Genomic DNA, 68922 nt, shown 5'->3' on the forward strand with positions numbered 1-68922 from the left:
GCCGTTAAATAAGGCTGATCTGAGAGCAGAGAGCACCAGAACCCGGACCGGGCCACAGTGGAGAGGACATGAAGCTGCAGAGACGCAACATCAACATGCTGCTGGTGAGAGTCTGATCTATTAACTGTAATTCTGGGTTTCATTTTCACACCATCTGAAAACAGGAAACTTTCCATTTTTCTAATGATTTGAAAGCTTCTGTTCCCTCAGCGTGTTTGATGTAGAGTCAGACTGAGGTTGGGTTCTGATGTTCGGTTCTGCTGAGCCGCTGGGGTTTATTACGGTTCTGTTGGATCTGATTTTATCTCCATTCCCTTCTAATGAAACACGGTTCATGTTTTGCCCCATTTGTCCAAAAGCTGTTCTCTGATTCTTTTTGGGGGGGTTTGGTTCTGACATAGAAGAACTGTTCAATTCGTAACCAGATCTGATTCTTAAACTCCAGCATCACTTTATCTGTTTAATAAAACCAAAGTCTTGATTTTCTTTTCTGTGTTTTTTATTGTGTTCTTATCTGTATAAGCATCTTTATGTTCCTCTCAATATGAAGACATCTCTATGAATGTGTACTAATTATCATCTGTTTATTTAAAGGCTTATTTAACCAGCTGGTTTAGAAACCTTTAGTTTCTGTATTATGAGTCTCGTCTGGGTTTAATTGATCTTGATTCTTTTATCCTCCAACAAAGGGGGGGGGGGGCTTGCTTTTGACCATGGGTGTCCTTTCATTTCATCTTGAGGAATTGTTTCAAATGAAATCTTAAATGTTCATAAAGGTGTAAAATCTCATCATTTATTGCATTATAGTTTATCTAAAGATATCAGCCATGGATCTGATCTCAGTCTGGCTGGATCCTTTTCAATCGGAGTTAAATGGATGTTGTCACACTGAATTAATCTCTGTGGGACTGGTTTGGACTCAGTTAGACTGGGTCAGACTCAGTTGGACTGGTTTGTACTCAGTTGGACTGGTTTGTACTCAGTTGGACTGGGTCAGACTCAGTTGGACTGGGTCAGACTAAGTTGGACTGGGTCAGACTCAGTTGGACTGGGTCAGACTCAGTTGGACTGGTTTGTACTCAGTTGGACTGGTTCAGACTCAGTTGGACTGGGTCAAACCAAGTTGGACTGGGTCAGACTCAGTTTGACTGGGTCAGACTAAGTTGGACTGGGTCAGACTCAGTTGGACTGGGTCAGACTAAGTTGGACTGGTTTGTACTCAGTTGGACTGGTTCAGACTCAGTTGGACTGGGTCAGACTCAGTTGGACTGGGTCAGACCAAGTTGGACTGGGTCAGACTCAGTTGGACTGGGTCAGACCAAGTTGGACTGGGTCAGACCAAGTTGGACTGGGTCAGACTCAGTTGGACTGGGTCAGACTAAGTTGGACTGGGTCAGACTCAGTTGGACTGGGTCAGACTAAGTTGGACTGGGTCAGAATCAGTTGGACTGGGTCAGACTCAGTTGGACTGGGTCAGACCAAGTTGGACTGGGTCAGACTAGGTTGGACTGGGTCAGACCAAGTTGGACTGGGTCAGACTAGGTTGGACTGGGTCAGACTAAGTTGGGCTGGGTCGGACTCAGTTGGACTGGGTCACACTCAGTTAGACTGGGTCAGACTAAGTTGGACTGGGTCAGACTCAGTTGGACTGGGTCAGACTAAGTTGGACTGGGTCAAACCAAGTTGGACTGGGTCAGACTCAGTTGGACTGGGTCAGACTAGGTTGGACTGGGTCAGACTCAGTTGGACTGGGTCAGACTCAGTTGGACTGGGTCAGACTAGGTTGGACTGGGTCACACTCAGTTAGACTGGGTCAGACTAAGTTGGACTGGGTCAGACTCAGTTGGACTGGGTCAAACCAAGTTGGACTGGGTCAGACTCAGTTGGACTGGGTCAGACCAAGTTGGACTGGGTCAGACTAGGTTGGACTGGGTCAGACCAAGTTGGACTGGGTCAGACTAAGTTGGGCTGGGTCAGACTCAGTTGGACTGGGTCAGACTAGGTTGGACTGGGTCAGACTAGGTTGGACTGGGTCAGACCAAGTTGGACTGGGTCAGACTAGGTTGGACTGGGTCAGACCAAGTTGGACTGGGTCAGACTAAGTTGGGCTGGGTCAGACTCAGTTGGACTGGGTCAGACCAAGTTGGACTGGGTCAGACTAGGTTGGACTGGGTCAGACCAAGTTGGACTGGGTCAGACTAGGTTGGACTGGGTCAGACCAAGTTGGACTGGGTCAGACTAGGTTGGACTGGGTCAGACTAGGTTGGACTGGGTCAGACCAAGTTGGACTGGGTCAGACTAGGTTGGACTGGGTCAGACTCAGTTAGACTGGGTCAGACCAGGTTGGACTGGGTCAGACCAAGTTGGACTGGGTCAGACTAGGTTGGACTGGGTCAGACTCAGTTAGACTGGGTCAGACTAGGTTGGACTGGGTCAGACCAAGTTGGACTGGGTCAGACTAGGTTGGACTGGGTCAGACTCAGTTAGACTGGGTCACACTAGGTTGGACTGGGTCAGACCAAGTTGGACTGGGTCAGACTAAGTTGGGCTGGGTCAGACTCAGTTGGACTGGGTCAGACCAAGTTGGACTGGGTCAGACTAGGTTGGACTGGGTCAGACCAAGTTGGACTGGGTCAGACTAAGTTGGACTGGGTCAGACCAGGTTGGACTGGGTCAGACCAAGTTGGACTGGGTCAGACTAGGTTGGACTGGGTCAGACTCAGTTAGACTGGGTCAGACTAGGTTGGACTGGGTCAGACCAAGTTGGACTGGGTCAGACTAGGTTGGACTGGGTCAGACTCAGTTAGACTGGGTCAGACTAGGTTGGACTGGGTCAGACCAAGTTGGACTGGGTCAGAATAAGTTGGGCTGGGTCAGACTCAGTTGGACTGGGTCAGACTCAGTTGGACTGGGTCAGACCAAGTTGGACTGGGTCAGACTAGGTTGGACTGGGTCAGACCAAGTTGGACTGGGTCAGACTAAGTTGGGCTGGGTCAGACTCAGTTGGACTGGGTCAGACTCAGTTGGACTGGGTCAGACTAGGTTGGACTGGGTCAGACTAGGTTGGACTGGGTCAGACCAAGTTGGACTGGGTCAGACTAGGTTGGACTGGGTCAGACCAAGTTTGACTGGGTCAGACTAAGTTGGACTGGGTCAGACCAGGTTGGACTGGGTCAGACCAAGTTGGACTGGGTCAGACTAGGTTGGACTGGGTCAGACTCAGTTAGACTGGGTCAGACTAGGTTGGACTGGGTCAGACCAAGTTGGACTGGGTCAGACTAGGTTGGACTGGGTCAGACTCAGTTAGACTGGGTCACACTAGGTTGGACTGGGTCAGACCAAGTTGGACTGGGTCAGACTAAGTTGGGCTGGGTCAGACTCAGTTGGACTGGGTCAGACTCAGTTGGACTGGGTCAGACTCAGTTAGACTGGGTCAGACTCAGTTGGACTGGGTCAGACTCAGTTGGACTGGGTCAAACCAAGTTGGACTGGGTCAGACTCAGTTGGACTGGGTCAGACTAGGTTGGACTGGGTCAGACTAGGTTGGACTGGGTCAGACCAAGTTGGACTGGGTCAGACTAGGTTGGACTGGGTCAGACTCAGTTGGACTGGGTCAGACCAAGTTGGACTGGGTCAGACTAAGTTGGACTGGGTCAGACTAGGTTGGACTGGGTCAGACCAAGTTGGACTGGGTCAGACTAGGTTGGACTGGGTCAGACCAAGTTGGACTGGGTCAGACTAGGTTGGACTGGGTCAGACCAAGTTGGACTGGGTCAGACTAAGTTGGACTGGGTCAGACCAGGTTGGACTGGGTCAGACCAAGTTGGACTGGGTCAGACTAAGTTGGACTGGGTCAGACTAGGTTGGACTGGGTCAGACCAAGTTGGACTGGGTCAGACTAGGTTGGACTGGGTCAGACCAAGTTGGACTGGGTCAGACTAGGTTGGACTGGGTCAGACCAAGTTGGACTGGGTCAGACTAAGTTGGACTGGGTCAGACCAGGTTGGACTGGGTCAGACCAAGTTGGACTGGGTCAGACTAGGTTGGACTGGGTCAGACTCAGTTAGACTGGGTCAGACTAGGTTGGACTGGGTCAGACCAAGTTGGACTGGGTCAGACTAGGTTGGACTGGGTCAGACTCAGTTGGACTGGGTCAGACTAGGTTGGACTGGGTCAGACTAGGTTGGACTGGGTCAGACCAAGTTGGACTGGGTCAGACTAGGTTGGACTGGGTCAGACCCAGTTGGACTGGGTCAGACTAAGTTGGGCTGGGTCAGACTCAGTTGGACTGGGTCAGACCAAGTTGGACTGGGTCAGACTAGGTTGGACTGGGTCAGACCAAGTTGGACTGGGTCAGACTAGGTTGGACTGGGTCAGACCAAGTTGGACTGGGTCAGACTAGGTTGGACTGGGTCAGACCAAGTTGACCTGGGTCAGACTAAGTTGGACTGGGTCAGACCAGGTTGGACTGGGTCAGACCAAGTTGGACTGGGTCAGACTAGGTTGGACTGGGTCAGACTCAGTTAGACTGGGTCAGACTAGGTTGGACTGGGTTAGACCAAGTTGGACTGGGTCAGACTAGGTTGGACTGGGTCAGACCAAGTTGGACTGGGTCAGACTAGGTTGGACTGGGTCAGACTCAGTTAGACTGGGTCAGACTAGGTTGGACTGGGTCAGACTAGGTTGGACTGGGTCAGACCAAGTTGGACTGGGTCAGACTAGGTTGGACTGGGTCAGACCCAGTTGGACTGGGTCAGACTAAGTTGGGCTGGGTCAGACTCAGTTGGACTGGGTCAGACCAAGTTGGACTGGGTCAGACTAGGTTGGACTGGGTCAGACCAAGTTGGACTGGGTCAGACTAGGTTGGACTGAGTCAGACCAAGTTGGACTGGGTCAGACTAAGTTGGGCTGGGTCAGACTAGGTTGGACTGGGTCAGACTCAGTTGGACTGGGTCAGACTAGGTTGGACTGGGTCAGACTAGGTTGGACTGGGTCAGACCAAGTTGGACTGGGTCAGACTAGGTTGGACTGGGTCAGACCCAGTTGGACTGGGTCAGACTAAGTTGGGCTGGGTCAGACTCAGTTGGACTGGGTCAGACCAAGTTGGACTGGGTCAGACTAGGTTGGACTGGGTCAGACCAAGTTGGACTGGGTCAGACTAGGTTGGACTGGGTCAGACCAAGTTGGACTGGGTCAGACTAGGTTGGACTGGGTCAGACCAAGTTGACCTGGGTCAGACTAAGTTGGACTGGGTCAGACCAGGTTGGACTGGGTCAGACCAAGTTGGACTGGGTCAGACTAGGTTGGACTGGGTCAGACTCAGTTAGACTGGGTCAGACTAGGTTGGACTGGGTCAGACCAAGTTGGACTGGGTCAGACTAAGTTGTGCTGGGTCAGACTCAGTTGGACTGGGTCAGACTCAGTTGGACTGGGTCAGACTCAGTTGGACTGGGTCAGACCAAGTTGGACTGGGTCAGACCAAGTTGGACTGGGTCAGACCAAGTTGGACTGGGTCAGACTAGGTTGGACTGGGTCAGACTCAGTTAGACTGGGTCAGACTAGGTTGGACTGGGTCAGACCAAGTTGGACTGGGTCAGACTAAGTTGTGCTGGGTCAGACTCAGTTGGACTGGGTCAGACTCAGTTGGACTGGGTCAGACTCAGTTGGACTGGGTCAGACTAGGTTGGACTGGGTCAGACCAAGTTGGGCTGGGTCAGACTCAGTTGGACTGGGTCAGACTCAGTTAGACTGGGTCAGACTAAGTTGGACTGGGCTGGGCTTGATGTGACCCAGTGGCTCCACCCACTAAGACTGGGCTGAGCTCGGTCGTTCTGATCAGACCCAGCTAATCTGATGAAAGCTGTAGTTTGAGCAATAAGGTAAAGATGATTTGGAAGATAAATGTTGATAAAAAATGAATTAAAAACTGTGATTGCTGCCAACATTCACAGGTGCTGCCTTATTCTTGTGTTCCTCAGGTATTGTGCATTGCATTGTGGGTCGCCTCCTCAGGAGAACCAGCTCCTCCTCCTCTCTGTAACTCCACCCTGGTGTTCTCCTCTGTGATCTCCTCCCCATCAGCAGGAAGCGGAAACATCCACCTTCGGTCTCTGTCGCCGTGGACCTGGAGGTCAGCCTTGTAGAACTTTCTCCTTCTGTAGTTTGCGGCTGTAATCTTGTTCCTAATTCTGACATCCGTTCTTGCAGAACCACGACAGTAAAGAACCGGATCCCTGAAACCATCTGGGAGGCCGAATGCAGCAGCGAGTTCTGTGTCTCTCCCAAACCAGGACAGGCAGGGAGTCACAATCTGAACTCGGTCCCCGTCTACCAGAGCGTACTGGTCCTGACTCGGATGAAGGGGAGTCGCTGCTACGCCGCCTCATATAAGTCTGTGGCAGTTGGCTGCACCTGTGTCCGAGCCTCTGTTGACACGAACTGATTCAATTCAGCAAACAGAACCACTGAATTTTGCCCAAAACGATTTTGATACTATATTTAACCATAAAGTTCAATCTGAGGACATGCAGCTGAGAAACCAAATTACTGCCAAGAACCTTGAAAACATCCAAATTAAAGTTTAGTTTTGATCCAGTTTCCTGTTGTCATATTGCCTGTATAAAAAGCTCCTCAGAGGTTCTTTGGGTTCTTCTGAGTTTCCTACAAACATGTGTCTCTGAAGCTGGACTCCAATCAGATGGTTTTGCTCAACATCGGGTTCTGAACAGTTTCATTAGTAGTTTGGGTTACAGGAAGTCCGTTCTAGAAGATGCTAACCAGGCTTTGGATCCATTTGCTGTAAAGCTTTCAGTCTAAACCACATGATGTTTACATCCTGAAACAAACAGGATCTTTATCATTTCCACTTGAAATAAAGAAGCTCAGCTGATCTGGGCTGAAGTTTGGTTTACGATCTGCTTTATTTTCTCTCTATTTAATTATATAATCATTTATTTAAATGTATACGGTTTGAAATTATTTACAACATGATTTGTCTCACTTTTAATAAAACTGTTTCATAAAACCAAAGCAGCAGGTGTGTTTATTGAGCAGATCAACGTCTGCTGGAATGAACTATGGTTGGAATCACCTTTTATTAAAACTCTCTCAGCATCCTATCAGATTTATCTATTTATCTATTTATTTGTTTGTTAAAAATAAAACCGAGGCAAAGAAATGTTAATAAATTCTGTCTAATTCTTGTTTGTTGATGTTGTAATTATTCTCTTCCAATTTCTGTCAATTTCTTTTTCCTTGGTTTTAATAAACCAAGGAAAACAGACTGGTGATTGATGGAAATTACCCAAAATAAGAGTAAACGCTGAAACGCTGTGAATTTGTTTGCCCAAACATTTAAATTTAAGGCTTAAAATAATTTAAGCAGGCAGACAGATATGTGCAAACACTGGTTTTTAAAAGGTAAAATAAAACCAAAATGTGAATAGAATTTAAAATCCTCCTTCTCACATATAAAGCCTTAAATGGCCAAGCTCCATCTGATATCAGAGATCTGATTGTTCCTTATGTTCCTAACAGAGCACTTCGCTCTCAATCTGCAGGTTTCATTGCTTTCATGTTTTTACATCATCTCAGGTCGCTTTATAGATCCAGATCAACCAGATCATCCAGTCAGATTGATTCAAAGTTTTCTATCTAAGGAAAACCAGCTGATTGCATCGACTCATTGACTCTTCAGCAATCCCTCACACTAAGCATGCTTGTAGCGACAGTGGAGAGGAAAGACTCCCTTTGAACAGCAAGAAACCTCCAGCAGAACCAGGCTCAGTGTGAGCGGCCATCTGCTGAGGCCCACTGGGGTTCAAGGAGACAGAAGCAGACATAGAAAAAGAAGCATAGATACAAAAGGCAACTGTCAACCAGCTCCACAGGCGGCCCCGTCCAGGAAACACACAGCCAGGCAGACGAGCTCCGAGCCAGCTCCCATGTCAGAGGGACTGGTTTCAGGGGTCTTCCTCCTTTCCTGTCTTTCAAAACCAGAATGTTGGGTTAACATTAAATACCATTAGTTGTGTTTTTCCCATGTCTCTCCATACAAATCTATAGACGGACTTGTTCTTGGTTGACCTGTAACCGTCGAGTCCCCTTGGTTTCCATCAATCTTACTTTAGAACCATCCTGGTCTTCCTCAGGTATTGACTGATGGACGTCACCCTGATAAATGTTGCAGTACTTTGGTGCAACAAAGTTTTTTTCATTTCTCTATAATCCTCAGAACAACAACCTGGATCATTGAAAAAAAATGGTGGTTACGGTTGTGTGTTCTCCACCCCTTAGAAGATCAAGCCAACCCCGTTTAACTTCTACTAATAAATCAGTAGTTGGTAGAGCAATAAAGCTATAAAGCTATCAATCCTATATGGATCCACTAGGCTGGACTGCAGCTTTAATCTATAAATAAAGTCACTTTAAATCAAAATCACTATAAATATGATTTTGAACATTTTGAACTGAAAAAGCTTCCTGGATGGGAAGCGAAACATCTTCAAACTTGGAAACAAAGTCCAGTGGATGTTTTTCTTTCTTTTTTTAATAACTATGACCTGGATGACTGAGAATCCTTAAAGCATATAAATATGGATCCTAAAGAACATCAGACTGTTCTGCTTCATGTTTTTCAGGGTTTAGCTCAGTTTTGGTTTGTCCTCTTCCTTAGTTTATGATATTTAAAGGAGCTGCATGAAGCTCAGGGACTTTTGCATGTTCAGTTCAGACTAGCTCTCTGTGAGTCCAGCCCATTTTTTCTCCTCTGTCTTTTCACGTCCAAAACATTCTGCAGAGATTCTCATTTAAGCGTAATTCAGCCTAAATTCCAGTGGAAACAAGGACACAGTGTGGATCCAGTCATGTGAGAGGCAGAGTGGGACAGCAGGAGGAACTGCTCACAGCAGAACCAGCTCAGGTAGGACTGTTTCAGCAGGTCGCTGAATGAATGAGGACTTAGGCGGGTCTGATCTGCGTCAGACTTCCTGAGGTGAGTTCAGCTGGAGTTTAACTGTAGATTAATCTCAGGAGATTTCTTTGCCCTGATGAGGTTTTGGACCTCAGCATGTGTTTAAGCAGGACAGGACGGATCCGTCCTCTGGGACATTCTGGATCTCTTAAATAAACAACCAGTAAATCAGCCTGAATAGTTTATAAAAAGGTGCCTTATGATGAGCTGATTAAATCTGGACCTTTTTATGATCAATAATTAAATCTAAATGATCAATTCTCCATCAGGATGAAGCGTTGGTTCATCCAGCAGAGGGCGCTGCTGGAATATTTTTAATAGTGGAGAAATTTACTTGTTTCATGGCTGAAAACTTCATCTTTGGATGTTTTCTGACGGAAAGGTTCAGGTTCCTGAGTAGAATCTCTGTAAAGCTGATAGGAACATTAAATAAAACTTTTATTTATGAAGCAAACATTAAACTAAATGAACTTCACTGCAGATGAGCCACAGGTATGTTTTCTGACCTCTCTGACCTCTCTGACCTCTTCCATACCTGTGGACCCCTCAGCACACCTCTGGACCAGTTTCCATCATGACGCGTTTGTCCTTCGCCACCCCGTCCGTCTGCTCTTCACTCCTCCCCTCCCTCCCCCCCACCGTCAGGGACCTGGATGTCCCGCCTCTGTTCCGGAGACGCTTCGTCCTTGGGGGGTACCGTCCGGTGGGCCAGCCATGGCGGCTTTACCTTCAGAGCTTATTCCAGATGCACAACGACGCCTTGACTGTGTGGAGCCCCCTGTTGGCCGCTGTGGTGATAGCACTGAGGTTCATGATGTTCACCGTGCTGCGAGGAGGGGTACGGCACTGATGGGCCCCATGATGTCCTCACCTTCGTCCATCCTCACCTCTGATTTCTGTGCCTCTATAGGGGGTCTTGGGTTTCCGCCTGCAAGGTCCTGAAGGTCAGGGTCTTTCAGTAGATGTGTCTTCATTACCTCTGGTCTTCTACATGTTCTTCACCCTCACATACCTGAGCTGCAGGTGAGTTTTATTTATTTATTTTAAAAAAAAAGTTTGTGATTACAGCCACAGACAGGGAACTTCTTTAACCAACCAAAACAATCTGGAGCTGAGAAGACGAAGGAAAAGGACTTTTAATTTCAACCATCTGAAAAGTGTGGATTGTCTTTATATTCACCTTCCTGAGTCAGTCTAGCTGCACGAATTTTTGGGGTTTGTCTCCACCCGCTTTGCAAATCTGCAGACTGAATCTCTTGTCAGTTCTAATTGAAAACTTTGGTTCTATAAGGTTTTAAGGACCTTTTGTCGACACCTTTAACACAAAAGCAGCAAAAAGTACATAAAACAAATGGTTGACCACATTTCTGTTTGACCTTTGAATTTTCATAAATTACTTGAAATGCAACAACAGGCTTGATTTGAGAAACAGTCTGGGAGCGGCCATCTTTGCCCAAATCTAGTAGCCCCTCCCTCCTGCCATCTTCCAGCAGTGACGTCACGGTGCGGTAAGCCTAGCGCCATTCTCCCCGCTTTCCAAGCTAAATCAATGGGAACTACTAGACACATCTGCAATCAACAACAATTATTGAAGATTTCCAGAGGACTTCACCATTGAAATTCACCAGAGCTATAGTGAAACTGACAATGCCCACGTGCATGGCAGCTGGATGCTGGAATACATCGGGTAAAAGTGGAAAAAAGAGTTATTCCACCTTTCTGATTCCTGATCCTCCACGGACGGGTTGGTCGTTGGATCGCCAACTTGAAGAGGGAGGATTTGCCATCGAACTTCTGGCCAGAGAAAAAACCCGTAATATGTAGCCAACATTTGGAAGAAGAATGTTTTCAAGATGACTTGGATAATAGCGCGTTGTGACAAACACCAGATACAGCACTGGGACTTGATCAACAGCCGATACCGCACCGTGACAATGTCACTAACCAGTAGGTGGCAGTAGTGTTCTTTGACAAACATGGATGCCTCCAGTAAAGCACATTCACATGAAAATGACTCTGAATTAAAAACACTGATCATTTATTGAACAGGATGGAATCATTTCAGATTTAAAGAACTTTCAGAAGTTTGAATTCTGAATATGAGCGACTTTTCCTTTAAATAAATTATTGTTACAGAGATGCCTCCATATTATTTACTCTGCAATGCATTGAGGTGTTTAACATGGAGTCTAGGTCCTGTAGCGAGTATTGAGGCTCTGCTGGGAACGTCTGACTGAGCCCTTGAGGCAGCAAGCAGGTATCATGATGCTAACTGATGCTAAGTTGTTCGGGTGAATGCAGAGGTAACAACTTGGACAGTTCAGACCAGTTGGCCTTAAAGCAACTAGCAAACCACCCAGAACCTCAAGAGGGGGAAGCAGTGCTTTGCTAAGACTGTTTATAGTGAGAGCTGCTGACCTGATATGATCAGATGGAAGGAATACTGTGATCAAAGAAGAGATTCGGTGCTTGGACCTGGATTGATTGATTGATTACCACGACTGAAATCACAGAGGTGGTCAAAAAAGTCCAGGGGGGTGAAGAGATCCACCCAGAGCACCTTAGATGTTATTGGGCTGTCATGGCTGACACTCCTCTGTAAGAGGAACATAAAGAGTGTTGTAGAATCTAACCCAAAATATGATTAACACTTAGAGTTGCCAACAATAATCCTTTAAATCAGGAGTCTTCAAGGTTTTCCAGGCCAAGGACCCCACACTGATGGTGAGATGGAGCGGAGACCCTCTGATTATATATATTGTGTTCTATCAAACTGGTCCTATAGTCACTCTATTACAGATGGAGTAATGTAACTAAAGTAATCCCTCCCTGGGATTATTAAAGTATTTCTGCTTCCTGGTTGATGGGACAGGGGTTGTGAATGAAACGGTGTCCAGCTTGAAAGAGCTCCTGTGTGTCTCTGAATGTGAGCATTGATGACTGAAAGACATCTTCTGTCTCCATTTATCTGTTTACTGCAGTCTGTTGGATTCATGTTCATGTGGATTTAAAGACATTTCAATTAGTGGAAAAAACTGCAGGAGGGAATAAAAAAACCAAAACTTTGGTGACCCCCATGCAGTACCTCTGTGGACCCCCTAAAGGTTGTGGACCCCCTGTTGAAGACCTCCACTTTAGACCAACCACTGAAAGAGCTAGGCAGAGCACAAAAAAAAAAGTATTATATATATTACTAATATTACGTAGCAAATACTACCTAATATTAGCAATATGTAAACTACTGAGATTTAACACATATAGAAAAAAGTTCTTTAAATGCTGAAAATCACCTCAAAATGCATGAAGTACAGATTAAAACATGTTTCATCACATAAACACCAACCTTGTGCCACTTCAGAGGCTGCAAATCCTTCAAATTAAGCTTATTATTTTTTACTATCTTTCGTCTTTTACTACGTTTAATTCTCAGCCTCTTCTTCTCTGTTTCTTACCAACTAAAACCCGATCACGTAGTTTCAAAGTAAAGTCCCTTAAAACAAGGTAAAATGTAAAGCATTATAAATTCACAAAAATAATGGAGGCAAAAATAATATTTTATAGTAAATTTAAACTGTAATATTTCCTGCAGCAAAAGTAGAAAATGGTTCACTTTCAAGCAGAACGTCAGAGACTGAACTAACAAATACTGCAGAATGGGAGAATAGAGATGATGGACGGGTCCCTTTGTCCTCCGTCTGATGACTGACGGTCGATGTGACGCAATGAGCTGCTGTCTGCCTGACCTTTGACCTCCTCTGTGTTGCAGTGCAGCTGCTCACCTTTTGAAGCTCCACTCTGAGCGAGCTCACTACCTGCTCTTCCTCCTCAACAATGTGGGCGGGGCCATGTACCTGTACTGCTGCGCCTCTGCACTTTACCTCTACAGCACCGACTACACCTGGACACAAAGCATGCTGGGAAAGGTTGGGCTGTTTGGTTACCCTGGGTAAACAGTGGATAAATGCTGGACAGCGTTATCTGAATCCTGCTGATTAGAAGATAGATGCTGATTAGATGTAGAATCAGTTGCTGGGAAATGTGCGTTCCTGGTTTTTCCAGACGGTGTTTCTGGTTTCAGATCTTCCTCCCGGCTGCAGCGTTTCTCTGCTGGACCTCCTGCTGCGTCTCCTGTCATGTTGAGGTCCGTTCCTGCTGGACGAGCAGATTCCACAGGAGGCTCTACAGCCTGACCATGATCACTGCTACCGGCCCCGTCGCTCACCGCCTCACCAGCAACAGCTGGGCAGGCAGCCCCGCAGCTTCACTGCATCTCCTCCAGGTGGCGCTCACCATGAAGGCTCTCATCTAATTGCTGCTTAATTAAGAATAATAACAGTCTAAATTCTGATTAGGATTAGATAAGATCAGGTTAGACTTTATTGATCTCATGACGGAGAAATTCTGTTGTGACATCGGCTCTAAAAACAACAGAAAGTGCAAAAGAAGGCAAAGGTGCATCAAAGAAGTAAATTTACAGATCTATATTGAGTTTGATGATATTTTATTCTATCCACCAGATGGTGCTGTCCCTGTTTGCAGCCTTCTTCTTCTCCTGCTCCTCACCTGAGTGTTTCTCCCCGGGCAGCTTTGATCTCCTCGGTCACAGCCAACAGCTCTTTCATGTCCTGCTGTCACTCTGCGTCATGGTCCAGCAGGAGGCGCTGTTCTGCGACTTCCTGTGGAGACGCCCTGCACTGTCCCGGCTCTTTGGGGAGGAGCACCTCCTGCTGGTCTGCAACTCCTTCTGCTGGTTGACCTTCTGCTGCGGCGTAACGGCGCTCGTCCTGAGCAGCAGAGTTTGGACTCGGCTCACCACAGAAGAAGAAGGGTGACGTCGTATTTTAGGTAGTCTCCCAATAATCATACTTCCACCCTTACATGTAAGGGTTTGGTTCTAACTGAACTGTACGTAGGATTAAAAAACTGTTGCTTGTTACAGTTTTAAAGTATTTTTTGCAGTAAGATCACAGTGACGGCTCCCGCCATTTTGGATGTCCCAGACGCCATGATGTAACCTTCACTCTCCCAACTCTGGACTCTGTCCTTTAACGAGGACATTCACTTCATTAAGGGACAGAGTGTGTAGTGCGGGCACTGGGACAAGTCACTGCTTTCCCATCACAGATCAATAAACCAGTGAGATGTAACTGGTTCTGATGCTTTAACTGCATACTTTCCCACAGTCCACACATGTCGGCCATCTTGGATTCTGCTGTTGTGGTTGAAGGGACCAACAGGAATAAATAAATAATAAATAATAATAAATACACCTGAACTAAATTGAATGTTTTAACCATTTCATTGTTTCTAAGCGTGATTTTTCTTTAAACAACGAAATTAATAATTAAAGTGACCAATATTACATGAATAAAATATATTTAAATTCCACACCTTTGTTTAGACTTATTATATTTTAACCAGTATTGTTGTTTTAGGTGGAAATTGACCCATTTGGTCTGATTTTAGATCTATCTGTCCGGGTTAAGTCAGGACTTGTTGCTTTAAGGTCTCACGAACTGTACATGAGTGAAGTGTTCCCGCCTTTAACTCCTGCTGATCTTTGAGGGGCATACAGGAATTATAAACGGTGATTAAAAAACAACAACACAGCAATAACTCGGCTGCAGAGGAAAATCAGCAGCTGGCCGCTCTCATATTTCCTTGGGTAGGGAGAGCCAGACCTTGAGAGAAACCTGGAAGACCTGGAGGAGGTTATTTTGGAGAAAGCAAAGGGACCTTCTCAGCACTGGGCTGTTCCACACAAGCTAAGCTGCTAAAGAGAGTTATTTATTAGCATGCCTTCTAAAAATGTAGGTCTAAGATATAAGACTTATATCTAAGATAAAAGATATATATTCAGATTTATGTTATAAGATATGAATATACAGATATAAGAAAAACATTTAGATTTAAGATACATACTTAGCTTTATATGTAAAACTGTAAGTGGTGTCAGGTGCAAACGTTCAACCAGCTACGTTTTGGTTGAGGGTTTTAACCCCAGGATAACTCTGTCATTGTGTCACTGAGCCAGGCATTTCTCCACCATGTCATGATCTGGCCTGTTTGCTCTCCCTTAATTAGTCATTCCTCTCACCTGTCGTTTTCCCTCCCTGCCTCAATTATAATTTATTCCTCTCACCTGTTTCCTCTGGTTTATATTCAGTTCAGCCTGTTTTTCTGTCAGTCTGTCTGTTCAGTTTATTTCTTGGTTCCTGTCCTGGATCCTAGCTGCCAGTGGAAAGAAGTTTTAGTGTTTGTCTCGTCTCCTGATCGTCCACTGTTCCTCCCCCGCGGAGTCCTCTGGATTTTTGGCTCAATATGTGGGGAGGTTCAGTTTTTATCCAGTAAGCCTGGCTCCAGGGAGGAGACCAGTTTAAAGTCCTGCTTCAAGTTCTGGTTCCACGTCCTGTCTCGGCTACCCTCTTCCACTGAGCCTGCTCATCTGCACCTGATCCTGTCTGCTCCTGTGCGTGACCACCTGGTCATGCTTCTGGTCCCAGTCAGACTCTGAACCCTCCTGGGAGCCTGTGCATGTCTGGAAGTCTGGATCCTGCCGCCTGTTTCTGCTCCTGCCTGATCTGGATCCTGTTCCTGTCTGTTCTGGATCCCTGACCAGGATCGGCTTCCAGCATGTCCTCTGGGACTGCAGCACTTGGGGACATTCTTGGACTGGACTGTTAAACCAGGTAAGTGGCCAACTCAGATAATCATCTTCTGTCAGATGATCGTGGTCACTTACCTGTGTTTCTCCTGCAGAGTGTCTGTGATTGGGCGGTGCCCCGCCCCCCGCATGCAGTGTCCGTGAGCCTCAGCTCCACTTTAGTTTTCTTTATTTAACAAACGTTTTGAACTTTCCGACTGACTGTCTCTCCGTGAATACTGGGTCCATCTGTCCTCGGTTCATGACACACTCTTGCTAACTGATGGTGGTCAGAGGGCCCGGCGTACGGAGGCATCGCTCCGGTCAGTGAGCTACAGGGAAGCTGTGGCTCTAACGTATCCTGCCACCATGCATGACTGACCGTAGTGTAGAGCGACTGGAAGACCTTTGACCTTCCAAAGATCCTATTAGAACCCACCCTTTGAGATTTACGTACGAGTACAGGATTTAAGTAAAGTTTTAAAAGTTATATTTAGCGTTTTCCCTTTAAATGTTAGAAAAAAAGCACTAAATGGAAAGAAAGTAAAAGAAATGTTACTACATATTTTATCAAATCTTCATATTCAGAGCTCCATAAAATACAAATTTTTAATTTATTCACATTTATTGCCTTACAACAAAAAATGAACACCCAGGCCTGCATTTTATTGGTAGTTATTGTGTTTTTCTGGCAGGTGCACAGATGTTCAGACAGAGAGCTTTTCACTCTTCATGTCCTGTTCCTCTGATCCAGCCCAGGCTCTACCTACATCAGACTAGCTTCTTCTCCAGGGTTGGATGTGTCGCTTCTAGAGATCTTATAGCTTCAGACTGAAGTTAACATTTGTGTGATAATCTAAAACATAGAAAAGCAAAAACAGTAGGAAGCTGAGAGCAGCTAAATGCTTATTCAGCACCGTGTTACCGCAGTGCGTTTAGTTTTTCAGCAGCCCTTTGAAGACTGGAGGTCATTTAGCTCTGTGGATAATATTCAGTGTTTCTCTAAGTTTCTACACTGAACATTCTTCCATCCTTTGTAAATATTGTCCTTTTTTCATGAAGACAGGGAGGGACCAGCTTTTATTCTCTCTAGCCTCTGGTTGTTTTGCCCTTCATGTGAGGATCTTATCTTTCAGCTTCATCGCTCCAGCAGTCGAGCAGAAAGTGTCGGTTAGACAGTTTGGGTGGAGCTGCTGATAAAGCTACAGTTTCAGGTTGATTTAGTCTTCAACAAGCTTATCAGCTGCAGCGGGTGGTGGGTATAAAAAACTACAAACACTCCTGCCTCTGCTGTGTTTCCTGGACGGGGCCGCCTGTGGAGCTGGTTGACAGTTGCCTTTTGTATCTATGCTTCTTTTTCTATGTCTGCTTCTGTCTCCTTGAACCCCAGTGGGCCTCAGCAGATGGCCGCTCACACTGAGCCTGGTTCTGCTGGAGGTTTCTTCCTGTTCAAAGGGAGTTTTTCCTCTCCACTGTCGCTACAAGCATGCTTAGTGTGAGGGATTGCTGAAGAGTCAATGAGTCGATGCAATCAGCTGGTTTTCCTTAGATAGAAAACTTTGAATCAATCTGACTGGATGATCTGGTTGATCTGGATCTATAAAGTGACCTGAGATGACATGATGTGAATTGGAGCTATAGAAATAAATTGAATTGTGGTCAAAATTACTACAGTTTTAGGTTCTGAACTGATCCAGAATGATCCAGAACCTGAAGATGGGGATGAAAAGCATGTTTCCACCTGCAGGGAGTCTGATCGCGAACACACAGCTGCAGTTACCTGAATGCAAGTCCCACCAGACGATGGACCAGATGATGAGAAAACGGTTTCAGGAGCCTCTGATTGGCTGTGCAGTGAGGAAGAGGAGGAGGAAGAGCCTCTCTTGCTGCTGCCTGTGTGTGCTTTGCTGTGTGTGCTTTGGTGTGATCAGCTCATATTTGTTCACCCAGTCGATCCGTTAATGTGGAGCAGGAACTCCAGTAGAACCAGAACTCCCAGCTCACAGGTTCGTTTGCACTTTTACTCCTTAATTAACAGGTTTAATCAACTTAACCAACGATATAATCAGTTCAGCATCTTCTTATGCAGACTCGTGTTTTAATGCTGTTTTTATTGAATGACAGGAGCAAAGTTTGCTGTGATCAGATGTTTTAATGAAGGATGATGTATTTCTGGGACCTCATGACCTTTACATGCTGTCATGATATTAAGAAACAATAAACAAATTAAAAACCTGTTTATTTTTTTTTCCAAAGTAAATTAAATGAGCCTGAGGTTCTTGGTTCTGAGGTTCTGGTCCAAAAAAAACACTGCAAAAGCTGCTGAGCCTATAAAGTTAATCATTCTTAGAAAAACTCTGATTGTTATGATTATCTAGGTTAAAGATTTTTTCTAAACTGTTGTTTTCTTTCATGTTTTTATCACTAACTGTTTACACCCTTGTTGGGTTTTCAGGTTTAGTTGCTTTAGTCTTCAGTTCTGTCACTGGGCTGTTTGCTTTATCATTATAACAATAATTTATTAACTTTTTTTTAATGCATTTTGCATTTTTAATGTCAAAGTCTTAAAACTGAGTCCTAAAATGTTTTTGAGGCGGTAGAAGGAGGTTTTGCAGAAGTGGGTCAAAATGCTGCACCTGTGTTTGTAACTGAAGAAGAAGGGCAACGTTTCTGCCCAGAGAATCAAAGGTATAGATTCTGTTTTTATACGTTTAAATTAAGATTAAGAAATTTAAGTTTATTCAAGCTTCATTTTCCGTGCATGGAGATGGATTGTGTTAAAGTTAAAGAGTCAGTTTTAATGTAAAGGAACGTGTCGTCTGCACAGCAGTGAAATGAAATCATGTGGTGAGTGATAAAGCTATGATTGGGAGGCAGTAATGAAAGGGTGGGCCAAGGACGGAGCCCTGAGGGACCCCACGGTTGACTGGATGAGTCCATAACACTGGCATCTAATCACTGGCATGGTTGACATTATTTTTGGTAAATTTTTCTATTCTTGTCTCAGCAGATACGTTCTTGTTGGGTACATTTCTACAGTTTTCCTCCCTTCCTTCCTCTATCAGTCCTTTTGTTTGCTTTTTAGGAGGGTTATTATTTTTGTTGTTTGTTTTTTAGTGTTTTGTGGGTCTTATGTTTCAAGTTCAGGTATTTATCATTTGATAAATGGCCAATTAGTTGTTCTGTCTGTTTTCAATTCTATTCAGTTTATTTCTATAGCTCCAATTCCCATCATGTCATCTCAGGTCACTTTCCAGTTCACCAGATCATCCAGTCAGATTGATTCAAAGGTTTCTATCTAAGGAAAACCAGCTGATTGCATCGACTCATTGACTCTTCAGCAATCCCTCACACTAAGCATGCTTGTAGCGACAGTGGAGAAGAAAAACTCCCTTTGAACAGGAAGAAACCTCCAGCAGAACCAGGCTCAGTGTGAGCGGCCATCTGCTGAGGCCCACTGGGGTTCAAGGAGACAGAAGCAGACATAGAAAAAGAAGCATAGATACAAAAGGCAACCAGCTCCACAGGCGGCCCCGTCCAGGAAACACACAGCCAGGCAGACGAGCTCCGAGCCAGCTCCCATGTCAGAGGATGAAGAGGTTTTCAGTTGAAAATCTCTGACCTTCTGTTTTGCTCTTTGCAGAATCTTTTGTTGTAATTTTCTGGGGTATTTAGTTGCTTCTGCTGGAGGGACTATTTTTCTCTGCTGGTCTGGGAGCGCCTTGGGATTTCCCCAGAGGAGCTGGATTAAAGTGGCTGTGGAGAAGGACGTCTGGGCCCCCTTACTGAAGCTGCTACCCCCGCTACCCGACCCCGGATAAGAGAAGGAAGATGGATGGATGAACGGACTGATGGGGGTTTTCTCTTATTGAGTAATTTCTTGTATTTCTTAGAGATTTTACTTTAAAATCTGCAGGAAAACTCCAGCAAACTCAGGCCAGTAAAGTTCCTGTAGTTTGCTTTCATATTGAAGGATGGTTTGGTGACAGAATTCCTTGGAGTAGATCAAGGACGTTGCGTTCCTGGTAGGGATAGAAACCTTCTAAATGTCCAGAGACTCTGCTGTTCTGGTTCATTGACTGACTGGTGTTGGTCTCTCAGCTGATCCGACATGTTGAACAGTCATAAAGTCAGAAACACCCAGAAACTCAAACATAGAGCTGAGCCTGAACACACCTGGTACCTGCTTTAATGTAAACATGATTTCAGCGGGTTCCTTTATGCGAGTCAAACGGAAACAATCCGCTGAGCTCCCAGTGATCGGAGGTTGAAATTAAATTTTCCGACCCACAGAGCCTCTTTGTTCGTTCTGCTGAAGCTCAGCTGAAAAACGTCTGGCGTGTTCAACCGGACCTCACGCTAAATTTGCATGTTGATGGAAACAGAAAGCAAACAAGCTGCAGCTCATTTTCATTCACGGCTGGTGGGGGGGGGGCGGGCTGCAGACCTTTAGCTCGTCTCTCATATGCCTCCATTAGAGAGTCGTCTGGTGCAGAAAACCCAATCCTAGATGCCTCAGAACCTGCATCTGGTTGCTCCACCATCACCTATCTGTTTGGTGTAGATCTATATGAAACCATCAGAACATAAACTGGTGAGTGACTTCTAACCATGAATGTATTATCCACCCTACAACTGTGAGGCGGTCATGTGATCCAGAACGGGTCTAGAACCAGATCTGAGTTTAAACCTGATGGGCGTTAACCCTTTATCTGCTGGCCGGTTTACTCTCCTCCTTTCTGGTCTTCAGGATCTTCTCTGGACTGTTTGGTGAGTCTCAGTGTTGGTGTCATTTCAGGGTCGGGTCGGATCCGTCGCTGTTTCAGAATTCTCCATGGCTGCATTGGGAGCAGAGGTGACCGGGTCCTGGTTCCTGTCTCCAGGGCTCTTCGGTCTCTTGGTTTTTCTCCTCCTCCTCTCCATCTTCCTCACCGCTCTCTGCAGCGACTGTAACAGGTCAGTTTAGGTTCTGCAGCAGCGTTTGTTCTTCAAACATCCAGCAGGGAGGAAGTAGTTTAATCTCCAGATATTCAGCCCATCCTATGAACCAGCTGAGAGTTATGCAGCAAGGTTCTGAGTGGGAACCTTATGGTGCCGAGCACTTCTTCTTTAATCCTGCAGAAATATTCAGATGATTCAACAGACCCAAGGTTTTCATGCTTACAGTAAGGTCAGAACCACTGACCCATGAAGATTCCTGGAGGCGAGGAGGTCAGAGCTGATAAACCAGCAGCTGGAGGAGACGAAGACTCATGAGAAACCATCAACGTCTCCATGTTGAAGAAAAGCTCTGAATGATGATTAGAAAAGGAACCAGATGGAAACCAAACAGCTTCATCAACAATGTCGTCTCTGTTTCAGACACTCGTTTGAGCTTCAGGACCCCAAGACAGAAAAAAACCCTTCAACTCTCATCAGAGTGGTAAGAACAGCAGAACCTCCCATCAGAACCAGAACAGAACCTCCCATCAGAACCAGAAGATGGGCCTGAACAAATGAACTGATCTGTAATCCGATTGGCAGGTGAGGCTGGAGGAGGTGAGGGAGAACCCGATGATGGGAGAGATCCAGAAGGATGAGGGAGGTGAGTCGGTTTCCTCCAGAGGTCTGACTGTGGTTCTGCTAAAAGTTCTGCAGAACCCGTTCAATCTGTGTTCATTTTCTGTTTCAGAGTTTCATCATGAAGGAGATCCGGCCGAAGCCTCAGACAGCCAGCAGGGGGCGCCGCAGACCCTGCCAGGTCAGACACAGGAATAAAACCAGAACTGAGGAGTAATAATAGATTTATTCAAATATCTGAAGCATCAGAATGAAACCAGCAGGGACCTTCAGCAGGAAGCAGGTCGGTTTCCTGCTGGGTCAGGTCCGGACTTGGTGCTGAAGTTCCTCCAGATCTCCTGGATGTGACATTATCTGGAAACACTCTGATGTCTGTCAGGAACCTGCAGGCATCCAGAACCCGACCCGCCTCTCCAGCAGACCGGCCTGATTTTAGGCCCGACTCCGATCCTTAACCTCCGGATAGATTAACTCATTTTCATTCATGGACTGAGGGAAAGTTTAGGGGTGTTTGCACGTCAAATGATCCCTTCTTCCAGGGAACGGATGCAGGACAAAGAATCAGTTCTTAAAAGATATTTACATTAGTTACTTTAGTTACTTTAGTAACTTTGATCTCCGACAAATATTGGTCTGATCTCCATCTGGCCCAATCAGAGGCCTCTCTCTCTCTCTCTCTCTCTCTCTCGACCAGGGTCCCCAAACATTTCAGCCTCTGACCCCAAAATCTCAACACAACAGACTGAGGATCACATTAAATTACTCTAGATAAACAGAAATCATGTTATTTTTTAAATAAATGTGTTTTTAATGTCATTTAATTATTCAGTTAATTGTTTTAATGTATTTATATTAGTGAAAGAGATATGTCTTTATTTAAATGAGTAGTAAAGACTTATAGTGAAATTTATTCCATTATTGTTGAAAGAAAATATTTTTTAGGCCTGAATGGAAATTCGAAAAAAAGCTTTCTAGAAAAAAAAACACTTAAGAAAAAGTCCTGAATTAGACAAAGATTTTAAGACTTATTATTGTTTTCTTAGTTCTATTTTTTATTTATTTCAAAATGTATTTTTTTTTTCAATCTTTCTCAGATTAAGTTTTATGAACTACATTATTTTCAAATTCAGGGTTTCAGGGTCACTTCAAGCCCCCCGAAAAACCTGAGCCCCAAAATGTTCCTGCTAACATCCATGATTATATATACACTAACCGGCCACTTTATTAGGTACACCTGTCCAACTGCTCGTTAACACTTAATTTCTAAGCAGCCAATCACATGGCGGCAACTCAGTGCATTTAGGCATGTAGACATGGTCAAGACAATCTCCTGCAGTTCAAAGCGAGCATCAGTATGGGGAAGAAAGGTGATTTGAGTGACTTTGAACGTGGCATGATTGTTGGTGCCAGAAGGGCTGGTCTGAGTATTTCAGAAACTGCTGATCTACTGGGATTTTCACGCACAACCATCTCTAGGGTTTACAGAGAATGGTCCGAAAAAGAAAAAACATCCAGTGAGCGGCAGTTCTGTGGGCGGAAATGCCTTGTTGATGCCAGAGGTCAGAGGAGAATGGCCAGACTGGTTGGAGCTGATAGAAGGGCAACAGTGACTCAAATAACCACCCGTTACAACCAAGGTGGGCAGAAGAGCATCTCTGAACGCACAGTACGTGGAACTTTGAGGCAGATGGGCTACAGCAGCAGAAGACCACACCGGGTGCCACTCCTTTCAGCTAAGAACAGGAAACTGAGGCTACAATTTGCACAAGCTCATGGAAATTGGACAATAGAAGATTGGAAAAACGTTGCCTGGTCTGATGAGTCTCGATTTCTGCTGCGACATTCGGATGGTAGGGTCAGAATTTGGCGTCTACAACATGAAAGCATGGATCCATCCTGCCTTGTATCAACGGTTCAGGCTGGTGGTGGTGGTGTCATGGTGTGGGGAAAATTTTCTTGGCACTCTTTGGGCCCCTTAGTACCAATTGAGCATCGTTGCAACGCCACAGCCTACCTGAGTATTGTTGCTGACCATGTCCATCCCTTTATGACCACAATGTACCCAACTTCTGATGGCTACTTTCAGCAGGATAATGCGCCATGTCATAAAGCTGGAATCATCTCAGACTGGTTTCTTGAACATGACAATGAGTTCACTGTACTCAAATGGCCTCCACAGTCACCAGATCTCAATCCAATAGAGCATCTTTGGGATGTGGTGGAACGGGAGATTCGCATCATGGATGTGCAGCCGACAAATCTGCGGCAACTGTGTGATGCCATCATGTCAATATGGACCAAACTCCCTGAGGAATGCTTCCAGCACCTTGTTGAATCTATGCCACCAAGAATTGAGGCAGTTCTGAAGGCAAAAGGGGGTCCAACCCGTTACTAGCATGGGGTACCTAATAAAGTGGCCGGTGAGTATATATATATGAAAAAAATAACTTATTTGAGAAAAATGTTTTAAAATTTGAGAAAACAGCAAAGTTTGTTCACTTCCAACAATAATTGACTTAAATTAATTTCAAAGAAGCATTTTATCTTTTTAGTACATTTAAATAACACTTTTTGATGAACCTCGACTATTTCTGTGTCAGTTAAGAATAACTTCATAAAGTTAACCCTAAATGCGAATACTTGTGCAGATTTTGACAACAGATCCTATTGGATGAGGATAGATCTGCAACATAATTAACCAGTTTATAGTCACGTCCCAGCAGGCCTGTTGAACTTTTTAAAATGTAGATTTCTGTAGCTGAGAGACGAGATCAACATCAGATCAATAAATATATAGGGAACTTTAATTAGATAACTAATCAATATTACTGAAGCTTTAAATGGTTGAAAATGGCAGGTTTGGACTTTAAGGTGGAAATTTGACAAATTAATATTTCAGACCTGGTTTTATAAATAGTGAAGAAAAACGACACAACCGAACATTTTAAATTCATCCCAATTAAAATGTGTCGCCTCAAATAACAAAAAAACATTAAATAGTAGTGGCTAAGATGTTGAAAGCTAGCGTAATAAACTATTTTTATTTTATCTAATTTATAAACATCTTGTGATTTAAATTTTTTTGGCTTAAAAGTTCAGAGGTAACCGATGGTCCTTCAGGTAATTTATTGGGCTTTTCAGTGTGAATTTAATCAATAAATGAACGTTATGTTTACTTGTCTACATTTATTTAATAAAAATGTACATGTGTGAATTCAGGAAATACTTTAACCTCATTATTTCTCAGGGATTAAAGTTCAATGATTGTCAACCTACTCTAGGCATCATCTTCATCGGTGAAACTCCTCTCAAACATAAACCAACAACTAACCAGCTGTTAGTTTAATTAGGTTACTAGTCAGCTTCAGTGACCGATGCTCTATACGGGAATCTGATATCCCGATATTTTCTTCCAGACATACGAACAGACACTGTAGTTTTCTTTCTTGTTCATGTTCATAATTCTATTATAGATCTTTCCAACACAAACCAAAACCGATTGATCGTTAAAAAAAAATCAGCGTAATACACAGAATCCGAGCTGATGGTCCGTTTTGAGCCTAAATAGAATTCCAGCATCGCTCACAAACATAAACTGCTGTGCTGCCATCTGCTGGCCGAACCATTGAACTAACAGGAAGCCAGATAGTGATTATTAAATAAAGCCCAACTGTCCTGCGATGTTTTACCACAGTTCATGTGGTGGAAACTGATTTAATGAAATAAATCCATCTATAGCAAAGATCTTCTATCAAGGAGAAAGAAAAATTCAGACATGGACACAGCATTAACATAACAATCAATTTATCTATTTTTTATCTATATATAATATTTTTTTGTATTTAGACTGTAGAAACTAAGAATAGCGTCTCTAGTATCTGTATTAATGAGGATATTTTCTCACTAATCAATCAACCAATCACATCTCAGCGCCTTGGCAGCTTCTGGGAACTTTCCTCCTCTTTTTCCCAGAGCTGTTTCACTTTTATCCCTCTTGGAATCAAACACCTGATCTCTGACATTTTCTTTATTATTTTCACACTTTCCTGAAAGATGCTAACTGGCTTAGCCACAATAGGCTACTTCCTTGCTTAACATACATGAAGGGCTTTATTTTCTAGCAGAACAAAAAGTAAGAAACAAAAAGAACTAAAAATACACCAATAGGTGGTGAAACAAACTAACTCAGGTAAAGCTTTAAAACAAATGATGAAATCATGGAAAGAGACGTACTGCTTCGAGGGCACACGGCGAATGCAGAACAAATTAAATAATCTTATAAATATAAAACACCCTGGGGCAAAAAATATGAACATCTGCAGAAGATATTCTTGGTTTGTTCGGCTGCCCAGCGGTAGACAATGAAAATTTCTGTCATTGTTTCCATGGCAGCAGAGAAACGTTCAGCTCCTGCTGTCCTCCAACATGGCTGACAGTAATATGACGTCATATTACTGAGAAATGATCCTTCTGATTATTCATTGAGCTGTTTTTAGAATCCATTCTATGAAAGTCAGTATTAGGATTTTATTTCTCATTATTCTTGCTTTCAGACCCAAACTCCTCAGAGGGAACCTCAGCAATTGCCCCCCCCTGGAGGAGCCACCTGGGGGCGCCAACGAGCAGAGGTGAGGAGCTTTCCAAGATACAGCAGTGATGGATTCAGAGCTGCATGGTGGAGCAGTGGGCAGTCCTGCTGCCATGCAGCAAGAAGGTTCTGGGTTTAATTCCCAGCCGGGGGTCTTTCTGCTTGCAGTTAGCATGTTGTTCCATAGCATATGTGGGTTCTCTCTGGGTACTCCGGCTTCCTCCCACAGTCCAAAAACAGTTCGGTTAATGGGCTTCTCTAAATTGCCTTTAGGTGTGAGTGTGTGGGCATGGTTGTGTGTGTTTGACGGATTCATTGAGCCACTGATCAGATTTTAAACTGTCTTTCTTCTCAGATCTGAATGGCTCCACCCCTCAGGCCTCTGACCACACCCCCCACACCGCTGGAGAAGGGCGGGGCAACAGTAGGGAAACCAATCGTCTGTCGACGCAGCTGAATTACATCTCTCCCCCTGACGACAAGAACTCGGTTTATGCCCGAGTCAGCAAGAAGCTTCGTTTGGCCAACTCAGCTGCTCCCACAGCCGAGGAGGCGGAGCCACAGCTGAAGGAGCGCACCCCCCCACTGCCTGACAGGAGTACATGGGTGGAGGACAGAGAGCGCCAAGGAGGCTACACATTCATGTCCTAACAACCTGCAGGGGGCGCTGCGGCAGCAAGCTTCAGATGTTTCAACATCACCTGAAGTTCAGCTGGAGATTTGAAGAAGATCTTCATAATAAAAGCACCCTTCAGAATAAAAGTCTTCAGTGATGACCATGGTGCAGCTCTAAACCACAGAACTGTCCAAAGTGAGGCTCACCTGAAGCTTCAGCCCAAACCCGATCCGTGTCAGCAGGTCCATGCAACCAATGACTCCTTTTGTTCAACTCTTCTAATCACCTGGAGGTGATGGGATGACTCCACACTGCTGCTGCTTCCTGTCCATCCACAGGGGGGCGCTGGACTACAACAAAACCAACCCACAGGGATTATTTTCAAACTGAGGGATTTAATCCGGCCGCGGTTAAATGTTGTTTGCTTCTCATATTTGATTGGTCCAATCCTAAGGAAGGTCTGAAGTGTTCTGGTCAGTTGATCCTCGGATTAGATGTTAGTCGGCCTCAACCGTTAAAATACAGAAGAAGAAGAAATGTGGAAACTGAAATTTTTCTTTATTCTGATCGTCCACAAGAGAGCAAATAAAATTAAAGGTTATAATTGTTGATGGTCCTCCTCAGATGTGACTTCAGAACGATCACTGAGTCTGGGAGCGGCCATCTTTGCCCAAATATAGTAGCCCCTCCCTCCTGCCATCTTCCAGCAGTGACGTCACGGTGCGGTAAGCCTAGCGCCATTCTCCCCGCTTTCCAAGCTAAATCAATGGGAACTACTAGACACATCTGCAATCAACAACAATTATTGAAGATTTCCAGAGGACTTCACCATTGAAATTCACCAGAGCTATAGTGAAACTGACAATGCCCACGTGCATGGCAGCTGGATGCTGGAATACATCGGGTAAAAGTGAAAAAAAGAGTTATTCCACCTTTCTGATTCCTGATCCTCCACGGACGGGTTGGTCGTTGGATCGCCAACTGGAAGAGGGAGGATTTGCCATCGAACTTCTGGCCAGAGAAAAAACCCGTAATATGTAGCCAACATTTGGAAGAAGAATGTTTTCAAGATGACTTGGATAATAGCGCGTTGTGACAAACACCAGATACAGCACTGGGACTTGATCAACAGCCGATACCGCACCGTGACAATGTCACTAACCAGTAGGTGGCAGTAGTGTTCTTTGACAAACATGGATGCCTCCAGTAAAGCACATTCACATGAAAATGACTCTGAATTAAAAACACTGATCATTTATTGAACAGGATGGAATCATTTTATTAATTTTAATAATTTTAATAAAACCCTTATCATCACCTCCTGGAGGCTCCCACAGCAGTGATCTGTTATTTATTGTTGACATTTTTTAATGAATTGTTCCAATTTGTGCGAAGAACCAAATGGACGCCAGGGACTTAGAGTCCAAACTGAGGTTAGCTGAGCGTTTGCAGCCTGAACATGTTCAGCAGCAGCAGGACTGTGGGATGCACTGACCCTTCTTCAGACAACTGTGAGGTCACCAACTGCTGTTGGACAAGATGCTAGCTCTCAACCTCCACTGTAATTAAACTAAAGGTTTGGGTTTGGCTCCAGCACATCCGCACCAAACTCCCTAAAGCCGGGCTTACACTGTATGATTTTTTCAATTGTTGCAGACAGCTAATGTACGACCAAAACGCAGCGTTTAAAAGTTCACAGCTCACGATGCATGATGTCACACTGTGCGACCCGACGCTCTGATGCAGAATCCAAATGAAAGCCGGAAGCCAAACGCGTAGCAGAGGAACATGAAGCTAACCAGAGTGAAACCTGCTGCCTTGGATATTTGGGTAATTTAGAGCTGAAAGCCTAAAAAGGGCTTCTGTGTTTTCATCTGAGAGGAAGAAGAAGAAGAATCCTTGTTTGCCCACTGAGCCATTTGCCCACGACCACCTTAAGACGGCCGACTGATTTTCATACGTTTGATTTTCTCCTGACCTTAAGATTCCTGATGGGGGGGTGGTCGTTAGAGGCTGATCATCCCTCGTTACCCCGTGGTCACTACACCACGCACCATCAGGCTGACAGTCGACCTGATCGGAAAAATCGTCCCGAAAAGGGCCAAAAGTCGTACAGTGTAAGCCCGGCTTACTGCGTGTTTTTAACCCTTTGTAGGGCAAGTTAGCGTTTTTGATCACTTGCAGCCCCCTTAGTAATGGAGTCCCCCCCCCACCCCCACCCATCACTCAGTGAGGTCTAGAAGCACAGATCTATATCCAGATATTCAGCATAGATCCTGCTACATGGCTGCACATCTGATTTTGACATTAGACCAATTAGATGATCCCTTGATTGATAGATTATCTACTAGAAATTAAATTGAAAAAGAATAAATCAAGAAAAAAAAAGGTAATACCGGTAGGCTAATTGAAAAGTTCAAAATTAAAGTTAAAAAGCCTCGTTAACAATTATCACCATTAATGGCTCTAAGGTTATGTTGAACCAAAAATAATGTGTTTCTTTCTCTCTCAGAGTGTTTTTCTTATAGAAGAACTTTTGTTATTTTTCTTAATATATTCGGGCAAGTTGGTGTTTCTTGTTATTACAATGAAATTAATTCATTTTTTGACATTCATTTTTGCCATGAAAGATATCCATATTTTTGAATGTTCCAAAGGTAATAAGGTCTGGTCCTGGATTCCAGTAACACTATTGGCTAAAATCTGGATTTTCAAAGTATTTCACTGAGTTCCCTATAAAGGGTTAAACAGGTTCTGATGGATTCTGACTGATCGCAAACGCAGCCTGTTGGGAAACTGATGGTGGGTCAGTGCCTCTGATCCCAGAACCTTTTCCAGGTCCAATTAAAGGTCCCTTTTCCAAGTCCAATTAAAGGTCCATTTCCAGGTCCATAGCCAGGTCCACATGACTGAAACATGTCCGCTCCAATCAGGTTGACCAACTTTAGATCGGATCAGAGTTTTTTTATATTTTATTTCTGATCGACCTCTGAAGACTTTTATTCTGAAGGGTATAAAGACCCATTTAGCTGGTTCTGATCTCCTGTCAGATTCCCTTTCTATGGTCTGAATAATTAACCCCCCCCCACCGGTCGCCTCCCACAGAAGGAGTGATGCCACCAGAACTTCCTGCTGAGTCAGAGGTTGGTTCAGAGTTCAGCTGTGAAACGAGTCAGTGAGCACGTCCAGCTGCAGCTTCTAGGCCGGGTCCAGGTCCAGGTCCAGGTCCAGGTCCAGGTCCGCTTCGTCCTCCAGATGGACGAACAAAACAAAAGCAGCTCGGCTGAAACTCAGGCAGGAAACTCTGGAACAAACGGAACAAACAGCAGAACCTGAGGAGCCCAATCCGCTGAGCACGGAGGCTCCAAACGTTCAGACGGTTTCTATACCTTATAGCCGGTCACTGAGCGCCTGCTGCCTACAGGGGGCGTCGCTGCAAAAACTTTTATTAGTTAACAAAGACAATTTACCATTGGAATAAGATCGTTGATGTTTAAAATAAGAAAACAAATCTAGTTTCTTATTTTAGGAGAATAGTATTAAACATAATATTTTAAGGGCAAATATATTAATTCCATTAATATTTATCTGCTCTCAGTAAGTGGAAACACAATTATTTTAGGAAGTTTTCACTTATTTTCACTCCCAGTTTTGCAGTGGAGAGGCATGGTACACACATTTTATCATTTTGCTATATGTATGAGGACTATGCATCGACTAACATTGATTTTCAGTCATTTCATCCTTTCATTGCTCTGACTTTAACAATAACTCTAAACCGAATCAGTGCATACCAAACCCTAACCTGAACTCTATTCACACCGCCGTCCTAAACCTACAAATAGGAAATGAATCGTCCTCACTCTGACGGTGAAGTCATTAAACTGGTCCTCACTCTGATGGTGAAGTCATTAAACTGGTCCTCACTCTGATGGTGAAGTCATTAAACTGGTCCTTACTCTGATGGTGAAGTCATTAAACTGGTCCTCACTCTGATGGTGAAGTCATTAAACTGGTCCTCACTCTGATGGTGAAGTCATTAAACTGGTCCTCACTCTGATGGTGAAGTCATTAAACTGGTCCTCACTCTGATGGTGAAGTCATTAAACTGGTCCTCACTCTGATGGTGAAGTCATTAAACTGGTCCTCACTCTGACGGTGAAGTCATTAAACTGGTCCTCACTCTGATGGTGAAGTCATTAAACTGGTCCTCACTCTGATGGTGAAGTCATTAAACTGGTCCTCACTCTGATGGTGAAGTCATTAAACTGGTCCTCACTCTGATGGTGAAGTCATTAAACTGGTCCTCACTCTGATGGTGAAGTCATTAAACTGGTCCTCACTCTGACGGTGAAGTCATTAAACTGGTCCTCACTCTGATGGTGAAGTCATTAAACTGGTCCTCACTCTGACGGTGAAGTCATTAAACTGGTCCTCACTCTGACGGTGAAGTCATTAAACTGGTCCTCACTCTGATGGTGAAGTCATTAAACTGGTCCTCACTCTGATGGTGAAGTCATTAAACTGGTCCTCACTCTGACGGTGAAGTCATTAAACTGGTCCTCACTCTGACGGTGAAGTCATTAAACTGGTCCTCACTCTGATGGTGAAGTCATTAAACTGGTCCTCACTCTGACGGTGAAGTCATTAAACTGGTCCTCACTCTGATGGTGAAGTCATTAAACTGGTCCTCACTCTGATGGTGAAGTCATTAAACTGGTCCTCACTCTGATGGTGAAGTCATTAAACTGGTCCTCACTCTGACGGTGAAGTCATTAAACTGGTCCTCACTCTGACGGTGAAGTCATTAAACTGGTCCTCACTCTGATGGTGAAGTCATTAAACTGGTCCTCACTCTGACGGTGAAGTCATTAAACTGGTCCTCACTCTGACGGTGAAGTCATTAAATTGGTCCTCACTCTGATGGTGAAGTCATTAAACTGGTCCTCACTCTGATGGTGAAGTCATTAAACTGGTCCTCACTCTGATGGTGAAGTCATTAAACTGGTCCTCACTCTGATGGTGAAGTCATTAAACTGGTCCTCACACTGATGGTGAAGTCATTAAACTGGTCCTCACTCTGATGGTGAAGTCATTAAACTGGTCCTCACTCTGATGGTGAAGTCATTAAACTGGTCCTCACTCTGACGGTGAAGTCATTAAACTGGTCCTCACTCTGATGGTGAAGTCATTAAACTGGTCCTCACTCTGATGGTGAAGTCATTAAACTGGTCCTCACTCTGATGGTGTAAACTGGTCCTCACTCTGATGGTGAAGTCATTAAACTGGTCCTCACTCTGATGGTGAAGTCATTAAACTGGTCCTCACTCTGATGGTGAAGTCATTAAACTGGTCCTCACTCTGATGGTGAAGTCATTAAACTGGTCCTCACTCTGATGGTGAAGTCATTAAACTGGTCCTCACTCTGATGGTGAAGTCATTAAACTGGTCCTCACTCTGATGGTGAAGTCATTAAACTGGTCCTCACTCTGATGGTGAAGTCATTAAACTGGTCCTCACTCTGATGGTGAAGTCATTAAACTGGTCCTCACTCTGATGGTGAAGTCATTAAACTGGTCCTCACTCTGACGGTGAAGTCATTAAACTGGTCCTCACTCTGACGGTGAAGTCATTAAACTGGTCCTCCACTCTGATGGTGAAGTCATTAAACTGGTCCTCACTCTGACGGTGAAGTCATTAAACTGGTCCTCACTCTGATGGTGAAGTCATTAAACTGGTCCTCACTCTGATGGTGAAGTCATTAAACTGGTCCTCACTCTGACGGTGAAGTCATTAAACTGGTCCTCACTCTGACGGTGAAGTCATTAAACTGGTCCTCACTCTGATGGTGAAGTCATTAAACTGGTCCTCACTCTGATGGTGAAGTCATTAAACTGGTCCTCACTCTGATGGTGAAGTCATTAAACTGGTCCTCACTCTGATGGTGAAGTCATTAAACTGGTCCTCACTCTGATGGTGAAGTCATTAAACTGGTCCTCACTCTGATGGTGAAGTCATTAAACTGGTCCTCACTCTGATGGTGAAGTCATTAAACTGGTCCTCACTCTGATGGTGAAGTCATTAAAACTGGTCCTCACTCTGACGGTGAAGTCATTAAACTGGTCCTCACTCTGATGGTGAAGTCATTAAACTGGTCCTCACTCTGATGGTGAAGTCATTAAACTGGTCCTCACTCTGATGGTGAAGTCATTAAACTGGTCCTCACTCTGATGGTGAAGTCATTAAACTGGTCCTCACTCTGATGGTGAAGTCATTAAACTGGTCCTCACTCTGATGGTGAAGTCATTAAACTGGTCCTCACTCTGATGGTGAAGTCATTAAACTGGTCCTCACTCTGATGGTGAAGTCATTAAACTGGTCCTCACTCTGATGGTGAAGTCATTAAACTGGTCCTCACTCTGATGGTGAAGTCATTAAACTGGTCCTCACTCTGATGGTGAAGTCATTAAACTGGTCCTCACTCTGATGGTGAAGTCATTAAACTGGTCCTCACTCTGATGGTGAAGTCATTAAACTGGTCCTCACTCTGACGGTGAAGTCATTAAACTGGTCCTCACTCTGATGGTGAAGTCATTAAACTGGTCCTCACTCTGATGGTGAAGTCATTAAACTGGTCCTCACTCTGATGGTGAAGTCATTAAACTGGTCCTCACTCTGATGGTGAAGTCATTAAACTGGTCCTCACTCTGATGGTGAAGTCATTAAACTGGTCCTCACTCTGACGGTGAAGTCATTAAACTGGTCCTCACTCTGATGGTGAAGTCATTAAACTGGTCCTCACTCTGATGGTGAAGTCATTAAACTGGTCCTCACTCTGATGGTGAAGTCATTAAACTGGTCCTCACTCTGATGGTGAAGTCATTAAACTGGTCCTCACTCTGATGGTGAAGTCATTAAACTGGTCCTCACTCTGATGGTGAAGTCATTAAACTGGTCCTCACTCTGATGGTGAAGTCATTAAACTGGTCCTCACTCTGATGGTGAAGTCATTAAACTGGTCCTCACTCTGATGGTGAAGTCATTAAACTGGTCCTCACTCTGATGGTGAAGTCATTAAACTGGTCCTCACTCTGATGGTGAAGTCATTAAACTGGTCCTCACTCTGATGGTGAAGTCATTAAACTGGTCCTCACTCTGACGGTGAAGTCATTAAACTGGTCCTCACTCTGATGGTGAAGTCATTAAACTGGTCCTCACTCTGATGGTGAAGTCATTAAACTGGTCCTCACTCTGATGGTGAAGTCATTAAACTGGTCCTCACTCTGATGGTGAAGTCATTAAACTGGTCCTCACTCTGATGGTGAAGTCATTAAACTGGTCCTCACTCTGATGGTGAAGTCATTAAACTGGTCCTCACTCTGATGGTGAAGTCATTAAACTGGTCCTCACTCTGATGGTGAAGTCATTAAACTGGTCCTCACTCTGATGGTGAAGTCATTAAACTGGTCCTCACTCTGATGGTGAAGTCATTAAACTGGTCCTCACTCTGATGGTGAAGTCATTAAACTGGTCCTCACTCTGATGGTGAAGTCATTAAACTGGTCCTCACTCTGATGGTGAAGTCATTAAACTGGTCCTCACTCTGACTGGTGAAGTCATTAAACTGGTCCTCACTCTGATGGTGAAGTCATTAAACTGGTCCTCACTCTGACGGTGAAGTCATTAAACTGGTCCTCACTCTGACGGTGAAGTCATTAAACTGGTCCTCACTCTGATGGTGAAGTCATTAAACTGGTCCTCACTCTGACGGTGAAGTCATTAAACTGGTCCTCACTCTGATGGTGAAGTCATTAAACTGGTCCTCACTCTGATGGTGAAGTCATTAAACTGGTCCTCACTCTGATGGTGAAGTCATTAAACTGGTCCTCACTCTGATGGTGAAGTCATTAAACTGGTCCTCACTCTGATGGTAAAGTCATTAAACTGGTCCTCACTCTGATGGTGAAGTCATTAAACTGGTCCTCACTCTGATGGTGAAGTCATTAAACTGGTCCTCACTCTGATGGTGAAGTCATTAAACTGGTCCTCACTCTGATGGTGAAGTCATTAAACTGGTCCTCACTCTGATGGTGAAGTCATTAAACTGGTCCTCACTCTGATGGTGAAGTCATTAAACTGGTCCTCACTCTGACGGTGAAGTCATTAAACTGGTCCTCACTCTGATGGTGAAGTCATTAAACTGGTCCTCACTCTGATGGTGAAGTCATTAAACTGGTCCTCACTCTGACGGTGAAGTCATTAAACTGGTCCTCACTCTGATGGTGAAGTCATTAAACTGGTCCTCACTCTGATGGTGAAGTCATTAAACTGGTCCTCACTCTGATGGTGAAGTCATTAAACTGGTCCTCACTCTGACGGTGAAGTCATTAAACTGGTCCTCACTCTGATGGTGAAGTCATTAAACTGGTCCTCACTCTGATGGTGAAGTCATTAAACTGGTCCTCACTCTGATGGTGAAGTCATTAAACTGGTCCTCACTCTGATGGTGTAAACTGGTCCTCACTCTGATGGTGAAGTCATTAAACTGGTCCTCACTCTGATGGTGTAAACTGGTCCTCACTCTGATGGTGAAGTCATTAAACTGGTCCTCACTCTGATGGTGAAGTCATTAAACTGGTCCTCACTCTGATGGTGAAGTCATTAAACTGGTCCTCACTCTGATGGTGAAGTCATTAAACTGGTCCTCACTCTGATGCACATGCAGACATCATGGAATTCCTCTCTGCAAAAAGCAGCTCACACTGAGCCTGGTTCTGCTGCAGGTCTCTTCCTGTTACACGAGAGTTTTCCTCTCCACTGTCGCCTCAGCCAGGTGGAAGTCAACTGCTGAGTTGGAATTCAAGGTCTTCGTCCTCCAAAGGCCAGAATCGTCGGACCATTACGTCATAGCATGGATTGGAGGCCTGTTTGAAATGGAAGACACCTCGATATGCAGCTGATAAATAAATCCTTCTTTTTACCCGTTTTAACCGACGGGTCTGTGTCCCACGTAGCCTTGGGTATCCCATGATTCATTGCAAGTCCAAGCAAGCAGGCTGCTCCGAACAGCAGTGAATACTGGAAGTCCGGTGGGGGCGGGGTGGGGGGGGTTGTTATGGTGGAAGGTTCGTAAGCAGGTTTGGTTGTGGCCGGTTTGTGGGAATCATCATGCTAACCAGTTAGCAAATGTTCCACTGGGACCACTTTTAGACTTTAGACAGATTTTATTTGTCTAAATTTGAAATTTTGTTTGGAAACAGCTCATTTTAAAAAGTGCAGCCTTGAAAAAAGTAAATATGGCTGTAAATTTACAGTTCTAACAATTTTTTTTAATATGTATATATATATATATATATATATATATATATATAAATAATGATAAAATATCATAAATATAATAATAAAATGCAATAAACCATTCTACATTCTGGCGGTGGGGAAGAAGCTGCTGCAGAACCTGCTGGTCCTGCATTGAATGCTGGGAAGCCTCTTCCCAGAGGGCAGCAGGGAGAACAGTCCATGGTGGGGGGGTGAGGGGTCATTGATGATGTCACGGGCTCGGGAGATGAAATGTCTTTAATGGAGGGAAAAGGAGCCCCCATGATCTGCGCCGCCATGGCAACCAAGTAGCACTATGGAGATTGTGCCTTAGAAACCAGAATGATTTGACATTTAAATATGAATTTCCCTACAACTTTAATATAATCCAAGTATGTGAAAATAGTTGTTTTAATGGTTATTGATACAGATATGTGGTGGGTAATGTTTGGTTTTATTAAATGGTTTTTATCTGTTCCTGTGTAAATGGGGACGATAAATCGGATATTTACGATGACCGTACTGCTGCTGAAAATGTTATTAGCACCCAGAACAATAATGCCAAGTCCTGTATCCGTTCTCTGCCTTCTTGCTGTGTCACTGTCATGGTTGCTAGGCAACAGAACGTACAGGTGGTGAAAGCCGGAGAAGGCTGGACCTGTTTGGATCCATAGACCAAACTCTACAGCCTCCTTATTTTCATGGACGGTCCAGGTAGAACTCAGCCCATCATCTGGTTTTCCTTTGATAGAAACCTTGAAGCAATCCCTCTGAATCCTGTCTGTAAAACCACTAAAGATGATGATTGTTCTGAATTAGCACTATAGAATGCATTAATTTAGAGAGACCAGTTAAACCACTATGGATGTTTCTGGATCTAAGTGAGAAATAAAAAATAGAGGCAATAATCGGATCAACATCTCCATTCTGCCTAAAGACCAAACAGATGGAAACGAGTCTGAATAAGAATAAATTGAAAATAAAATAAAGGACAATGTTTCAGTAAGAACCAGTAAAATTTCAGGGGAAAAAATAAAACTTGAACTGGATCCAAATCAAACCAAGGAGGAGGTTCTGTGTTACTATAGGAGCTCTGAAGGTTCCTCAGGACGTCCATCTGTCCATCAGTCCCACAGTGAGTCCTGCTCAGTCCAAACTAATTTAATGAAATCATCTCCATGTTTGACCCAGTAACCTAGAAAGGTCCAAAGATCAGAGCGAATCCACCCTGAGCAGGTTCCTATCTCCAAATATCTCCAAAGTTTCTCCTTTTATCTGAAGCTCTGAAGGAAACATGGAGGGAAACTGGTTCTGGTCCTTATGGACCCAGCAGCTGGATCCTCTGAGCCGCTCACTCAGAGAGCAGAAGTTAGGCTGCATGAGCCAGGATGGAGAAAAAAACTGCTCCTCACACTCTGCACGTAGCTCACGAACGCTGCGTAGCGGCGCGTGGGGGAAGGGCGCGCGCACATTAACAAAGGCACGCGCACACTCGAGGAGCGACGGAAGAGGAGGTCTGCAGAGCGTCCATGAAACTTTCCTGCTCTGCTCTTTTCTCTCCCATCATTCCTGCTTTATTCCATCATTCCTGCTCTCTTTCCTCATTCCTGCTGCTCCCTGCAGGTTTTCCTAAATTCTTCCTTCCAGGAACATTTCTGGGTTTTTGAAGCTCTGCAGTTTATTTATTTCTGCTTCTGACTCTTGAGTCCTGAACTTAGAGCTCCAAAGGCTCCATGGAAGCTCAGCTCCAATCAGCGTCCGGCTGCGTGTCACGTGCTTCTCTTGTTTACTACACGGTAGGAAAAATCACCGTGGACTGGCGGGAAAACCAGAACCGGATCAGAACCCGGAATCAGGAGCAGTGATCGTCCAGAATTCTGTTCTGCAGTTTGAAAAACAAACTTTATTGTCATAAATGAGAAATAAATGATGATCCATGCTGTTACCATGGTAACAGAAGTTCATACCTTCAGATCCTCTGACTGTCTGCAGCTGTTTCCACTCTTCCTCCCATAGCAGGCTGGCTTTGTTCCAGTCCAGTTTGATCCGGTCCGGGTTCTGGTGGTTACCATTATCCCCCCCCAACATACACACACACTCACACACATAGAGTCAGTGTGTGTCTCAGTGAGCAGCAGAGGAGTCCTGAAGCTGCAGCAGCTCCTGTTTGTTCTCCAGGTTCTGCAGGTAGGTTCTCTGCTTCTTCTGCTCCAAATCAAACAGACTCAGTTTCTCTTTGCTTCTTTTCCTGCTGTTTTTATTTATTTGGCTTGTGCAGAAAAAAACAAACTTCTGCCTGCAGAGGAAGAGTTAACAAAGCTACAGTTGGTGCTGTTGTTTTTTCCCCCCCTTTAATGTCAGGCTCTTATTTTGGAGAGCTGCAAGGCTGTGAATGGCTGGCAGCTGCAGGTGGAGGTGTGTGTTCTGATGCTTATTTGGTTCTGTCCTGTTCTGTTCGGATTGATGGATGTTCCGAGGAGCTTCTGGTTGCAGGAGAATTCAGTCAGGTTGTGTCGTCAGTTGATCTTCAACGCCTGGATTAGGAACGTTTACTGATGGTTGGTTGGTTTGAGCTGGAACCAGCAGAAGGAAACAGAAGTTTCTTTTTCTTCACGCTCCAGGAAAGCAGCCTGAATGTAGAGTACAGAGCCTGAATCTGGAAGCCTGAGTGAGCGGAGAACCTGGAGGAGCTTCTCCTCAGAGAGGAGGTCAGGTTAACTAGCTTTGGCTTCTTCCTGGCTTCTCCCAACAGACGACATTCCGAAGCAGGAGATCCTCATCCCAAACACCTCATCAGCAGAAGCCTGGTAAGGAGACCATCTGTAGGTTCAGGAGTGTTGGACCACTGATGGTGAATGAGCAGCAGCTTAAAGGCCAGCAGTGATCAAATGTGAACAGCTTGGGAGAAAAACATGGTGCAAAAATAACATGGATGATGTGAAAGATCCCAAACTGCTCCTGTTTCCTCTTCCAGTCAGTTCCTGCATGCAGTGATTTTCATTTCCAGGCCTGAAGGAAAGGCTGATGAGAGGATGTCAGAGAGAAAGATGGCGAGCTGAAGGTGTTTGCATGAGGAGCAATAAGACAGCCGACAGCCGACATTGAGTCAGATTAGTCACTGAAACCATAAAACAGGATAAAACTGGAAGGAAAATGGATGTTGGGTCGGTTTTTTGGGGGAGTTTGGGCACCAATCCAGGGTCTTTGTCAGTTCTGTGGCTCCAGCAGAGCCATCAGTAGTTGGAGCGCTGATGTAGCAGCATGGAGGTCCATCCTCCTGAGCACATTAGAAGCCAATCAATTAGCCTCTCCTTTGCCTTCCGGTTCAAACCGGTTTTGTAGTTGCCATCAACCTCATGACTGAGAATTTACGCAGACATTAGTCATAGAGAGGCTCTATTATAGAAGGAGGTTAGCAGAAATGGTGCCTCAGTGCAGGTGGAGATCCAACAAACCGGCCTCCTATACTGGATCTAAAAGCTCCACCATGAATCCGGCCCTGGTAGGAAGGTGGAGCTCCGTAGAGAAGAATGCTAAACATAACCAGCATTAATCCCCACAGAAAGTTCTGGATTGATGTTTGGACTCCAGGTTTCACGGGGTCTTTGTTGATCACTATTGGCTTTATTCCAATAGTGATCAGTTATCAGTCTCTGTGTGGATGGAGAGAAATGGTCTCCTCCAACCTTTGTTGAGGCTTATTTCATGGTTTTCATCATGGCAGTGGGTGGAGATCTAAGAGCTCGCTTTGGGAGTCCAAAAAGGAAAAAGCCGAGCAAGTAAAAAAAAAAAAGGTTCTAGAAAGTTCTGGAGGAACGATCCCTAGAAACACCAGAGATTTAACCCAGAAACATTTCAGCAGTGAACCGGAGTCAAGGTCTTTATCATGTAGCAGTTTTTTTACCTGAAGATTAAACATGAACTTCCTCTTTGAGGGAGAAAATATCTTTATTCATATAATAAAAGTGGTGATAGAATGATTCTATAGGGTATCTGGTCCTTCAGGTCTCTAATAGGGTGATAGAATGATTCTATAGGGTATCTGGTCCTTCAGGTCTCTAATAGGGTGATAGAATGATTCTATAGGGTATCTGGTCCTTCAGGTCTCTAATAGGGTGATAGAATGATTCTATAGGGTATCTGGTCCTTCAGGTCTCTAATAGGGTGATAGAATGATTCTATAGGGTATCTGGTCCTTCAGGTCTCTAATAGGGTGATAGAATGATTCTATAGGGTATCTGGTCCTTCAGGTCTCTAACAGGGTGATAGAATGATTCTATAGGGTATCTGGTCCTTCAGGTCTCTAATAGGGTGATAGAATGATTCTATAGGGTATCTGGTCCTTCAGGTCTCTAATAGGGTGATAGAATGATTCTATAGGGTATCTGGTCCTTCAGGTCTCTAATAGGGTGATAGAATGATTCTATAGGGTATCTGGTCCTTCAGGTCTCTAATAGGGTGATAGAATGATTCTATAGGGTATCTGGTCCTTCAGGTCTCTAATAGGGTGATAGAATGATTCTATAGGGTATCTGGTCCTTCAGGTCTCTAATAGGGTGATAGAATGATTCTATAGGGTATCTGGTCCTCCAGGTCTCTAATAGGGTGATAGAATGATTCTATAGGGTATCTGGTCCTTCAGGTCTCTAATAGGGTGATAGAATGATTCTATAGGGTATCTGGTCCTTCAGGTCTCTAATAGGGTGATAGAATGATTCTATAGGGTATCTGGTCCTTCAGGTCTCTAATAGGGTGATAGAATGATTCTATAGGGTATCTGGTCCTTCAGGTCTCTAATAGGGTAATAGAATGATTCTATAGGGTATCTTGTCCTTCAGGTCTCTAATAGGGTGATAGAATGATTCTATAGGGTATCTGGTCCTTCAGGTCTCTAATAGGGTGATAGAATGATTCTATAGGGTATCTGGTCCTTCAGGTCTCTAATAGGGTGATAGAATGATTCTATAGGGTATCTGGTCCTCCGGGTCTCTAATAGGGTGATAGAATGATTCTATAGGGTATCTGGTCCTCCAGGTCTCTAATAGGGTGATAGAATGATTATATAGGGTATCTGGTCCTTTTGGTCTCTAATAGGGTGATAGAATGATTCTATAGGGTATCTGGTCCTTCAGGTCTCTAATAGGGTGATAGAATGATTCTATAGGGTATCTGGTCCTTCAGGTCTCTAATAGGGTGATAGAATGATTCTATAGGGTATCTGGTCCTTCAGGTCTCTAATAGGGTGATAGAATGATTCTATAGGGTATCTGGTCCTTCAGGTCTCTAATAGGGTGATAGAATGATTCTATAGGGTATCTGGTCCTTCAGGTCTCTAATAGGGTGATAGAATGATTCTATAGGGTATCTGGTCCTTCAGGTCTCTAATAGGGTGATAGAATGATTCTATAGGGTATCTGGTCCTTCAGGTCTCTAATAGGGTGATAGAATGATTCTATAGGGTATCTGGTCCTTCAGGTCTCTAATAGGGTGATAGAATGATTCTATAGGGTATCTGGTCCTTCAGGTCTCTAATAGGGTGATAGAATGATTCTATAGGGTATCTGGTCCTTCAGGTCTCTTAATAGGGTGATAGAATGATTCTATAGGGTATCTGGTCCTTCAGGTCTCTAATAGGGTGATAGAAAGATTCTATAGGGTATCTGGTCCTCCAGGTCTCTAATAGGGTGATAGAATGATTCTATAGGGTATCTGGTCCTTTTGGTCTCTAATAGGGTGATAGAATGATTCTATAGGGTATCTGGTCCTTTTGGTCTCTAATAGGGTGATAGAATGATTCTATAGGGTATCTGGTCCTTCAGGTCTCTAATAGGGTGATAGAATGATTCTATAGGGTATCTGGTCCTTCAGGTCTCTAATAGGGTGATAGAATGATTCTATAGGGTATCTGGTCCTTCAGGTCTCTAATAGGGTGATAGAATGATTCTATAGGGTATCTGGTCCTTCAGGTCTCTAATAGGGTGATAGAATGATTCTATAGGGTATCTGGTCCTTCAGGTCTCTAATAGGGTGATAGAATGATTCTATAGGGTATCTGGTCCTTCAGGTCTCTAATAGGGTGATAGAATGATTCTATAGGGTATCTGGTCCTTCAGGTCTCTAATAGGGTGATAGAATGATTCTATAGGGTATCTGGTCCTTCAGGTCTCTAATAGGGCGTGTAACATTGGTTGGGCTGAAAATGGCATATTAGCTGTTCTATGAGCCCTAATGCAGCCTGGTTAAAAGCCCTAGAATGAAACCACAGGTTTTCTTCCTTTTATGGTTTAATCATGAATATTTAGATGAGCTGTGCTCTGATTGGTTGGTTTACAACGAGCCAAGCTGCTGAGCAAAGACGCATCATAGCAACAAGCACTCACTCACTGAAACATCAGATTGTTGACATGGTAGGGGGACCAGACGGCCTCTTTTTCCAGGACATGTCCTACTTTTCACACCTAAAAAATGTCCCGATTTCAAAATCATCCGGGATTTTGGTCGCCTACAGCGCAGCAGAACCGAGCCGTCGGCTCCGGGGCCGGTCTGGGAACCCTGGCGGACGGGGGCAGGGAGCCAGCAAGGGACGGAGCGACAGAACCCGACCCAGTGATGGTAGCCTGGACACCGGCGGCCCCTTGCTTCCCCCCGCCTGCCTTACCGGCCCCCGGCCCCCCTCCTCCGGGTGGCTCATGGCTCTCTGCTGAGCTCCGGTCCAGTCAGCGGCCCAGCAGCCCCAGGCTCCACACCTTTCAGCAGTGGCGCCTACAGAAATGTTTCATGTGGGGGCAGATGGGGCCACTAAAAATTTTGAAACTAAAAGCCATAACTTCAGGGTTTGAATCTACTATGGTGTTAAACCTGCCTGTAGAAAGCATGAACACTTCAGTAGAACCTGGCTGGCTGTACAGAATGGGATGAAACACTAAACTGATGCTGCTACAATTTACACTGGCCAGTGGGGGGGGGGCAGTGCATTGCACATAGTGGCCCCCTGGTGGCGCCACTGCCTTTCAGGTCAGGCAGAAACATAGGTTATATCTATTAAGCTTTTAAAAGTCAAAGCACAGAAGATCGGACTTAAACCGCTTTATTTCAGGTTACAGAGCCTGAATCATAAACCAGCCAATCAGAGAAGAGCTGAGTGATTAATTAAACGACCTCGCATTTGGTTGCTGCATGACTTAAAACGAACAAAGACCTCTAGAGAAGCATCTCTCTCTGACCAGGATAACGGTTTGAAAAATGTTTCGGTGGTAAAATCACGGGTCCAACTGTGGGTGAATTTAATCGCTGTCGTTTGATTCAGACGGCGAGGGGAAAACGAAGACGTTTGGAGCCGATCATCGCAGGAGAACATGTAGAAGAAACACCTGGGAGAGATCGACTGGATTTGACCTGCAGATATCAGGCAGTTTTTATACACTGTAAAAACTGATCTAAAGGTAAAACATTTTTAAATGTCTACATTTGTCCCTAATTTAAGCAGTTTAATAACATGAACTGCCAATTAAATGAGAATCATTTTTATTAAAATAGAATAGATATAATCCATTTGGAATAAAATAACAAAGTTGTTTTTTTCTTTTTTTAAATTTTCTGTTGGAAAGTCTTTTTTTTGTCAGTTTAAAGCAACAGAAAGCTAAACTCTGCTGTCCTTAACATGAATGCATCCTTATATGGTCGAAGCTTCCTGTCCTGAGGGCTCCAGATGCTCTCTTTGTGTCAGTAGGGTTTGGAAAACTGTAGAAAGGTTTATATTTTTTCAGGCCTGTAATATCTTTAGGTGTTTTGGTCTAAAACTTAGTCCCAGGTCTTTAAACGTGATGTGAGTTCATGTGTCGCTTTATTTCTCAGAGTGGGAACAACCTGAAAGGCCGTCAGAGTTTAATGAAGAGAGTACAGCTGCTGCCGCGTCTCCCCTGCCCACATGATGCCCAACACCCGTCTGGGAAAACGCTCGCCTTTAGGAGCGCTGGTGGGCCCGCCCTGCCCGGAGGCGAACAGGACCAGCATCGCTATGGCAACAGTGGCAGGACAACAAGGCATTGGCAGAGTCAGAGGTCACAACGATCTGAAGGTGAGAGAAGGAACCAGCAACCTTTTCTGTGACCAAAGGTTCGCGGTTCTGCAGAAGGTTCCTGCCTGTGCTTCTAGGAACCTTTAGAGACCCAGTAAGGTTCTCTATCTGAGGGTGCGGCGACCAGGGAGCAGTTGGCTGCCAGGGTGCGGCGCCCTGGGAGCAGTTGGCTGCCAGGGTGCGGCGCCCTGGGAGCAGTTGGCTGCCAGGGTGCGGCGCCCTGGGAGCAGTTGGCTGCCAGGGTGCGGCGCCCTGGGAGCAGTTGGCTGCCAGGGTGCGGCGCCCTGGGAGCAGTTGGCTGCCAGGGTGCGGCGCCCTGGGGAGCAGTTGGCTGCCAGGGTGCGGCGCCCTGGGGAGCAGTTGGCTGCCAGGGTGCGGCGCCCTGGGGAGCAGTTGGCTGCCAGGGTGCGGCGCCCTATGGAGCAGTTGGCTGCCAGGGTGCGGCGCCCTGGGGAGCAGTTGGCTGCCAGGGTGCGGCGCCCTATGGAGCAGTTGGCTGCCAGGGTGCGGCGCCCTATGGAGCAGTTGGCTGCCAGGGTGCGGCGCCCTGGGAGCAGTTGGCTGCCAGGGTGCGGCGCCCTGGGGAGCAGTTGGCTGCCAGGGTGCGGCGCCCTGGGAGCAGTTGGCTGCCAGGGTGCGGCGCCCGGGGAGCAGTTGGCTGCCAGGGTGCGGCGCCCTGGGGAGCAGTTGGCTGCCAGGGTGCGGCGCCCTGGGAGCAGTTGGCTGCCAGGGTGCGGCGCCCTATGGAGCAGTTGGCTGCCAGGGTGCGGCGCCCTGGGAGCAGTTGGCTGCCAGGGTGCGGCGCCCTGGGAGCAGTTGGCTGCCAGGGTGCGGCGCCCTGGGGAGCAGTTGGCTGCCAGGGTGCGGCGCCCTGGGAGCAGTTGGCTGCCAGGGTGCGGCGCCCGGGGAGCAGTTGGCTGCCAGGGTGCGGCGCCCTGGGGAGCAGTTGGCTGCCAGGGTGCGGCGCCCTGGGAGCAGTTGGCTGCCAGGGTGCGGCGCCCTGGGAGCCAACTGCTCCATAGGGCGCCGCACCCTGGCAGCAGTTGGCTGCCAGGGTGCGGCGCCCGGGGAGCAGTTGGCTGCCAGGGTGCGGCGCCCTGGGGAGCAGTTGGCTGCCAGGGTGCGGCGCCCTGGGAGCAGTTGGCTGCCAGGGTGCGGCGCCCTATGGAGCAGTTGGCTGCCAGGGTGCGGCGCCCTGGGAGCAGTTGGCTGCCAGGGTGCGGCGCCCTGGGGAGCAGTTGGCTGCCAGGGTGCGGCGCCCGGGGAGCAGTTGGCTGCCAGGGTGCGGCGCCCTGGGGAGCAGTTGGCTGCCAGGGTGCGGCGCCCTATGGAGCAGTTGGCTGCCAGGGTGCGGCGCCCTATGGAGCAGTTGGCTGCCAGGGTGCGGCGCCCTGGGAGCAGTTGGCTGCCAGGGTGCGGCGCCCTATGGAGCAGTTGGCTGCCAGGGTGCGGCGCCCTATGGAGCAGTTGGCTGCCAGGGTGCGGCGCCCGGGGAGCAGTTGGCTGCCAGGGTGCGGCGCCCTATGGAGCAGTTGGCTGCCAGGGTGCGGCGCCCGGGGAGCAGTTGGCTGCCAGGGTGCGGTGCCCGGGGAGCAGTTGGCTGCCAGGGTGCGGTGCCCGGGGAGCAGTTGGCTGCCAGGGTGCGGCGCCCGGGGAGCAGTTGGTTGCCAGGGTGCGGCGCCCGGGGAGCAGTTGGCTGCCAGGGTGCGGTGCCCGGGGAGCAGTTGGCTGCCACGGTGCGGCGCCCTGGGAGCAGTTGGCTGCCAGGGTGCGGCGCCCTATGGAGCAGTTGGCTGCCAGGGTGCGGCGCCCTGGGGAGCAGTTGGCTGCCAGGGTGCGGCGCCCTATGGAGCAGTTGGCTGCCAGGGTGCGGCGCCCTGGGAGCAGTTGGCTGCCAGGGTGCGGCGCCCTGGGAGCAGTTGGCTGCCAGGGTGCGGCGCCCTATGGAGCAGTTGGCTGCCAGGGTGCGGCGCCCGGGGAGCAGTTGGCTGCCAGGGTGCGGCGCCCTGGGGAGCAGTTGGCTGCCAGGGTGCGGCGCCCTGGGAGCAGTTGGCTGCCAGGGTGCGGCGCCCTATGGAGCAGTTGGCTGCCCGGGTGCGGCGCCCTGGGAGCAGTTGGCTGCCAGGGTGCGGCGCCCTATGGAGCAGTTGGCTGCCAGGGTGCGGCGCCCTGGGGAGCAGTTGGCTGCCAGGGTGCGGCGCCCTGGGAGCAGTTGGCTGCCAGGGTGCGGCGCCCGGGGAGCAGTTGGCTGCCAGGGTGCGGCGCCCTGGGGAGCAGTTGGCTGCCAGGGTGCGGCGCCCTGGGAGCAGTTGGCTGCCAGGGTGCGGCGCCCTATGGAGCAGTTGGCTGCCAGGGTGCGGCGCCCTGGGAGCAGTTGGCTGCCAGGGTGCGGCGCCCTATGGAGCAGTTGGCTGCCAGGGTGCGGCGCCCTGGGGAGCAGTTGGCTGCCAGGGTGCGGCGCCCTGGGAGCAGTTGGCTGCCAGGGTGCGGCGCCCGGGGAGCAGTTGGCTGCCAGGGTGCGGCGCCCTGGGGAGCAGTTGGCTGCCAGGGTGCGGCGCCCTGGGAGCAGTTGGCTGCCAGGGTGCGGCGCCCTATGGAGCAGTTGGCTGCCAGGGTGCGGCGCCCTGGGAGCAGTTGGCTGCCAGGGTGCGGCGCCCTATGGAGCAGTTGGCTGCCAGGGTGCGGCGCCCTGGGAGCAGTTGGCTGCCAGGGTGCGGCGCCCTGGGGAGCAGTTGGCTGCCAGGGTGCGGCGCCCTGGGGAGCAGTTGGCTGCCAGGGTGCGGCGCCCTATGGAGCAGTTGGCTGCCAGGGTGCGGCGCCCTGGGGAGCAGTTGGCTGCCAGGGTGCGGCGCCCTATGGAGCAGTTGGCTGCCAGGGTGCGGCGCCCTGGGGAGCAGTTGGCTGCCAGGGTGCGGCGCCCTGGGAGCAGTTGGCTGCCAGGGTGCGGCGCCCGGGGAGCAGTTGGCTGCCAGGGTGCGGCGCCCTGGGGAGCAGTTGGCTGCCAGGGTGCGGCGCCCTATGGAGCAGTTGGCTGCCAGGGTGCGGCGCCCTGGGAGCAGTTGGCTGCCAGGGTGCGGCGCCCTGGGAGCAGTTGGCTGCCAGGGTGCGGCGCCCTGGGGAGCAGTTGGCTGCCAGGGTGCGGCGCCCTGGGAGCAGTTGGCTGCCAGGGTGCGGCGCCCGGGGAGCAGTTGGCTGCCAGGGTGCGGCGCCCTGGGGAGCAGTTGGCTGCCAGGGTGCGGCGCCCTGGGAGCAGTTGGCTGCCAGGGTGCGGCGCCCTGGGGAGCAGTTGGCTGCCAGGGTGCGGCGCCCGGGGAGCAGTTGGCTGCCAGGGTGCGGCGCCCTGGGGAGCAGTTGGCTGCCAGGGTGCGGCGCCCTGGGAGCAGTTGGCTGCCAGGGTGCGGCGCCCTATGGAGCAGTTGGCTGCCAGGGTGCGGCGCCCTGGGAGCAGTTGGCTGCCAGGGTGCGGCGCCCTGGGGAGCAGTTGGCTGCCAGGGTGCGGCGCCCTGGGGAGCAGTTGGCTGCCAGGGTGCGGCGCCCTATGGAGCAGTTGGCTGCCAGGGTGCGGCGCCCTATGGAGCAGTTGGCTGCCAGGGTGCGGCGCCCTGGGAGCAGTTGGCTGCCAGGGTGCGGCGCCCTATGGAGCAGTTGGCTGCCAGGGTGCGGCGCCCTATGGAGCAGTTGGCTGCCAGGGTGCGGCGCCCGGGGAGCAGTTGGCTGCCAGGGTGCGGCGCCCTATGGAGCAGTTGGCTGCCAGGGTGCGGCGCCCGGGGAGCAGTTGGCTGCCAGGGTGCGGTGCCCGGGGAGCAGTTGGCTGCCAGGGTGCGGTGCCCGGGGAGCAGTTGGCTGCCAGGGTGCGGCGCCCGGGGAGCAGTTGGTTGCCAGGGTGCGGCGCCCGGGGAGCAGTTGGCTGCCAGGGTGCGGTGCCCGGGGAGCAGTTGGCTGCCACGGTGCGGCGCCCTGGGAGCAGTTGGCTGCCAGGGTGCGGCGCCCTATGGAGCAGTTGGCTGCCAGGGTGCGGCGCCCTGGGGAGCAGTTGGCTGCCACGGTGCGGCGCCCTGGGAGCAGTTGGCTGCCAGGGTGCGGCGCCCTATGGAGCAGTTGGCTGCCAGGGTGCGGCGCCCTGGGGAGCAGTTGGCTGCCAGGGTGCGGCGCCCTATGGAGCAGTTGGCTGCCAGGGTGCGGCGCCCTGGGAGCAGTTGGCTGCCAGGGTGCGGCGCCCTATGGAGCAGTTGGCTGCCAGGGTGCGGCGCCCTGGGAGCAGTTGGCTGCCAGGGTGCGGCGCCCTATGGAGCAGTTGGCTGCCAGGGTGCGGCGCCCGGGGAGCAGTTGGCTGCCAGGGTGCGGCGCCCTGGGGAGCAGTTGGCTGCCAGGGTGCGGCGCCCTGGGAGCAGTTGGCTGCCAGGGTGCGGCGCCCTATGGAGCAGTTGGCTGCCAGGGTGCGGCGCCCTGGGAGCAGTTGGCTGCCAGGGTGCGGCGCCCTATGGAGCAGTTGGCTGCCAGGGTGCGGCGCCCTGGGGAGCAGTTGGCTGCAAGGGTGCGGCGCCCTGGGAGCAGTTGGCTGCCAGGGTGCGGCGCCCGGGGAGCAGTTGGCTGCCAGGGTGCGGCGCCCTGGGAGCAGTTGGCTGCCAGGGTGCGGCGCCCTGGGAGCAGTTGGCTGCCAGGGTGCGGCGCCCTATGGAGCAGTTGGCTGCCAGGGTGCGGCGCCCTGGGAGCAGTTGGCTGCCAGGGTGCGGCGCCCGGGGAGCAGTTGGCTGCCAGGGTGCGGCGCCCTGGGGAGCAGTTGGCTGCCAGGGTGCGGCGCCCTGGGAGCAGTTGGCTGCCAGGGTGCGGCGCCCGGGGAGCAGTTGGCTGCCAGGGTGCGGCGCCCTGGGGAGCAGTTGGCTGCCAGGGTGCGGCGCCCTGGGAGCAGTTGGCTGCCAGGGTGCGGCGCCCTATGGAGCAGTTGGCTGCCAGGGTGCGGCGCCCTGGGAGCAGTTGGCTGCCAGGGTGCGGCGCCCTATGGAGCAGTTGGCTGCCAGGGTGCGGCGCCCGGGGAGCAGTTGGCTGCCAGGGTGCGGCGCCCTGGGGAGCAGTTGGCTGCCAGGGTGCGGCGCCCTGGGAGCAGTTGGCTGCCAGGGTGCGGCGCCCTGGGAGCAGTTGGCTGCCAGGGTGCGGTGCCCTGGGAGCAGTTGGCTGCCAGGGTGCGGCGCCCTGGGGAGCAGTTGGCTGCCAGGGTGCGGCGCCCTGGGAGCAGTTGGCTGCCAGGGTGCGGCGCCCGGGGAGCAGTTGGCTGCCAGGGTGCGGCGCCCTGGGAGCAGTTGGCTGCCAGGGTGCGGCGCCCGGGGAGCAGTTGGCTGCCAGGGTGCGGCGCCCTGGGGAGCAGTTGGCTGCCAGGGTGCGGCGCCCTGGGAGCAGTTGGCTGCCAGGGTGCGGCGCCCTATGGAGCAGTTGGCTGCCAGGGTGCGGCGCCCTGGGAGCAGTTGGCTGCCAGGGTGCGGCGCCCTGGGAGCAGTTGGCTGCCAGGGTGCGGCGCCCTGGGGAGCAGTTGGCTGCCAGGGTGCGGCGCCCGGGGAGCAGTTGGCTGCCAGGGTGCGGCGCCCTGGGGAGCAGTTGGCTGCCAGGGTGCGGCGCCCTGGGAGCAGTTGGCTGCCAGGGTGCGGCGCCCTGGGAGCAGTTGGCTGCCAGGGTGCGGCGCCCTATGGAGCAGTTGGCTGCCAGGGTGCGGCGCCCTGGGAGCAGTTGGCTGCCAGGGTGCGGCGCCCTGGGGAGCAGTTGGCTGCCAGGGTGCGGCGCCCTATGGAGCAGTTGGCTGCCAGGGTGCGGCGCCCTGGGAGCAGTTGGCTGCCAGGGTGCGGCGCCCTGGGGAGCAGTTGGCTGCCAGGGTGCGGCGCCCGGGGAGCAGTTGGCTGCCAGGGTGCGGCGCCCTGGGGAGCAGTTGGCTGCCAGGGTGCGGCGCCCTGGGAGCAGTTGGCTGCCAGGGTGCGGCGCCCTATGGAGCAGTTGGCTGCCAGGGTGCGGCGCCCTGGGAGCAGTTGGCTGCCAGGGTGCGGCGCCCTATGGAGCAGTTGGCTGCCAGGGTGCGGCGCCCTATGGAGCAGTTGGCTGCCAGGGTGCGGCGCCCGGGGAGCAGTTGGCTGCCAGGGTGCGGCGCCCTATGGAGCAGTTGGCTGCCAGGGTGCGGCGCCCGGGGAGCAGTTGGCTGCCAGGGTGCGGTGCCCGGGGAGCAGTTGGCTGCCAGGGTGCGGCGCCCGGGGAGCAGTTGGTTGCCAGGGTGCGGCGCCCGGGGAGCAGTTGGCTGCCAGGGTGCGGTGCCCGGGGAGCAGTTGGCTGCCACGGTGCGGCGCCCTGGGAGCAGTTGGCTGCCAGGGTGCGGCGCCCTATGGAGCAGTTGGCTGCCAGGGTGCGGCGCCCTGGGGAGCAGTTGGCTGCCAGGGTGCGGCGCCCTATGGAGCAGTTGGCTGCCAGGGTGCGGCGCCCTGGGAGCAGTTGGCTGCCAGGGTGCGGCGCCCTGGGGAGCAGTTGGCTGCCAGGGTGCGGCGCCCTGGGAGCAGTTGGCTGCCAGGGTGCGGCGCCCGGGGAGCAGTTGGCTGCCAGGGTGCGGTGCCCGGGGAGCAGTTGGCTGCCAGGGTGCGGCGCCCTGGGAGCAGTTGGCTGCCAGGGTGCGGTGCCCGGGGAGCAGTTGGCTGCCAGGGTGCGGCGCCCTGGGAGCAGTTGGCTGCCAGGGTGCGGCGCCCTGGGGAGCAGTTGGCTGCCAGGGTGCGGCGCCCTGGGAGCAGTTGGCTGCCAGGGTGCGGCGCCCGGGGAGCAGTTGGCTGCCAGGGTGCGGCGCCCTGGGGAGCAGTTGGCTGCCAGGGTGCGGCGCCCTGGGAGCAGTTGGCTGCCAGGGTGCGGCGCCCTATGGAGCAGTTGGCTGCCAGGGTGCGGCGCCCGGGGAGCAGTTGGCTGCCAGGGTGCGGCGCCCTGGGGAGCAGTTGGCTGCCAGGGTGCGGCGCCCTGGGAGCAGTTGGCTGCCAGGGTGCGGCGCCCTATGGAGCAGTTGGCTGCCAGGGTGCGGCGCCCTATGGAGCAGTTGGCTGCCAGGGTGCGGCGCCCTGGGAGCAGTTGGCTGCCAGGGCGCGGCGCCCTATGGAGCAGTTGGCTGCCAGGGCGCGGCGCCCTATGGAGCAGTTGGCTGCCAGGGTGCGGCGCCCTGGGAGCAGTTGGCTGCCAGGGTGCGGCGCCCTATGGAGCAGTTGGTTGCCAGGGTGCGGTGCCCGGGGAGCAGTTGGCTGCCAGGGTGCGGTGCCCGGGGAGCAGTTGGCTGCCAGGGTGCGGTGCCCGGGGAGCAGTTGGCTGCCAGGGTGCGGTGCCCGGGGAGCAGTTGGCTGCCACGGTGCGGCGCCCTGGGAGCAGTTGGCTGCCAGGGTGCGGCGCCCTATGGAGCAGTTGGCTGCCAGGGTGCGGCGCCCTATGGAGCAGTTGGCTGCCAGGGTGCGGCGCCCTGGGAGCAGTTGGGGGTTAAGGGTCTTTGCTCAGGGACCCAGTGGCAGGCTGTGGGAGTGGGGCTTGAACTCAGAACCCTCAGAACTAGGCTGCCACTCCCCTAAGGTGATGGCGAGGAGGAGACACGTTTTGATTGACAGCTAGATGAGCCAATCACTATGCGTCCTTCTCTCTCAGGTGTACTTTCAGTGTGGCGGAGCAGGTTACTGTCAGACGGACGCCGCAGACCGGTCTGCATCCTCGGTGTCTCCGTCTTTTGTCCGATCCATCTCCTCCTGCATCGACGTCCCCAGAAGGTCAGGCTCCTCCCACCTGTTTGTTTTCTGATCGCTCACTAGTAAACATCCTCACACTCATCACTGCTGCTCTGCAGTCGCACGGCTCAGCAGGAGGTGGACATGGATGAGCTGATGGCAGCCATGGTCCTCAGCAGCCTGTCCTGCAGTCCTCCGCCCCCGTCCCAGGTCCCCGTCCATAAAGAAACCCCAGGTAAACAAAACAGGAAAAGAAATGTCTCAACAATAAAAACATTTAACTCAATGACAAAAAAGGAAATTTCATGGAAGTCTGACAGTTTTCCCTCGATTCTTCCTCCCATTCAGCTCCTTCCATGGACCTCGCCGCCATGGACATCTCGGACAGCTGCAGCAGTGGCTACTGGAGCGTCGACCGCGGTCCAAGAAGCCCCGCCCCTTCCTCTCCGACAATAGAAGCAAACGGCAGGTTGGCCACGCCCACTGATGAGGGCTTGGACATGGAGCTGGACCAGGTTCTTTTTGAAGAACCGGCACCAAGAAAACGCAGGGTGAGGTTGTTTTTCTGTTAAACACGGAGAGACGGAACAGATGGAGGTGGTCCGACGGTGCCGGTCCGTTTTCCCTCACAGAACTCGCTGAAGGTGGCGTACAGGTGTCTGTGGCCGAGCTGCGCCAAGGTGCTGACGTCGCTGGTGGGAATCAAACGCCACATCAGGACGGTACACCTTAGGTGAGACACCTGCTGAAGTTCTTTTAATGTTGTGACATCACAGCTGGAGAGGTAGCAAACTGGATCCCAACCAGAGAGTTCTGGATCGTCTGGCATCGAACCAGAGACCCTAACTGGTTCTGGTCCCGTTAAGCCAACCGACCACTCTGCCTAGAAAATGACTGAAATGATGGTTCAGTTGCTTCTTTTCCTTCAGGACTAAAGTCGAATCATCTTCATCGTTCAGTCAGCTGACGATTGATTGAGTGACCTTTGACCTCTGTGTTTCAGCCATGGTGGTGAACATGAACGATGCTCTCGAAGCGAGGAAGACTTTTACTATTCCGAGATCAACCAAAGGGACGAGTCTCCCCCTGCTGCTCCCCCATGTGGCCCCGCCCCTTTCTCACCTAGCACCTCCCCTCCCTCTCCTCCCCCACCCTCCCCTCCCTCTCCTCCCAACCCCAACTGCAGCACTTTGAGCCAGTCCGCCCCCTCCCCCTGCAGCAGCTCCTGGCAGGTCCAATCAGAGCACTCCTACCAGGTGGGCGGGGCTTCTGTGAGGAACTCGGTTGGTTAATGTCTTAGATTAGCTCTGATGACGGGCCATGGATGAATGGCAGCTCGTTTAGCACCAACAGAATAAACATGTCTCCATGAATGAACAGCTTATAACAATAAGCAGGTTGTAACAAAGAACAGCTCAATAATAACGAACATTTTACGGTTTGGAATTGATACGATTTTCACGATCCGATTCCCTTATCGATTCTGCGAAACGATTCCATTCCGTTTAATGAAAAATCTTTACTGAACAATTTTGGGAAATAAACTAATTTCCCCCTGATTTAAATAAACGAGCGCCACCTTTCTTTCGCTGCGGAGCAACTTGGTAGCATGTTTGGTTGCATCCATTGCAACAGCTGGAATCATGTAAGAATTCCACCTAGCAGTAGTTCTAACTAAACATGCTAGTAATAAAGGGCTCGGTTAACGAGGAAGGCACACTCCCTTATTTACCCCAGAGAGAGGAAGGAAACTAGCCTGACGTAGTCCTACTCAATTCTAGTCAGAATGAGTCTGATGCTGCTCCATAGAGCTGTGATTATGGGGCGTGTTTCGAACGAACCAGGAAAAAAAATGCCTCTGCACTCAATTGGATAGACCTACAACCAATAAGAGCAACGGAGTGCGTGACGTATGTTAAGCGATGCATAGTTGTTGTTAACAAAAATCAAAGCGTGCAGTTGCACGCCTAGAATAAGAAGATGAGCCTTGATCGCGTTTCTCTGTTCCTCTTTTAAAATTAATTTGCTGTCGATATCTTCTAGAACAGACCTAATAGCAGAATCTACTCACCCAAACTCTCCAGCGGCAGCCATTATTGTTGTCACCCATGCGCGCTTTGGTGACGTGGTTGATTACGTTACTGTTGGTCATCTGTCCATCATCGTATAAAGCCCGCCCTGACAATTTGATTGGATCGCCAGAGGGTGGGCAATCATACTCGCGCTACTATGGAGCAATTCCAGACCGAACTTCCCGACCTCAAACTTTGTGGGCGGGACTAAGTTCGGAATGGCACCCAGGCTAGAAGGAAACTGGTTCATTTCCAGAAATGGCTTCTGATTTACTAGGAACCACATTAAGCTCAGCCAGTGATAGAAAACTAGCTTCTAACCACCAGAGTTTCCTTCCGTGCTGGTCGTAACTTTAGCTTCCGTCTGGAAGCATCAGAAACACAGCATTGTTTCGAATGGATGCCATGTTGTTCTGCATGTTGGAGGTATTTCTTCCCGCGGATATTATTGCCACATTGCAATGATTGCAAAGCGCCTTGTTGCCATCTTTCTCTTGAAAGCCAAACTTTCGATAGCTTTACTCGATGGGACGCCATTTTCTTTGTTTTGCATTTCTAGACTTACGCCTGGTCACGTCGTACTTGCTAGCTGAATGCCGCGAGCGTAACTTCCCTACAAAACGTGCCGTAAGTCGTGCTGCCCAGCGATAGGCTCTGGTTCTGCCTGGAACCGTTTAGAGAATCATTAAGCGAGCTTCCAAACGGTGCCGTGGAATTGGAACACACGGAACCGGTTCTGAACAGGAACCGGTTTTCGATTCCCATCCCTGCAGTTCATCAAGAATGAGCAGCTCGTTAACAATGAACGGCTGGTTAACTTTGATCGGCTCATTAGTATCAAACAGCTTGTTAAAAATAAACATCTCGTTAAAATTGAGCAGTTAAATAAAATGTATTGCCACTTAGGTTCCATTTCAAACCTGAAGAACTAATAATTTATTTTAAGAACTACGTTTTGCTGAAACTGGTTTGTATTTTACCTAATGTCTAATGAAAGACTCCATCCTAACATGTTCATTGTGTTTAGGCTCCGCCCCCAAGCCTCATGGTTCTGCCTGCAGCCCCTACTTCCTGTCCCCTGACAGCCCCGCCCACCACATGCAGCAGACAGGTAAAAGACTGAAATGTTCCACATCATCTGTCCTCTGGGTCTCTGATCCTGGTTCTGGTTTCAAACCAGAACATCTTCTATCTTCTTACAGTTTATTGTTTTTTTTTTTGTGATGTTAGCAGAAGGAATGAGTTTGGGAAATTATCCGCTTTCTCATCTTAAACCTCAGAACTTTGTCATAGATTTGACAATAAATAAATGGGTTTGTTAGTTATGCTTCCTGAGGCTGTTCTGGGAGGAGCCAGCAGGTCCTGGTTCTGTCCATCCAGTCCTCCAGAACCTTTGGTTCTGCTGCTTTTAAACACATGAGCAGAAAAATGTTCTGTTTTCTCACTGATGGTCAGAAGAACCCAGCAGACTGGGATCAAGGACTTGGATCCAGCTCAGATCATTACCAGTTTAGCCTGGACAGGGTGATCCAGAACCAGAACCTGGTCTCTGTGGGCAGAGCTGTGGAAGCTCAGCAGAACATAGATCTAGAACCAGCAGATGGATGGACCGTGAAGTTCTGTGAGGAACCTGACCCCTCTTTCCTCCTCAGGCGTTCCGGGTCCGATCGGTCAGCGTGGGAGAGCAGTGGCTGCAGCATCACAGCGCCCCCTGCAGGTCGGTGCTTCTATTGTGTGAGGGGCCCTCAGGGGCCCGCAGCTTTTCACTGACATGTTTCTGTCTATCAGGAGGATTCGAAGTGAGGCCAAGAAGTGTCGGAAGGTTTACGGCATCGAGCACCGGGAGCTGTGGTGCACGGCGTGCCGCTGGAAGAAGGCCTGCCAGCGCTTCCAGGACTGAGGCCGGGCCGCCTCAGCGTGGCCCTCAGCGGGCGGGCGGACCCGCGGTGACGATGGCGGTTTAAAACCAACCCTGTCCAGGCTGCTGAGGGTCTGCATCGTCTGGACCAATGAGGACGAAGATTGTCTCCTTTATTTTCAGTCGCTGCCATTAAAGCAGCAGAACGAGGAGGAACGCCTGCATGAAGGAGACGCGCCGATTGTTATTCCAGCCTCAGTTTGTTACGATTCAGCAGAAGAAGAAAATAAATCGCTCATTAGAAGATTAGCTGTGCTTTAAGCTCCGTCTTCCTTCTGTTGTGATAAAACGCAGGCGGTCCTCAGATAGGAACTGGTCTCCATGTCGGATCAGGAGGAGCTTCATGCTGTAGCTCACAGGACGGAGCTCATGTTTATGTTTATGATGCAAAGCAGGAAGAACCGACTCCTTCCATCTGCTCGTCCAAGCTTCTCAGCCAATGGCAGACGAGGTTTTTATCAGAACATTTTAAACAGTAAGAATGAGAGTTAATCATCCTGCAAGGAGAACAAACTGGACGATATCCAAACGGTTCCGGTTTAAAGGAAAAGTCCGGATTAACCCGTGATCATCATTTATACCTGAAACTAATCCGTTCACAGAATTTAATGAATTTAGCGTTTATCAGTAAAAAAAAAAAAGAATTTCATTCCGATCACTGAGTCCGTGAGCGGCCATCTTTGCCCAAATATAGTAGCCCCTCCCTCCTGCCATCTTCCAGCAGTGACGTCACGGTGCGGTAAGCCTAGCGCCATTCTCCCCGCTTTCCAAGCTAAATCAATGGGAACTACTAGACACATCTGCAATCAACAACAATTATTGAAGATTTCCAGAGGACTTCACCATTGAAATTCACCAGAGCTATAGTGAAACTGACAATGCCCACGTGCATGGCAGCTGGATGCTGGAATACATCGGGTAAGAGTGGAAAAAAGAGTTATTCCACCTTTCTGATTCCTGATCCTCCACGGACGGGCTGGTCGTTGGATCGCCAACTTGAAGAGGGAGGATTTGCCATCGAACTTCTGGCCAGAGAAAAAACCCGTAATATGTAGCCAACATTTGGAAGAAGAATGTTTTCAAGATGACTTGGATAATAGCGCGTTGTGACAAACACCAGATACAGCACTGGGACTTGATCAACAGCCGATACCGCACCGTGACAATGTCACTAACCAGTAGGTGGCAGTAGTGTTCTTTGACAAACATGGATGCCTCCAGTAAAGCACATTCACATGAAAATTACTCTGAATTAAAAACACTGATCATTTATTGAACAGGATGGAATCATTTCAGATTTAAAGAACTTTCAGAAGTTTGGATTCTGAATATGAGCGACTTTTCCTTTAAAGATGGTTCCCAAAGGGGAGGACACGCCCCCTAGAGGGGTCCAGTGTAATTGCAGGGGGGGTTGGTAAGAATGAATGATTCACATCGACCGTTTCTTTATCTTTTTACATCTTTAAAGGAATATTGAAAATAAAGTTAAACTTCAGACTATTTAAAAGTGGATTTATTGCCATGTTAGGCACTGCAGTCAGATTCACATTCAAGCCATGAATTAATAGCCTGACGTAGTCCGACTCAATTCTAGTCAGAATGAGTCTGATGCTGCTCCATAGAGCTGTGATTATGGGGCGTGTTTCGAACGAACCAGGAAAAAAATGCCTCTGCACTCAATTGGATAGACCTACAACCAATAAGAGCAACGGAGTGCGTGACGTATGTTAAGCGACGCATAGTTGTCGTCAACAAAAATCAAAGCGTGCAGTTTCACGCCTAGAATAAGAAGATGAGACTTGATCGCGTTTCTCTGTTCCTCTTTTAAAATTAATTTGCTGTCGATATCTTCTAGAACAGACCTAATAGCAGAATCTACTCACCTCAACTCTCCAGCGGCAGCCATTGTTGTTGTCACCCAAGCGCGCTTTGGTGACGTGGTTGATTACGTTACTGTTGGTCATCTGTCCATCATCGTATAAAGCCCGCCCTGACAATTTGATTGGATCGCCAGAGGGTGGGCAATCATACTCGCGCTACTATGGAGCAGAGCCAGACCGAACTTCCCGACCTCAAACTTTGTGGGCGGGACTAAGTTCGGAATGGCACCCAGGCTATTGAATTAAGTGTTTTCTCTTGATTTATGCAACTAAGATGGTTTCCAAATGCATCAGGATTATTGTTCAAAAGTAAAAAATTTTCTTATTTCAAGGGAATCGTATTTTAAGGGTAAACATAAGACATGTCATTGTATTAACCCACTCGTTAAGATGAAATAAACTTATTTCAATGTCTTATTTTTATCAGTTTTAAAAATGTTGATGCGGAGCAGAGCTGTAAACAACAGAAACTTTTGCTCCTCTGACCGTCTCCATGGTTCTGGTTGAGCTGCTTCCTGCTCCTGATCCTCTTAAAGTTTCCGAACCTTCCAGAGGCCTGTTTTTAAATAAGCTGAACCTATAGACCCAGGATCAGAGTTAAGTCAGGTTTGACCCGATGGATCAGTTGGAGACACTGACCCAGAGAGCAGAACCTCCCAGAACTCTGTTAGGAATGAGGAGCAAACGGTCTGCAGCTTTACATCAACTTTTATTATTAAAGATGCTTCGACAAACGGAACACACACATCCTGATATGAATAAAAAACACCCCCCCCCCCCCCCCACACACACACACACAACACACACAGAGTAACTGCTGTATAAATTATGTACAGTCCGGCTGATGGAGGAGCGTCACTCTGCAGCGTTGGAACCCGAGTCTGAGGAGGAGAACAAGGAGAACGTTACTGATGAACGATCCATGGATCCGGTCCTCTCTTCCTGCTCTGTGGTCTATTACGCCCTCTGCTGCTCTGACCTGGTACTACAGCCTATACTGCAGCTGCTGAGCTAGATCGGATGATAAAACCTGCAGACTGTGACAGACCTGTCTGTTAAGGAGGTTATAGAAGCCTGTAAAGTTAGTCATCTTTATGCATAAAAGTGTAAAAAATTTGCATCTTCAGGACAAAGCCGGGAATAAATATAAAAATCTAACGGTGGATGTCTGGGGGACAGTGATTGGCCTCCATGTTCTGAATGCTGGCGTACCATAAAGAATAAATGATGAACAGTTTAGTTTGTGCCTTCAAGTCGTTGCCCATAGGAAGACGTTACTGGATATAACCTAACGGAATATCTTCAGAACGGCTCCAGATGACACTAAATTCATATGGGTGAGTAGAACATGATGGAATAACGGAAAATCAAGGAACCAATGGAAAAAAAAAGGCGTTTCCCTTTAAGTGGTGGAAACGTGAAGTGGAAAAGCCTGAGATTTTTTTTTTGGTTTTGGACGAGACATTTATTAATGCATCGTCATGTGATCACACGCTAACCTACAGCTGGTCTGGGTTCTGTGGTCATTGGCAGGTCCAGAACCAATACGGTCCTGGTGCGGTTCTGCTGAGACTCACTCTTTCCATCGCAGGCGACGATCTTGACCTTGTCGACCTTCACCAGCTCCGTCACCTCCCTGAACTCCACGTCGTTCAGAACAAACGTCCACACATTGTCACAGAACCTGTAGGTGTTCAGGGAGCCCTGAGGACAGAGAACAGACCCAGGTCAGCGGAGCCAGGCACAGCTCTGGTACCGGTTCAGACCCGGGACAGACTCACCCTGAAGTTGACTCTGTTCCGGACCCGGCTGGCCAGCGCCGCGTTGATGGCCTTGTCGAACTGCAGCAGGACCTGCAGGGCCAGCTGGGGGGTTATCTGCTGGGTCTGAACACAGACAAGGCGTCAGCATTAGAGAAGAGTTTGGGCTCAGCTGGGTTCTACTGAAGCGGGTCGGATCCTCTCTGCAGTTTATCTAAAAACAAAAACCCGGGTGCACTCAGAGGCGTAACTTTCTGAAGGACTGGGGTGGACATTTTCCTCACTTCCTGCTCATTTACTTTAGCCAAAGCTAACAGAGGTTGGCTGCAGCTGTCAGTGTTCAGAGCATTTTCCGTCAGTGTTTTTTTGTTTTCCCCTCCCCCCTCTGCTCCTGTGTCCCGCCTCTCAGTGTGACATCATCGGATCAGCAGGTTTGAGGCATCTGATTTGCTGTCGCATTTCACTGCGTAGAGAGTAGCTAAGCTGAGAGACGCACAGCAGCACTCAGTGAATATTAACCAGCAGCTACTTCCATGTTTAAGTGAAAGAAAGAAGACGGGTTGGTTAAAATAATTAGAGATTATGCTAACGAAAAATCTGTTTGACATACGGAGCTTATTCAGCTAAAAATGGCAACAGATTAAAGTTTATACAAGCTAGTATAATGGACAACGTTAACGATAAAACATGAACAACGTTAACGATAAAACACGGACAACGTTAACGATAAAACAAGGAGAACGTTAACGATAAAACAAGGAGAACGTTAACGATAAAACAAGGAGAACGTTAACGATAAAACACGGACAACGTTAACGATAAAACACGGACAACGTTAACGATAAAACACGGACAACGTTAACGATAAAACAAGGAGAACGTTAACGATAAAACACGGACAACGTTAACGATAAAACACGGACAACGTTAACGATAAAACACGGACAACGTTAACGATAAAACACGGACAACGTTAACGATAAAACACGGACAACGTTAACGATAAAACACGGACAACGTTAACGATAAAACACGGACAACGTTAACGATAAAACACGAACAACGTTAACGATAAAACACGGAGAACGTTAACGATAAAACAAGGAGAACGTTAACGATAAAACACGAACAACGTTAACGATAAAACACGGACAACGTTAACGATAAAACACGGACAACGTTAACGATAAAACACGGACAACGTTAACGATAAAACACGGACAACGTTAACGATAAAACACGGAGAACGTTAACGATAAAACACGGAGAACGTTAACGATAAAACACGGAGAACGTTAACGATAAAACACGGAGAACGTTAACGATAAAACACGGAGAACGTTAACGATAAAACACGGAGAACGTTAACGATAAAACACGGAGAACGTTAACGATAAAACACGGAGAACGTTAACGATAAAACACGGAGAACGTTAACGATAAAACACGGAGAACGTTAACGATAAAACACGGAGAACGTTAACGATAAAACACGGACAACGTTAACGATAAAACACGGACAACGTTAACGATAAAACACGGAGAACGTTAACGATAAAACACGGAGAACGTTAACGATAAAACACGGACAACGTTAACGATAAAACACGGACAACGTTAACGATAAAACACGGACAACGTTAACGATAAAACACGGAGAACGTTAACGATAAAACATGGAGAACGTTAACGATAAAACACAGAGAACATTAACGATAAAACACGGAGAACGTTAACGATAAAACACGGACAACGTTAACGATAAAACACGGACAACGTTAACGATAAAACATGGAGAACGTTAACGATAAAACACGGAGAACGTTAACGATAAAACATGGAGAACGTTAACGATAAAACACAGAGAACATTAACGATAAAACACGGAGAACGTTAACGATAAAACACGGAGAACGTTAACGATAAAACACGGAGAACGTTAACGATAAAAGCTAATGCCTGATGGAGCAGAAGTTTTAAACCATCAGAAGATCAGATGGTTTCTGGGTAACAGAGGAAAATCAGCTGATTTAACAGTTTGTTTCATGGAGCTGAACTGGATTTAAGTTCTGAATGATAGAAATCAGATTCATCGGTACCAACTGGGATCAATGTTCCCATATTTCTGGGTCAGAACTTTTCTACAAACTGAAGGAAAAAGACTCAAAGGTGAATTTCAGCCTTTAAAACACTAAAATGGTAATAACTTACCATTTGACACCCAGTCCAATAACTATATAAATAAATATAATATCCATCCATATTAATAGCAGGGGAGCCTTGATGTGATGGATTTTTCAGATGTTCTTCTCAGAATCACTGATTTCTATTTTCACTGAATGACTCAGAATTATTTCGATAAATTTTAGCTTTAAATTGATTAAATTTAAAAGTTACCAAATGATTTGATTCATCAAACCAGAGCATCATTGCTCTCAGGTTAAAATTCTATTAAAAACAGGATTTTAATTGTTTTACTTTTATACTTTAACCGAATTGGGAACAGAAACCCAGTCTGACTCAGAAAGCAGCTGAAAATCTGATGGTTTTTATCCGAACCGAACCACAGCAGCAGAACTTTAGCTCTGGTTTTAAATGGTTTCATTTGTGGTTCTTTAAAAGCAGATCTGGATCATTTTCTGACACATCAGGCTTTAGATCATCGCGGCTAACGGCTAACTAGCCCCCCTCCAGCTGTTGCTCCGGTTCCGAGCCGCTCGGTTCGGTGTGTTCTGCCGGTACCACCTGGATGAGTTCGTCCAGACTCTCTTGGAGGCTGTTTCCCAGCGTGGTGTTCCGGTACAGCTGGTAGGCCATGGTTCTCTGCTTCTCACTGAACTCAACGAACCTCGGAACCAGCTAGCTGCTGCTGCTGCTTCTTCTTCTATGGTGTTTTAGTTTACAGATTACCGCCATCAACTGGGAGGCTGCTACTAACTAGCTTCCGCTTAAACCTTTCACAATAAAAGCGGTTAGTCAAAGCATTTCAGAATAAAATAGGAAGCTGATCAGATCATTTCTGTAACTTTTTCCTGGAATTTTTAATTGCTCTCGGTTTTTTTTTTTGTCCTTTTAACTTTATTTTATATATAATGTAGATTATAATACAGTAGCTTACAGATGAACAAACTAATGATATATCGGGCTAAATAAAAATACAGAGAGGAGATTTAGACCATAAACAAACAGCAGTATGAAAATATTAAATGCATTTAGATTCCTTTGTTCCTTCTGGTTTATGGCTGCATATTTAACACATCTCAGTGAGGAGTGATACATTGCTGATAAGCTGTTGTTGCAATTATTGAAATATTTGAAGTATTTCCAAGAACATCAGTGTAACAGTTCCTGTCTGTTATCTCTGTGATTATCAGTTTGAGTAGAACTGAGGTGACATTAAGATGCATTAAAGTTTTTTGGATAAGAGGAATTAGGGTAACAGGAATAGCTCTGCATATCACAAGTATTGTCCAGTAGAGGAACATGAGGGATAAAGTTGCCATTTTAGAGAATTTTCTGGTTTTCAGCTAAATTTCCACAAGAAAACCCACCATGTTTATAGATTTTATTAATATCTGCTTGAGTCATTTAAGCTTTAATAAAAAAAAAACATTGTATGTATCTTAAAATTGTTAATTTATAGTATAATGATGAGCAGAATCATTAACCCTTTATAGGGCAAATTTCCAGCCAATAGTGTTATTGGAATCCAGGACAACCTTATTACCTTTGTAACATAAAAATATATGGATATTTTTCGTGGCAAAAATGAATATCATTGTAATAACAAGAAACACCAACTTGGCCGAATATATTAAGAAAAATAACAAAAAAAATTCATGAAAAAAACTCTGAGAGAAAGAAACACATTTTATTTTGGTCCAATAACCTTAGAGGCATTAATGCTGATACTGGCACTGACAGTTTTTAGTTTATAAACCTAAATATAATTGTTGACTAAAATGATTCACTTTTTAACTTTACTTTTTAACTTTTCAATTAGCTTCTTTTTTCAGCTTAATGTCCAGTAGTTAATCGATCATTCAAGGGTTTGTCTAATTGGTCTAATGCCAAAATCAGATGTGCAGCCATGTAGCAGGATCTATGCTGGATGGCTGGATATAGATCTTATGCTTCTAGACCTCACTGAGTGAGGGAGGGGGGGACTCCATATGTTGGGGGTAGGCAGTGATTAAAACCAGTAACTTACCTTATAAAGGGTTAAAGGTTAAAACTGATCCAATAATAACTCTGTTCTCATCCTGCCTGACCCTCTGAATATTATAAACCATAATCTGATCTCCAGCGTGATGCCATTCTGTTACAGACCTGTCCTCAATATGTCCTCCTGCTTCTTCCAACCTTTATCATTATTTTAGGATAAACACATTTTTAATCTTCTACATATTTTCACCTAAATAAGGGCAGTTGCTGGGATCCGACAGAAGATGGCGGTATAACACCGCTCTGCTGGGGTCAGAGGTCAGAATGAGGTAAAACAAGAGGATTCTATCATCATTACGGTTAAAGATATTTATCACTGCGAGTTTGAATGAATTCTCAGGGACTAGAGAACATAAATGGAGCTAAAATATAAAATGAGGAGTTTCTGAGAAAATGGCTGAGTTCGAATTCCTGGACTGGATCCTCTGAGGATCCGGTCTACCTGGACTGGATCCTCTGAGGATCCGGTCTACCTGGACTGGATCCTCTGAGGATCCGGTCTACCTGGACTGGATCCTTCCAAGTCCGTGAAAATAAGGAGACCAGAAGAGTTCTGGCTGTGAATTCGACCAGGTCTACCCTTCAGCGGGTTTTACCACCGTAGGCTCTGTTGCTTAGCAACCGTGATACACAAAGGAAAAGAATGAAAACCGAAGTTTTCAAAAGTGTTTCTTTCTTTATTTATTTTTTATTATAAAGTGAACAAAGACTGATTTAATCCAGAGTGGAATAAAGGTTCCAACCAGCGGGAACAGATAAAATCAAATGTAATGATTTCTACCTTCGTCAGTTAAATAACCTGCTGCTGTCATTCTGCACATCTCTGATGTTGCTGCTATTTTCTAATTACTGTAAAAATGTCCATAGCTGCATATTAGTTATTTATTCTCCAGTTTTATATTGTTAAAACAATTTACAGGATTGTATTGTTTATATTTTAACTCTTCCCTATTATGTTATTCTTATACATTTTTCTAAAGTCCTCATTTGTGTGACCATTTTCAATAATTGTGGGACAATAAAGGGATTTTCTATTCTATTCTATAAAAGGGGTAGAAAGATATAAGTAAATCTAAACAATGTATGTATAAAAATATATCTGCAAAATCTCTAATATTCAGCAAAAAATTCTTAGTTAAGCATATTGTGCTTTGCTTAATTTTGTACAAAACAGCAATAAAAAAAATAAACTCCTATCAGATTTATAGTCCCCCCCCCCCCTGCAGATATATTAGAATCTGTCCTTAAATTACAGCCAAACCCATTACCGCCACATATCTGACTCAATAACCATTAAAACAACTATTTTCATTCATCTCAGACGGAACTATTAAATGACTTGTATTATATTAAACTGAACTTCCAATATTCACCACTGTTCTGCGCCATTTCCCTTTTTCCTCTGATCACGGCTTGCTTGGTCTCGCAATGAATCCTGGGATATCCAAGGATAGCGAGGATACATCGGACCCGTCCTTGAAATCGGGCAAAAAGAAGGACGCATTTTAAGGTCGCATAACGAGGACTCTTGGAATCCGACCAGACCTCGGCGCCGCGCTATGACGTCATCGTCCGTTGAATCTGGCCTTCTGAGGCCATGAATTCAAACAGAGCAAATATTTCTATCACTGATGTTTCCTAAATCTTTTCTCTTATTTAAAGTTTAATCCAAAGAAAAACATTAAACCAAAACTGGATGAATCAGCAGATACATAAACATGTGAATGATGCGGAACTGGAACCACCGACAAACATTCAGACTTTCACAAACGTCTTCTCATGGCTCTACTTTCTGCACTTTTTGAAATATTTTTTATTTTTGATGTTTTATTTTTTGACAAAGCATCCTCTGTGTTTACGTCTTTACTTTGGTGATGGCAGTAAAGCGGACTGTCCGACGGCTGAGGAAGCTGGCGATCAGGCCCTCCTGCTCCCATCCATCACGCTGCCTCCCTGTCAGCAGCTGCATGTTTCCTGTCTGGATGCTGGAAGCTGCAGGTGGAGGTCAGGTTCTGCAGGGAGCCGTCTGCGTGTGATGGATGTTAGCCAGCGGACAGATTGTTTCAGCAGACGCTGCTCTGACCTTTGACCCCCTAAACCATGTTGAAGGACAGAGAGCGATCGTCAGCTGGACGTCAGGCAGGATGATTAAACATGATAGTTCGAAAGAACCGCCGTTAGAATCAGAGCTGGGAGCAACAACAGGACAGGAGAGCTTCTCCTCCGATGACCTCAGGAACGAAGCAGAGACCAGAACCCAACCACACAGTCACCGTTCTGCTGCAGAGAGCTGCAGATAATTAAACCACAAAAATCCCATGTCACTAAACGTCGTAGAACACCAGAGAAATTAACGATGAACGTACCTGAAATCAAAGAAAAACAAAAATGGCATCATTTTGTTTTTCTTTTTAGTAAATAAATATCGAGGCTGATTTCTAGAGCTGCTCATAGCATCACGGCCCCTCTCATAGTACCAGTTACCACGGCAACAAGGCCAGGTACCAGGTGAGGTTACCATGGCAACATAGCTATGAAAACACAGCTAGGTAACAGCTGAGGTTACCATGACAACGTAGCCAGGTACCGGCTGAAAGAGCCACAACAGCTTGGTAACGAAGCCAGATACCAGCTAAGGTTACTGTTACCATGGTGACAGATCTAGGTACCCTCTGAGGTTACCATGGTGACATAGCCAGGTAACAGGAGAGGTTACCATGGAGACATAGCCAGGTCACAGGAGAGGTTACCATGGAGACAGAGCCAGGACCAGAAGTTACCATGGAGTGTTTCTGTTAAAAGTAGAACCTGTTTGCTGCAGACATTTGGGTTCATGATCTCAGTCCTTCTCCAAAGACCTTCTGACAGAGCAGGAATCATCCCTCCTCCATTAGCGCTTCCTGTGGAGGACGGGTCCGAATCTGCAGGTAGGCTGCTCCAGCAGCTGCACTCTCCTCCTCTTCAGCCGGTTCTTTGGGAGTTCCTTTGGAGAAGGTTTGTTCCTGAAGGCAGCAGAAGATCCTCTGAAACCTTTGCTGGTGTTTCTTCACCATCTCTGCCATCGGGGGAAGTAGGATGGTCCAGACAGTCCGTATCATGATACAACCTCCGCCGCTCACAGATCCTGGCTGCAGGGACGGCTTCCCTCAACAGGCTGGATGCTTCTTTCCTACTTCAAGCTGTTTATTCCAAACAGACGTAGTTTGAGATCGGACTGAGTGGACAGAGACCCAAGAAATTAGAAGAACTCTCCCTTTTTTCAGGTAGCCAGGTGTGGCGCCACCTGCTGACCATTTGTTGCAGTTGGGTTCTGCTCATGCGGCGGATCTTCCCCTCTGTAGTCCAGTTCTGGTCTCTGAGGCGTAGTTGTGGCTGCCTGTTCCTGCTGTGCGTGTTTGCAGACAGAGAGCCTCCTGTTTCCTCAGAGGAAGGCAAACACTTGGTGCTGCTGGGAGAGATTTGAGCGGATTACTCCTTTAATCTGACGGGGCTCTGATGTCTCTGGGTAAACATGGACGCTCTCATTAGCAGCATTAGAGCTAATTAGCTGTCAGTAATCTTCAGTCAAACATGGAGCTTCATCCCTCTGAGGGGTGCGTTCAGGGACTGCACCTCTGATGGGAAACTTCAGTTGTTCTGTCCTCTGACTGGTGTGTAAACTTTTAAGCTTGTGGTTTTTTTCAGGAAGCTGCTCTTTGGAAGCTCGTTCTGTGAACCGACTCCATCGAACCCTGAGATTCTGTCTGCATTTAGGATCAGAATCACTGCTGGTTGATGCTGGGAGGGTTTACAGGGTTTGAAGCTGCCGCTGGGAGTCAGTTCCTCCTAAACGAGATGACCGACCTCTTCCCACAGGACTTTATGAAGATAATCAGACTCATCAGTCACAGCGAGGCAGCGGGGCCTGGGTTCGCCCCGTGCTTTGGAAGGAGATGGTCCCAAAGACTAATGAGAGAGCAGAACAGCCTCTGCAGCTGCAGCCATTAATCAGCTCAGCTTCTCCATCTCTGCTTCCTGGACTGAAGGTAGAAGCTCTGCTGCTGTCAGAGTTTAAAATGCAGCAGAGACATTTTCCTCACTGAAGCATCAGAAAGGATCAGAGGATGCATCTTCCTCAGGCTGCTTCAAACTGCTGAGGAGGAAACATCACATGACTGATTTGGACGCTGATGCGTCTCAGGAACCTCTGGGCTCCAGAGTTTAACAAAAGGTTCCCGTCTTCCACATGTTATCAAGTGTTTGTGCTTCACATGCAGGAACCATAATGAGATTGTTTCATGCAGCTGCTTTAAAATGTGGAAATATTTGCCGCATCTTTCAACATGTGAACTACATCCCAAAAATGTATTTAAGCATCCTATAATAAAAACTTATAAATAAACATTGAACAGATAAAAATAAAACACATTTCACCAGCAATATTTCAGGGGGAATAAAGTAAAAACTGACACCAATCTGCAATATTACCAGTTATTTACTTTCACTTTTTCACATTTTAAAGTCATAGCTGCAACTTTTTCATCATAAGAACGTTTTGTTTTAAATATTAAATCCACGGAACGTCTAGATTGATGCTGAATAAAAGTATTAATTAAACTGAAGATGTATGCAGTATATTTTGATGGATCTGAAATATATATAAATATTTATTCTGGTTATGATGCAAAAGCCGACGCTGTTTCTGCACCAGTAGGAATAGTGGGTTGCAGCTCAGCTGCTGCCAGATCCTGGTAGCTCCATGATGAAGCTGAGAAATGGCTTCTTCTCAGATTCGAGACAAAAAATACAAAAACAAGAAGCACAATATTGGTCAATCTTTAGAGCGTTGGATGCCCTTTATTATGCCCTTTATTACGTCCATAACGAGCTGTTTATATGCTTAGAATTTCAATCGGCTGGTAAAGCTTTTCTGCTTTGAAAAAAAGAAAAGCCTTTCCATCACATCTATATTTATTTGACTCGTTAAAATGAGGCTTTACCTGCTAATTAACAAGCTGGTTTAAATTAGTCTGGCTGTTCAGACCAGTTACTATCGCCTTTAACTGATCCCAGCTAGTAAGAGACGCTCATGCTAAGCCATTCTGCCTTTCCCCTTCTGTTAGTCAGCCTGTTGCAGAACCGATCGATCGATCAATCAATTATTAAATCAATCAATCAAACAATCTTTTAATAGCCCACAAACCACTTCAGTTATTCGACAGTTATTCCCTGTTTCTGGAGGCCCAATAAAAATACTTTTACATGGTAAATACATCTGTTATTTATTTGTGCACATTAATTATGGTTTTGATAAGAATCCTTGAGCTAAAAGGTCATCAGAATGTTTATAATATGAAAGTTGTAGGGAAATCATATTTAAATGTCAAATCATTCTGGCTGAAACATGAATATAAATGTTCTCTTTATCAAACAATATTCTCCCAAAAGTTAGAAAATTTCTGTTTAAAAAAAAAATCCTGTTTTAAAATCTGTTTTTTTTTCCGTTATCTTCTGCAGGCCAGTTAGTTCTACGTCAGCCTGAACACCTAAATTCGGCCAATCATATATCAACGGTCATCTGTCAATCAAATGTTTTCGGTCA

At 47.4% G+C, this 68922-nt stretch overlaps 5 protein-coding genes across 7 annotated transcripts; 4 read left to right on the forward strand and 1 right to left on the reverse strand.

The window, feature by feature from the left end:
- Positions 1–43: 43 nt before the first annotated feature.
- il17a/f2 (interleukin 17a/f2) lies at positions 44–7017 on the forward strand. Its single transcript, XM_038275801.1, has 3 exons — positions 44–104; positions 5979–6130; positions 6208–7017. Exons 1-3 carry the CDS (start codon positions 69–71, stop codon positions 6440–6442), a joined length of 423 nt encoding a protein of 140 aa, XP_038131729.1. The 5' UTR covers positions 44–68; the 3' UTR covers positions 6443–7017.
- Positions 7018–9521: 2504 nt separating this feature from the next.
- On the forward strand, positions 9522–14195 carry LOC119777027 (membrane progestin receptor beta-like). Of its 3 annotated transcripts, XM_038275773.1 has the most exons (6): positions 9522–9809; positions 9882–9994; positions 12738–12894; positions 13050–13250; positions 13489–13816; positions 13931–14195. In XM_038275773.1, the coding sequence occupies exons 1-5, from the start codon at positions 9546–9548 to the stop codon at positions 13801–13803; spliced, it is 1050 nt and encodes a 349-aa protein (XP_038131701.1). In that variant the 5' UTR covers positions 9522–9545; the 3' UTR covers positions 13804–13816; positions 13931–14195. The 3 variants fall into 3 exon arrangements, with proteins under 3 accessions (XP_038131701.1, XP_038131694.1, XP_038131709.1); XM_038275766.1 differs by having other exon boundaries at positions 13489–14195; XM_038275781.1 differs by having other exon boundaries at positions 9550–9778; positions 13489–14195.
- Positions 14196–17369: 3174 nt separating this feature from the next.
- On the forward strand, positions 17370–26776 carry si:ch73-204p21.2. The gene is made up of 7 exons (XM_038275751.1): positions 17370–17624; positions 20413–20570; positions 20976–21036; positions 21138–21198; positions 21286–21354; positions 25727–25801; positions 26117–26776. Exons 2-7 carry the CDS (start codon positions 20449–20451, stop codon positions 26410–26412), a joined length of 684 nt encoding a protein of 227 aa, XP_038131679.1. The 5' UTR covers positions 17370–17624; positions 20413–20448; the 3' UTR covers positions 26413–26776.
- Positions 26777–37347: 10571 nt separating this feature from the next.
- znf395a (zinc finger protein 395a) lies at positions 37348–55718 on the forward strand. Its single transcript, XM_038275758.1, has 11 exons — positions 37348–37882; positions 43002–43137; positions 43550–43772; positions 51411–51529; positions 51607–51722; positions 51836–52038; positions 52120–52220; positions 52491–52743; positions 54587–54670; positions 55212–55276; positions 55348–55718. Exons 3-11 carry the CDS (start codon positions 43623–43625, stop codon positions 55457–55459), a joined length of 1203 nt encoding a protein of 400 aa, XP_038131686.1. The 5' UTR covers positions 37348–37882; positions 43002–43137; positions 43550–43622; the 3' UTR covers positions 55460–55718.
- Positions 55719–58047: 2329 nt separating this feature from the next.
- Positions 58048–62032, reverse strand: gtf2a2 (general transcription factor IIA, 2). The gene is made up of 4 exons (XM_038275759.1): positions 61863–62032; positions 59139–59243; positions 58935–59061; positions 58048–58238 (listed from the first exon to the last, which is right to left on the reverse strand). Exons 1-4 carry the CDS (start codon positions 61932–61934, stop codon positions 58213–58215), a joined length of 330 nt encoding a protein of 109 aa, XP_038131687.1. The 5' UTR covers positions 61935–62032; the 3' UTR covers positions 58048–58212.
- Between the last annotated feature and the right edge of the window lie 6890 nt (positions 62033–68922).

The sequence above is a fragment of the Cyprinodon tularosa genome, unplaced genomic scaffold (genome assembly GCF_016077235.1).
Source record: "Cyprinodon tularosa strain WSP-4 unplaced genomic scaffold, ASM1607723v1 ctg1210, whole genome shotgun sequence".
NCBI classification, from domain to species: domain Eukaryota; kingdom Metazoa; phylum Chordata; class Actinopteri; order Cyprinodontiformes; family Cyprinodontidae; genus Cyprinodon; species Cyprinodon tularosa.

Coding starts and splice junctions, on each gene's coding strand:
- znf395a (XM_038275758.1), top strand. CDS start 43,623: ATGATGCCCAACACCCGTCTGGGAAAACGCTCGCCTTTAGGAGCGCTG. Junction 43,773..51,410: donor GAGGTCACAACGATCTGAAG/GTGAGAGAAGGA, acceptor CTTCTCTCTCAG/GTGTACTTTCAGTGTGGCGG. Junction 52,744..54,586: donor AATCAGAGCACTCCTACCAG/GTGGGCGGGGCT, acceptor CATTGTGTTTAG/GCTCCGCCCCCAAGCCTCAT.
- il17a/f2 (XM_038275801.1), top strand. CDS start 69: ATGAAGCTGCAGAGACGCAACATCAACATGCTGCTG. Junction 105..5,978: donor GCAACATCAACATGCTGCTG/GTGAGAGTCTGA, acceptor TGTGTTCCTCAG/GTATTGTGCATTGCATTGTG. Junction 6,131..6,207: donor CTGTCGCCGTGGACCTGGAG/GTCAGCCTTGTA, acceptor CCGTTCTTGCAG/AACCACGACAGTAAAGAACC.
- si:ch73-204p21.2 (XM_038275751.1), top strand. CDS start 20,449: ATGGCTGCATTGGGAGCAGAGGTGACCGGGTCCTGGTTCCTGTCTCCA. Junction 21,037..21,137: donor CTTCAACTCTCATCAGAGTG/GTAAGAACAGCA, acceptor TCCGATTGGCAG/GTGAGGCTGGAGGAGGTGAG. Junction 21,355..25,726: donor GGCGCCGCAGACCCTGCCAG/GTCAGACACAGG, acceptor TCTTGCTTTCAG/ACCCAAACTCCTCAGAGGGA.
- LOC119777027 (XM_038275766.1), top strand. CDS start 9,546: ATGACGCGTTTGTCCTTCGCCACCCCGTCCGTCTGCTCTTCACTCCTC. Junction 9,995..12,737: donor CTCACATACCTGAGCTGCAG/GTGAGTTTTATT, acceptor TCTGTGTTGCAG/TGCAGCTGCTCACCTTTTGA. Junction 12,895..13,049: donor CACAAAGCATGCTGGGAAAG/GTTGGGCTGTTT, acceptor TTCTGGTTTCAG/ATCTTCCTCCCGGCTGCAGC.
- gtf2a2 (XM_038275759.1), bottom strand. CDS start 61,934: ATGGCCTACCAGCTGTACCGGAACACCACGCTGGGAAACAGCCTCCAA. Junction 59,062..59,138: donor GGAACAGAGTCAACTTCAGG/GTGAGTCTGTCC, acceptor CTCTGTCCTCAG/GGCTCCCTGAACACCTACAG. Junction 58,239..58,934: donor CGTCGCCTGCGATGGAAAGA/GTGAGTCTCAGC, acceptor TCTCCTCCTCAG/ACTCGGGTTCCAACGCTGCA.